Genomic DNA, 53,664 nt, shown 5'->3' with positions numbered 1-53,664 from the left:
TCAGAATGAAACAATACTGCATGCACGTGTAACGGTGCATCTAGATGATAGTTTCTAATATATTTGAGGGAAAAGTAAACCATTCCACTCAACAGGTTTCTGTGTTCATTGATATGGAGAGAAGAGGTAATCTTTTTCTTTGTAAGCCCTTCAGAAGCACCTGTAAGTAGAGAAAATATAGCTAGTAAAAACATCAGATGCCTTTGGCAAAAAAAGGAATCTGCTGAGGCAGTAATCCTCCCTCTTGCAGTAAGCAGTCTTTATTAATAAATAATGTGCCATAAAGTCAATTCCCACTTAAATCAACCCTTTTCAGAGTTTTCCAAGTAGAGAGTACTCAAAATTGGTTTACCATTCCCTTCTTCTGGGGGTGCCCTGGGACTGTGAAGCTTAACCAAGGCCACAAAGGCTGAGTTTTCTGGGATAGCCTTCACAAATACATTTTCTGGGATACACAGTGAGGTATCAAACTCCCAACATCTTGCTCCGTAGCCAGATACCTAAACTACTGAGCTATCCAGACTTTTTGCCATTTGTTTCTGTGACACTCTATGTCAGACTCTTGGTTCCAAATGCATCAGAAGAAATGTTAAACAAGAATACCCTAGTCATCAAGAGTCCCAAGGAAATGGTTTCACCATGTTTCATTTTGCTGTGCTAAAGATATCTAGAGAGCCAGTGGGCAGACTAGGACGGGACATTTGAGTTCAAATTCCCACTTGGCAATGGAAGTTCACTGTGGGTGATACTGGTGATGCTGCTCCTTGAACATCTTATATACCTTGAAAACCCTACTAGGATTGCTTTAAGTCAGATGCACCCTGATGGCCCATAACACACAAGAATATTGAAGTCACCAGCTTTTCAACTGGCCATTGCTGCTGGGCTTTTTAACAGAAACTGTATTTATCACAGTTAGCAGAGTTTCACATATATCTCAGTGTGTGAAAAATTTCAACTCTCAATTCCAGCTTACGAAGTTTCTCCACTCAGTGTATAGCTGGCTTGTTAAGTGCGAGTTTAATTATTGAGTTCTCACTCAAAAGAGTGATTTTTAAAAGAATTCTAAACTGTCATGCCACAGTTGGTGCATGTGTCACTGCACAATGTCATTTGGGAAGTACAGTATGCAAGTAAAAGAAGGCAAGATGTTGCACTGAATGAGGTCTCAAGTCACAACATTTATCAGGGAGTATTTTAAACTCTATTCACCCATAGTTCACACATGACTACTACTAAATCATAGAACTGTAGATCTGGAAGGAACTACAGAGGTCATAGAGTCCAAACTCCTGCAGAAGCAGAAAAATGTATTTCAATTTATTTACTTGGTGAATAAGTTATTCAGATGTCATATGTAAGAACAGCAAAAATATGTCCAGTTCTAATACGGAGATCTGGGTGAGATTCACTCCTCCTTCAACAGAAGGTCAGCTTCTATAGAGTGGAGTGAGAAAGCTTTTTCACTGTACTACTTCAGGCTTCTTGGAGAAGAAATTGCATTTCTAAATTTGCAAAACATTTGAAGTTTAGTGTATATCAAATTAAGATACCTATTATATAGCTAAAGCAGGACAATCCTTTCTTCCAGTCAATGGCAAGGATTTTTATTTTGGAAGAGCATTTGACATACAGATCTCATGTAGCCTGAATGGTAGTCCTTGAGAAGCATTTTCATCAGCATCTGCTGGATTGAAGTCAGGAGAAGGAAAAGCAATTAAAAGATCCTAATATTTATTTTTACGAGTGGCTTTGTTTCATGGTCAGGTTTTATCATAATTATGGCTGCTATTTTATACACAATTATCTAAACTCGGTGGGACTCCTGAAGAGATCCACATAGGTTTGCAATGTAGATATTCTTTTCAGTTTTCAGTATCTTGTGGCAGTGCGTTCCATAGTTGCAAGACAAATCACTTCAGAATATTTCAGTTTAAAACATTGTTTAGCCATTTTCATTGGCTCCAGAAAGTATAAGGGCCAAATGTATTCATTTCCTTGTTTTTCCATGATATTGGCCAAAGCAAACCTTGAGCTTTGTGCAATGTATGGAAATTCACAATGCAATTGTTTTACACTGTTCCAAGAAATATCATTCTTTTTGTGTCTTCATAAGATTGTTGCAGAAGAGCTCTGATTATTCTCTCCTCTTTTGCAGCTCATCCACAAAGAGAGCAGCTCCCTGCAGAGAAGGGGCTTAATATTCCAACAAGGATGTACACTTTAAGAGGTGCAGAATTGGCTGCTGTGTTTCAAATAAAGAGAACAGAACAGCAATATTGTAAATAAGTACAATGAAAGCTGGAGAGGTCACTGCTGCATCTTTGGAAATTAAGGAGGGTTGTGATTAATTCTAGCAATTGGGCCCCCAGGAATTATGAGAAGAGGCACAACAAAGATGTAGTAAGTGGATTATTTGAAAAGCCTGTTTTCTCTGTTTCCCTTGTTTGTTTAAATTAGAAATTTTAAGCCAGCATCTTCAAAGTGGCTTAGCATTTTAGAGGAAAATATACTAGTGTCTTTCAAAATGGAGAAATAGATAGTATGATGCGGGGACCATTCAGAGTGCTTTAACAGAAACTATTTGAAAATTGATTTTTCTCTTTGTGAAAGATACGAGAGCATTGTTTGCTTGAATATCCCACTTTGTCAGATATTTTCCAAGGCTATTTGCAAACTTAACAATTCAAATAATCATTACAACAATACTAAATCACATATACTGTGTCTCTATTATTTCAGCTATATGAAACAACCATTGCAATTTAAGGTTTCCTAGACAGACCTTTACCTGTTCAGATTATGCTGACCTTCGTTCAATCCCTGACTAATATCCTTAGGGACCTTCCTTCTTATGTTCCCTCCTTGACCCTCTCTGGCCAAGGGAGAGATAAGACATTGTGCCATTGTTCTCTCTGTGCCTTTCTTCTGTTCCAATCCTAAGCAGAAATTCTGTCTTCTCATGTTGAGAAGCTCTGCTGCATCATCCTCTTGGAAATCATGAGACCCTGCTTGTCTTGCTCAAGTCAGTGATCTAAACCCAAAGCGTCACTTTACTCCTGTGGAGTTGATACAGAGAGAACAGATGATTGTAACCAACTTCTCAAGGACAGATTAGGGTTGCAGAAGCTGCCTTCTCCTTAGCATTGCAAGGCTGTCCTGCAGAGCAGATTGTTTGTGCTGTAAGCATAGTTTAAGCAGCAGAGAGAAAGAGATATCTGTGACACAGATCTCAGATTTTAAAAATGGTAGCGAAGGTCCTCACAGGCAAATCTAGAATATGTGTGGAGCGGGGAATTGGCTGTTGAGGTCCTTTCACCCAGTTCTTTCTTCTTATAGTTTCTGCCTTTGCACATGTGCTTGTGGAAGCATGCACGTGCAGTACATATACAGTTTCAACATCTGAGGCTAGTGGGAGGGCGGACAATCACTGCATTACTCATAAGAAAGTTTTTAAAATTATTTATTTTGTCTGAAGGGCTAGTTGAAAAACTGCAGAGCTGAATCCATGGATTTGGCTGTAGGCAGTTTTTCAACCACTCCTTTAAGACAAAGCAAAGAATTTTTAAAAAATTATATGAGTGATGCAGCGCATAGTGATGGTCTACTATAATCTTCACACACACACACACACACACACACACACACAAACACACACACACACACACACACACATCCCATGTCCATCTGCCAAGGAGCAGAGAAAGTGTTCAGTTTGCCAAATACAGCCACACCACCATATTAGAAATTCAAAACGGAAGAAGCTTTGCCAACCAGAAGGCTCACTTTTGGTCCATTCCCTGCAATCACATACACTGGAAATGAATTTAGTTTTTCTAGCAGGATCCTTAAACTTAGATACTCTCAGGTACACTGTTGAATTACCTCAGAGTGTAGAGGCTTCTTAACATTGATTCAAACCAATTATCCCCAGTTGGTGTATGAGCAGTAGTTCAAAGGGATTTCAAATACAAGAATTCTATCAGAGATCTTTTTGTCAGGATAAACTTAGGTTCTCAAAAATGCAAACAGTTTGGTTTCCCACTTAGTTTACTTAGGTAGGAGATACAATATTTAAGTACAAATCCCTAATCTGTCCTTGAGAGGAGGCAGCAATGCAGGCCGGGTAGGTAGGGCTCATGAGCCTTGGGAGGCAACCCATCTAGGAGAAGGAAAACTCCAACTTCAAACCCCCACTGAGGCACCGCCATCATTGTCCATGCCGTGGGGGAGCAGGCCGGGTAGGTGGGGCTCATCAGCCTTGAAAGGCAGCCCCTAGGAGAAGGGAAACTCCGATTTCAAGCCTCCACTTGCCTTGTGGCTATATCCACTGATGGAAAAGGCTTCAGGAATCAACCTATATTTATAAAATACAGTGGTGCCTCGCTTAACGAGTGCACCGTTTAACGAAGAATCCGTATAGCGATCCCTTTTTGGGGATCGCTATACTGATCAGCCCCAATCGCCGCACTCGCTTTGCGACGATTGGGGCTCCGGCGGCCATTTTGGAGCCGCCGATCAGCTGATCGGCAGCTCCAAAATGGCCGCCGGACGCGAAAACATCACTGGAGGGGTAAGTTTGGACGCTTATTGGAACGCATTAAACTAAGTTTAATGCGTTCCAATAGGCTTTCCTTACCCGCACAGCGATGTTTTCGTATAGCGAAGGTTAATCCGGAACGGATTAACCTCGCTATACGGGGCACCACTGTATAGACCTCAGGGGTGATTCTTCTGTACTAACTAAAGATGGTGGGTAATACACTGTAGGCAGAGCCTGATTTGTCTATTTTATAATCATAGTGTATTGTAGATATAATATGAAAAAACAGAAACAAAGAACCATGTAGCAAAGCTTTGTAGTACAATTAAAATACAGATGAAGTATCAGTTGTTCCACTTGCTGCTAAAATGACCCCTAAATCACTGAATCCCATATTGTAAAATGCCTCAGTAGGAAAAGGTTAGCTATCTATTGATAACTACAGAGAAAAAAAATATGAAGGGGTATGATTAGAGAGGCATTACCTATTTTTGCACATTCCAATCCATATACAGTATGAACGAACATACAAACGTATTTGAAATCTTTTAGAGCATAACTGCATGTCTGTTCAGAGTCCCACTTACAGTATATTCAGGAGACTTCCTACAAGGTATGTTTGTATGGGATTTCAGGGCAGTTTACAAAAGCATGAATAAAGCTCTCCATGCTAGCATATAACAATTACCAGTAGATGCCATCAAGTTGATTCCCATGTATGGCCACTGTCATAGAGATTTCTAGAAATTTAAGTGGTTTGCCAGTCCCTTCTTCTGGTGGTGCCCTGGGAACATGCTGCTTGCTCAGGACTGCACAGATTGCAGGACATGCACGCTCCTCAGCAAGCCCTCTGAGAGCTCAAATGAGGTCTGAGCCATTTCACTTTCATTCATTCATTCATTCATTCATTCATTCATTCATTCTTATTCCACCTTTCTCCTTTACAAGGAACCATTGTGAGGCTCCCAGGTTGTTTGGGAAGAGGAGCAGAAAAAATTATATAAAGAATGCCACATAATTTTTTGTTTTGATTTATTCACAGAATGCATAACAGTATAATTTTATTTAGCTTTATATTAAGTCTTTAGACTGAGGTGAGACTTGTGGTGCAGTGGTTAAACTGCTGTACTGCAGCCAAAACTGTGCTCACGACCTGCGGTTCAAATCCCAGGTAGCCGGCTCAAGGTTGACTCAGCCTTCTATCCTTCTGAGGTCGGTAAAATGAGTACCCAGCTTGCTGGGGGGGGGGCAGCGTGTAGCCTGCATATGTAACTTGTAAACTGCCCAGAGAGTGCTTGAAGCACTATGGGGCGGTATATAAGCAGCACACTTTGCTTTTGCTTTTGCTTTTGCTTTTAGGTGAGGCCCAAGCTAAATGGCCCTGCTGGTTTCCTCTCTTGCAGCTCCGGATGATCTCACCTGGCCCTCTCCTGGGAAATGTAGTGTAGATTTAAACTCCTGGCCCATAGCTCAATAGCCAGATGCTCTGGAACTGTGGTCCCCAACCTTCAGCCTCCAAATGTTCTTGGACTTCAGCTCCCTGAAATCCTGGCCAGCAGAGGTGGTGGTGAAGGCTTCTGGGAGTTATAGTCCAAGAACTTCTAGAGGCCCAAAGTTGGGAACCACTGCTCTAGACCATTGGTTCTTAACCTTGGGTTACTCCGGTGTTTTTGGACTGCAACTCCCAGAAGCCTTCACCACAAGCTGTGCTGGCTGGGGTTTCTGGGAGTTGCAGTTCAAAAACACCTGAGTAACCCAAGGTTAAGAACCACTGCTCTAGACCACTCATCTATAGTAAACTGCACTAGAGTAGGCCCACTATCAATGGGAATTTGGTACATCACCTCCCCTGTAAGTTCAATTGATTCAAATGAGCCTACTCTAATTTTGGCTTACTTTTAGCATAGTAAATTGTAGTTTGATTAGGCCATTTGAATGAATGGATCTTATGTGGAAGTGGATTCACTAAATCCCTATTAATTTAGTAGGCCTACTCCAGTATGATTTGCTATGCTAAGCAACAGGATTTTGGCCACTGGCATGCAAATTTACAAAATGCTCTATTTTATTGTAGCACCTTGCCAACAAAAGTCCGCATAGTCAAAGCTATGGTTTTTGCTATAGTGATGTATGAAAGTGAGAGCTGGACCATAAAGAAAGGTGACCGCTCAAGAATTGATGCTTTTGAATTGTAGTGCTGGAGGAGACTCTTGAGAGTCCCCTGGACTGCAAGGAGAACAGATCTATCCATTCTAAAGGAAATCAGCCCTGAGTGCTCACTGGAAGGACAAATCCTGAAGCTGAGGCTCCAATAATTTGGCCATTTCATGAGAAGAGAAGACTCCCTGGAAAAGATCCTGATGTTGGGAAAGCATGAGGGCAAGAGGAGAAGGGGACGACAGAGGATGAGATGGATGGACAGTGTCAAGCTATCAACAGGAATTTGACCCAACTCCAGGAGGCAATGGAAGACAGGAGTGCCTGGCATGCTCTGGTCCATGGGGTCACGAAGAGTCAGACATGACTAAACAACTAAACAACAACAAAACAACTATTGTATTGTGCAAGTCACAATGTTTGGTAATTGTGCACAAGACACGGTATATATGGAGTCTACGCAGGACATATACATGTTCCTTGTTATTCACTGAACAGTTTAAAGATTATTGGAGGATGGAAAAAAAGTTCTTAGGAATGTAGTTTATGCCTTTAGTTAGCAGAGTAGAATGTAGAAAAATACAGAAATGTGGAGAGATTATCCTCAGTCTCACTACCTCTCCCTTAAACACACAAAATCTAACTCTTTCTGTAGTTAAAGACCACTAGAAGCATCTTTAGGTAGAAAAAGATATCCTTGTTAACACCAGTAGTTACAGTTAGGAAGAAAAAAAATAAAAAAGGAACTCCTGCATAGTTGCTGCTTCTTTAATGAAAGTCAAAGGAAGAAGAAGTGATCAACAAAACAGTAGAAATACTCAGGTTAATAAGGAGAAATAGCAGCAGTGGGAAGAGCTTTATCCATCAATTTAGCCACCAAGAATAATCACATCAGGGTATAAAACCCCTTTGCACTGATCCCCAGTGTTACTGCATGCAAAATACAAGCTGTTTTTCAAACAAAAACATGAGTTAACCATCTCCAAAGATCTATATATACCCATGCCTGGACTTCAAAAGACTGGATTTTTTCACTTGGAAGACAAGTGAAAAAAATTTTCAATTTTTTCAACTGGTAGGGTTGGGGGAACAGCTTTAATTTTTTGTTGTTGGTGAGCCAACTTTAATTTTTTTTGTTGGGGAGCTCTCAGAGATGACAGGATTCCCCTTAAACATGGCATTATTGTCCTCTAAACCCCCTGCAGGGCCCAAGACGTTTTTTGAGTGTATCTTTTAAAAATTGGGAGACCCCAAGAAATAGCTTTTGAGCCCTAAAAGCTGCATGGGATCCATGACCTAAATGATGCCCATTTAAATATCCCAGTGGATTCCCAGTACTTTGGTCTTGACCAATTTGATGCATCAATGCACAACTGCATGCCAGATCCCAAAAATAATAACTGAAAATGAGAACAACAGATTTGCTAAAAAGAGGGGGAAGTTTTCTCCCCACTGCAGTCAAAAAGATTAGACAAATCACGAAAGGACCAGGACTTTGTAAAACAGACAAATTGACAATCATTATCAAAAAGACCTGGACAGAAATGGCTATCTGCTAGTGGAAATGCTGGCAAAACCTTTTACCTGAGCTGCATTGAGGGGGCACTGCTATAACTTTAATAAAGCTGTCAGATTAGGTGACTGAATGGTTACAGCATGATATTAATACAACTTCTTAACTGACAATTAGTTAACTGGCTCCTAAAAACAAGCCAGCTTATAGGATTTCCCTAATGAATATCATGCTTTGTTTCTGGGCAAAACATATGCTTTGGATATATAATTAGAAAAAGAGTCCCCCATCAAGGGAGCATGTGCAGCTGAATAAAAGAGCTTATTATACCTGTGAGGGGTCAAAGTCTATGGGCCTGTAGCTTATAGTATTATGGCAGATTACAAAATCATTCTATTATGTTAGTCACTCTGTTTCCAGGCATCAGCTAGCAGGACGCTGTGCACTTGAAATGCACACATAAGGCTCCCTTTGACTTTTCTCTCCCCCAAGGTCTTGTGATAGGTCAGCTGTTAGTGGCATCATCATCCCTGTCAGATCACATGCCAGAAGCTTTCAGTGCGCAGCTGATGGCTTTGATATGGAGAACCATCTTTGCCAACAAGCAAGTGCTCCTTTTCTGTTTTCACCTTTCCCAAGCTGAAACCAGTTTAAAAGCCATAGAGAAGCATAATTTGTGTTCAAGAAGGGGGGGGGCAGATGGAGGTGGAGAAAGCAGTGCATTTGTGCTCCATCTGACCATTCTTATGAAACAAATTACTCAAGAGAGAGTGCATTAAAACATCAGTTGCCACTATCAGCTTTGGCGAATTCATTGATTTGAGAGAAAAAGATAATTAATTTCACATAATAAGACATTGACAATTTAAGGAATGACTTATCTTAAAATTAATGTGTAGGTGATCTGAAATTTAGATTCTCAATTAATATATTTGACATATATAACCAAAGGCATGGATCACTAAGGGATTTCAGATTATTTAACACTGCCATCTTATTTTTCTCAATCTTCACACACGTCTCTTTCTCAGACTATGTACTGCAATATAACAATGCAAAAGTTATTGTTGCTTCATTTTTCTAGCATTGGGATGTTGACGGGTGCAGCCTAAAAGGCTTTCAGCTCTTTGGAAGGAAGACACTGGAAGTTTATGGTGTTTTGTGATCTTTAATTTAGAAATGTACACTTTGAGCATTAGTGGAAGGTTAAACATTTCAACAAGTCAAATAGACTGTCCCATATTAGACATCCAGAGAGAAGCAACCCAAAAAAATTGTTCAGTTTCTTCACATAGGCTAAAATCTGAAAAAGCCGATTATATGCATACAAAGTAAAGTTTATTTGTCATTAAGGTATTACAAGATTCTCTCTTGTTTTTGTAAAATGGGCATCCTCCTCTAGCTGAAAACATATTCTAATACACATTTTTCTGGCTCAGGCTTCTGTACCCACCTTTCAGTTTTACCAGTTTGCCTTCTGTGAGATTCGCATGTTGTGGTTACCACAGCAGCCATTTTGTAAGTGGGTTTATCCTCTCTGTAGTACCCACAACTTTCAAATGTTCTCACCTACTAGGCATAATAGATTGGGAATGCCTGCAAGACTATTGAGTGTGTAGAAGAAAACCACAACATACACTGGAGCTGCAGGTAAAGACGTTCCCTCAAGCGAGATGAATTGTGTGGAATAATGGCTTTGGAGTGCTGCCTAACCCTCCTCACTGCCAATCAACTATCTTCTAAAATAGCTTCTACTAAAGTTCAGATCTGCATTTTACCATACAAATATGATTTCTGGCTGGCTGTAAGGTACAATGGTACAGGAGGAAAGCTAAAACTCTTCTTTCTCTGCTGCCATTTACCCATTCCTTGCATCTGCTTTGCAAAGAAGAACTCATGCAACTGAAGCTGTAAATGTAGCATACCTCCTGTTTTTCTGACATGCAGTATTTGCCCATTTTCATCATAAAGCCTCTATTCACAATGATAGTATAAGCTTCCCCTTCCATTTGAAAGGCAAATTCAGACCTAGCTAACATTTCCTTAACATCAGTGTAGTAGCACCTGCTCATTATGAATGGCAGAGTTTGGCCCTGGGATACATGTTCTTCACAGTTCATGACTTTTGTATGTTTCAGATAAAAGGCACTGAAAAAAAAACCCATTGATATGGTTATTTAGTGGATGAGATCAAAAGGTTGCTTTTAAAGTTAATCCCTTCTACATTTTCCATTGTATGGAATAAACACTTTTAAAAATAACCCTGCAGGTGTTCAAGCATAACAGTTTGAGAAATAAATAATTGTTGTATACATGTTTTGTTACTCTCCCAGCAAGGGTCTGGTGCTTCTCCAGAGCTGTGCTTTATCTGTTTTGGTTTCTCTTATAAAATGTGATAAGAAACAGATGACTTGATAAGCCAGCAGGCAAGTGGAGAACGGCCAAGGCTGCAGTTGATTCAGTGTGGTTCTAGTGCCTGTACATGGCCAGATTACGTCTCATCGTTGCAGAGCTCAGAATATTAAATTCTATAAGGAACTTGCAGCCATGTTACCATTTTCATTGTTTTTGCTCCAGTCATGCAAATAATGCATTGCGGTATGCGTTATTAAAACATTACATTGACCTTACCAACAGGACAGAAAAATACAGGGGAATGCTCTCTGGGTCCCTATAGTAACCATTTACTAAAGTAACATTTTCCCAAGTAACATTTATAAACCATTTATAAATATAGGGGAAACAAAACCAAAAAAATACCTTTTTTGGAGTGGTGACAGAATGCCATGAAGCCTGAAAAATGCCTGTCAAAGGTTTGCTTAAAATGCCCATTTAAAGTAACCTTTGAAAGTTTTTGCAAAGACAGCAGGTGTGGGGGGATCGCTTGAGTCCCCCTTACTTCCTCTTCCTGTGCCTGGTGGGGGTCTAGGAAGAGGAGTGAAGCCTGACAGAAGTGATCTCCCACCCCATCTGTCCTTTATTCATTATAAAACTGTTTTCCCCCTCCTCAGCCCTTGAAAATGAATAAAATATATGTTGTGGCCCTCATACTGAAAAGTTTGGAGACCCCTGGGCTAAATGGATCAAGAGTCTGACTCAACATAAGGCATATTCCTGTATTCTTAATGAGGCAAAAACTGTCTTTCAGGGTGTGAAATTAGGGAACACCAACAACTGAGACTCCTGCAACTGGCTGGTGCTTGTCATTTGTCCCCATTTCACCCCCAAATGTCCCAAAACAAGGTTGTATGCTGACATCCTTGAAGTCTAGCCAAAGTTTAAATCTCTTCTTTGGTTATAATCAATCCATTTAAAGACTTGTAAGATCTAGTGTATCACAGAATTTATTTCCACAGCTCATGAATAATTTGTTAATTTGCTGCTCTAATGTGTTTAAAAAATCAAAGAACAGATTTGAAAGTCATTATTTAAAGTATGAAAAGGCTTCAGGAGATAACCTTGGGGCAAAATCCGGAGCTGGAGTCCTAAAGGCAGTTCGCTTCGTTCTGCCAACTCCTGCGACGTTGCTGGAACCAGTTGTATTGGCTCTTGCCTTTCCATTGGACCATTTCAGCCACGTGGACAGGGGGGATTTGCTGCTTGGGTAACAGCCTATCCTCCATACTACTTTACCAAGGCTTCATGCTCTGGAGATGACACTTCTCGATACAGAGCATGTTACTATAGTCTCTCGAGACTGAAGGATGCCTATGTGAATTTAAAGTAACAATAATAGTGTGATTTACTATTTCATGTTGGTTTGGTGGTGCCTTTGGCGGTTAGAAGGAATGTTGTCCCTGGCCAATGTGAGTTCAATGGCACGCATAAACACAGTGGCTAAAATCCAGTAGTAAGCCACAACTAGAGTAGGCCTATTGAATCAGTGGGGATTTAGTGAGTCAACTCCTGCATAAATGGCATTGATTCAAAGGGCCTACTCTGTTTGCAACTGGCTGCTGCATTTCAGCCATCATACAACTGGTTCCAGATGTTGTTGGGTAATTCCTAGACTGTTGGGTAATTGCTAGACTGTTGAGATGTGCAGTCAACCTCTGGAGAGTTATACCTTGCCCATTCCTGGCTAAGGGAGTCATAGTTCATCTCTCATGATTTTCCATCACCTTTCCCCAAAAGATTCGCTCTGTTTATAGAAGTGCCCCAATTAATTGGGCAGTCATTCCTCTTGTTAATACAAATAATTTCCCTAAAACTGCAAATGGCAAACAGCCATTTATTCTGTATGATGCAAGGACATGCTTTTTCCAAAAAAAAGTGCTAGCCAGCTAGCCTATAGTGTATTTTGCCACCTCAATGGTCTCTTGAAAAATTGAAAAATTCAGTCTGAATATCCTCCTGTGTTTTATCATTTTGAAAATATATGAGTAATAGCATGGTCCTTCAGCAGGAATACCTTCTTCCATTCTATCTCTCTGTGTTTCTCCTGGCTATATTTGGTGTGCTTTTGGATAAACACTTCAACAAGATTGTGTGTGCATTTGTAGGAACCATGTACAGTACTGTACTAGTAAACTGGCAAGTGAAAGAGAGGAGGTGTCAACGTTTCTGCAAGCTTAAAGATGAAAGCAATTAAACAGTGATATTAAGCCAGAAATCTTATTTGCATAGGTCAATGTGTGCTCTGTTTTTAAAATAATGCTATAACGGAAAAACAGGGGAGCGGGTGAATGTGCATGCTGCGGGTATTAACAAGCATGGCTAAATTGTTTTCTGAAGAAACACGTCTAATCTTTGCAGAAACACAACTCTACGAATCCTGGTGAGGTCAGGGTCAGATTGGGTTACCCATTGTATAAGCCGTGGCGGACAAAAGCTAAAGCAGGGCACAGCTTTGTCCTCTACTCTTTCACACTTAGATCAGTCCACGATTGTTATGGCTATTTTCATTTCATAGTATCTTTGCTCAAGATGGCCAAGAGGAAAAATCCCAGAGCTCAGACTCATCTACAAGAGAAGTCTCAGCTTCTGAAATGAAAGATATATTTCGGATTTGCAGATTTTCTTTTTCTCAAATTCCTCGCTCCCCCATTTATATAAGAATTTTCCTTGCAGTGGGATATTAGAACTGCAAAATACACACGAAATGGCCAGTACTAGCCATCAATACAAACACCTCTCTAGTAGATGTCAGTTAGGGAACAGGAGGGCTTTACACTGAACCTGAAGAGGGAGGTGTGAACTCAGAGATAAAAATGGATGAAGGCTATTGCACAGTAAGAGGAACAGAGCAAGCAGCTCCAATGAGGATCAGTAATAGTCTTTATAAAAAAATGGACAAAGAAAATTGGCTACAAATTATAAAATTTCTGGTGTATGGGAAACAAAGAAGAAGAACTGGAATTCTTCAGAAGGATAAATACAACTTGATAGGGACAAACTGAGATTTGGTAGGATGAATCCCATGACTGAAATACAACAATTGAAGGATATAAATTTTTCAGAAAGAACAGAAAATAGGAAAGGAGGTGGAGTCATACTAAAGATCAAAAATACATATTCCTGCACAGAAATACAGGAGGATAAGCTTGCTTGTCCCATCAAGAGCATCTGTAATGTAAATGGAGTGAAAAAACAAAAGAAATGCAGTAAATGGAGTCCACTACCGACTGCCCAATCTAGTAGAAGATGAGAGTGAATCCTTTAAAAAAATCAACTTACGTACAGGGATTTCAAAGAGACACGATGTAACAGTAATGGGAGGTTTCAATTATCCTGTATCTGTTCAGAGGCAACTTTTGCGAAACATGGCCCTTCTAAGAAATTTGTGGCTTGTACAAAAATCGGAGGAAAAAACCAGAGGAGTAGCAATCCTGGACTAATTGAAGACAATGGCTGAAATACAGTAGTAAGTTGTAGCTGTAGTTAGGCCCATTGAAACAACTAAACTTACAGAGGAATTAACTCACAACATTCCAACTGATTAAATAGGTCTACTCTAGTGGCAACTTACTATTGGATGTTATTTGGACTTCACAATCACCAGTAAAATTCTGTGAATGATGAGGTACAGTGATTGCCCAACCACAGCCTTGTCTACAAGCACTTCTAATTTCCTCTTCCCTGCTTGTAACAAAATTTTGGGACACAGATAAAAGGAAACCCCTCTGTCTGGATATAGTCTCTCTGTCTCTGTCTCTCTCAGTTGCAGACCCACGTAGAAGGGTGGTGATTCCTCAGAGATGCTTCTGCTATTTTATTTGGGGAAAAAAGCATTTCTAATATGTTTATAACTCTTGAAATCTGTTGCAGTGAATTCAAGCAAGGTCTCATATACAGTATCCTAGTGGCTACTAGTGATGACTGACTTTGGGTGAGGACACGGCCATTTTGGTCCCATGAGCATTTACTGTCATCCACATTTCTTTTCTCTCGGATCTAACATTCAGGATAACTTAATATTCATTGGCAAGCTTCAGTCTCTACAGAAGACGAAAACATCCATCACTGTACAATCTGACTCTAAAGAAAACAGCTTCCCCTAACATCTGGTGCCCTTCACATGTGTAAGACTACAGTGCCCATCTATTTCAGCTTATGGGAGATGATGTAGGTTGGATCCCAACATGCCTGGAGGACACTAGATTGAAGAAGACTGCTAAGTATTAAATGTACTTCTTGCTTAAGGCTGGCTTGTAAGAAGCCAATGTTATTCCAGTTTCAAGGCATGCTTGTTATGGCAAATAAACCAGCAAGATATGGAATTAATGATGAGGGGAAATGTGTTAAAGATGTTTAGAACCTCATATTGATTTTGTTTTTATTGTACGGAAGGACAAATTTAGACTGGTGGTTGTCAGTTGAGGCTAATGAATATTTGTGGAGTGGAGCTTAAGCAGGTGGAAAAGCTGCCCAGAAAGAGTATTAGCAATAACTTAAGATATCGGATTTAATTGCAACAATCCATGATACTTATGATGCTGGCCCTTTATTAGATTTTTTTAGCATTTAACTTAAATCGTAACAGGGAGATTAAAAAGTGCCTTTTTAAAAATAAAATATTTTGAATAATGGTTGTTGTGGGTTTTTCGGGCTCTTTGGCCATGTTCTGAAGATTGTTCTTCCTAACGTTTCGCCAGTCTCTGTGGCCGTCATTTTGAATAACTTTATAATACTTGTCCTGCTTTATCTCATGTACATAGGCAAAAATGTCATGAACCCCAAAAAAGGTCTGTACAAAAAAATTATTAGAAAGTTTGTTACTCGTAATGTAGTGCACTTTTGGGAATGGAACCTCCAGGATGAGCTGCTATAGTGGCATGAAACGGTCTATCTCTCAGGGAGGTTTGCAATCCATCTTCTGAGTAGACAAAGAAAATGTTCCATCAAAACTATAAACAAGGGAGACCAAAAATTCAAATAAATAAATAAATAAAAAACAGGTTCAAAATGTATAGATATTAAGGAACAGGAAACCTCACAGCAAAGAGACTGAAGAAAGAATTCAGAGTAGGCAAAGGCTAAAGGAGATAATTAGAAGAGCTAGGTGGAGAAAGAGGTTGTGGGGGAGAAACAAAATGGGTAAGGAAACTGATGCAATTGGTGGCTTTAAAAGAGGGAAAGTATTTTAAGAATAAATGGCCAAAAGACTGAATGATGGTGATAGAACAAAGTTAGGTTTGTCATGTTCCAAATCTGAGTAATCTGATTTTATTTGATAACTATCTAAATCATATGGTAGGTTGGGAATACATGACACATAAACACCCAGGTTGCCTTTCTGTTGTTGTTGTTGTTGTTGTTGTTGTGTGCTGTCATGTCACATTTGACCCATGGGAGCCCTATGAATGAGTGACTTCCAAAATGTTCTATCATTAACAGCCCTGCTCAGCTGCTTTCCTCTTCCCAAGTAATCCTAAACTAGGTTGGACGGATGTAAAAGGATCCATGTTTATACATTCCTAAATTGTAGAAGAAATATTTCATCATACAAAACCTTTATACGTATGTATGCTGCATTCAGGCATCATTCAAATTATTGTAGCTAAGGCTGCGTATCCTAACACATGACCTCATATTTCCATCCACAAGGGAAGAGACACCTGTGCCCATCCAGCAAGACCATGTGTGTGAATACACTGTAGAATTAAATTGGGGACTGGTTTGGGTGTTTAGAAATTGATGCCGTGCCACATAGTTTTTGTGTCAGTGTACGCATCCTCATGGAACAACTTCTAGTCCGGTTGTAAGCTATGTGGTATATTGGCACTGGCAGTCTGGGTCCTGGTTTTTGTGGGTTTTTTCTCCCCTCTGTATTGGGAATTTCTGCACCTCAACTGTACCTTGTGTCTCCCCTGAGGTGGAGCTTCCCTCCCTTGAAACAGCTGATGCCAGACTCAGCAGCTTTTACTCAGCAAAGCCAGCATCAGCAGCCTACAATACAACCCACAACTAGATATTTCCTCTGCCCTTTAAGAATCATCATATCTGGTCTAAATCACAGTTTTTCCTAATTATTTTTTAAATGTAAGTTTTGAAGCAGCATAGCGCTAGAGTGCAGCGCTAAAATAGAAACAGATGGGGGGGGGGACCAATTGTACTTGGCACCCAAACTCAACAAATCCCCCAAACACCCCCCCCCCCAGAAACTATTTACCCTGCACAGGCAATCACACATGCCAAATGTAGTCCCCCAAAAGTGTGACCAGAATCAATTTAAAATTAAAAATCCCCATGTTTACAAAAATCCTGAATGCTGGCTAAAAAAAAATTGCATTTAGCTGTAAATCATGGAGCTGGAGATTTTTAATTTACCTTCAACAAAACTAAAATAGACTAGATGTGTCTCTTTCAATTTAAATATCTAAATAAATATATGCCATTTCCCAGAGTAAGTGGTCATTTTTCTACTTGTTTAACTCATGGTAGCTTCATATTTGCAACGTTTGGAATATATTTAACCCAACATTGCATAGAACCCATCGGATTATTCTGATCACCATTTTATTTATTTCCTTTTCAAACTAATATGTGTTGAAGTAATGATTGTTGTTATGTGCTGTGAACCTGTTACTGATTTATGGCAATCCTACAGATCAATTATCTCAAAAAGATCATCTCATTAACAGTGCAGCTCAGGTCTTGCAGACTAAGGGCCATGGCTTCTTATATTTAGTCAATCCATCTCATGGTAGATCTTCCTCTTTTCTTATTGTCCTGTTTTTCCTAACATTATTGTATTTTCTAGTGAGACTTATCTTCTAAGTCCAATCGCCTCAGCATAGTCGTTTTAGCTTCTAGTGAGAGTTCAGGCTTTATTTTATCTAGGACTCATTTATTTTACTTTCTGGGGGTCCATGGTATCCACAAAGGTCTCCTCCAACATCCTGTTTTGAATATATTTTTATGTCACCTTTTTTTCACTTTCCAGCTTTTACATCTGTATGTGATAATCAGGAATAGCCAAGACTCTCCCGACCAATATGGCCTATGACGCCATAACGTATCTTGTTCTTTAAGTGGGACATCAGCAATATCCATGCAAGGTATCATGTTTCTAGCTCTTTTGAAAGAAAGGATTGAGGGAAGGAAGAGTGACAGAACTGGGGTGAAAGTGGGACAAAGCCAGACACACTGCTAGTAAGAAATAAATAATAAAGACATTTGGAAATGTAAAAAAATTACAAAACCTCTTGTATCTTTGTGCAGAACAGGGAAATCATTAGCACATGCATCATCACCTATACAGAGGGCACTCATACTATGGGATGCACAGAATCCTCACCCTCTTTTGCATGCAGTCATCCCAGATAACAATGGCCAAATATAGAATTTCTTGGCCCTTTTTCTCAAAAGGGGAAGCAAGTGTTAAACAAATACTGTACTGTAATTGCGAAGTTAAATTCAGTTTATTTAATTTTCAAGAACTCCAGTATCTTCACATGTTTAAATTCAGCTTAACATCTATTTAGACATGTAATGTTTAAGTCGTGGGTTATATAAAGGTAAAGGTTCCCCTTGACATTTAGTCCAGCCATGTCTGACTCTGGGGGGCGGTGCTCATCTCCATTTCCAACCCATAGAGCTAGCGTTTGTCCGCAGACAATCCTCCATGGTCACATGGCCAGTGCGACTTAGACACGGAACGCTGTTACCTTCCCACTGAGGTGATGCTTATTTATCTACTCGCATTTACATGCTTTCGAACTGCTAGGTTGGCAGGAGCTGGGACAAGCGACGGAGCTCACTCTGGAGATTTTTACTCTGTCGCGTGGATTCGATCTTACAACTGCTGGTCTTCCGATCTTGCAGCACAAAGGCTTCTGCGGTTTAAATCATAAATAGCATAACTATATATCTCTGCCCTTAGTTTCTCTCCTCCATCCCTTTACTCAAACTTAAAAACCTGCAACCCTAAGCCCCATTGTAATATGAAGAATATATATTATACGAATTAAACTTAATGCAGTTTTTAAAAACTTTAAGGAAGGAGAAAAGAGATGTGAAATAAGAATACTGTATAATATACATTATGGCATGGATAACCTACTCAAGACACCCTCCAAATACGGCAAGCAGTCCTATACTGGTGACAGAAGTAACATTCATATAAATGATATATTTTGATGAGGCACAGCATGGCTTTGCTGAACATGCTGCTTATCCACCTTTCCAAAGAAGCTCAGGATTCTGGGCATGAAGCCAAAAACGCAGATTAGGTTAAAAGTGTAAACAGATTTGACACTCATAATAAGAATGCTCAGATCAAAGAAGAAAACTAGAGAAGACGAAAATATCACAAATTAGCTGATTCAGACCTCATAACTGATGACAAATGCCAGTCGAGATATTGAGTTTAAAGATAGTATGCAAATACCTGTAATTCACACAAACCCTTAAAAGATCATCAAAATATAGTAGGTTTGGCTTCTGAATAGCAGTGGTTCAGCAAACTAAAACAAACTACAAAAATTGTATAGGCCTTTAACAAGTTCTCTGTAATTGAGAGGTACCTTTTCCCAGTAAGGTCAGTTTACCGAGATAACCTTGGTTCTTCATCCACCGTACCCATCGTACAATAGCATGATAGGCCGTGCTCGAATTGTGAACTAGCTACATGGAGAAGTGGTCGTTTTTCTACTTGTTTAACTCCTAGTAGCTTTATATTTGCAACGTTTGGAACATATTTAACCCAACATTGCATAGAACCCATCAGATTATTCTTTCACCAAGGAAGGGCAGAAAGGACAGCCATTATTATGACAAGTTCAACGTATCTAGGGATTTCTTAGCAAAATGTCCTCTCCTATGCTAGTGGGACATCACAGGCTTGTCTGGTACTGGTAGCAACAGTACCAGGCAGGAACTGCCATTTCCAACAACACTCTGGACTGATGCTATGTTGGGGACATTGCTGTGTGCATTAAATTTGAAGTTCCCAAATCCAAAAACTTCCAGAGGAGGTGTCAGTGTCAATGAGCCATGCCAGGACACTGCAGCTACCTGAGAGTAGCAATTTTTGATCCCAGACCTACCCATTATGAAGAGACACCAGTCCTTGGTGGAAATCTAAATAGCGATAGCAAATTAGCAGATACCATTGCTAAATTATTTTGTGGCTGAAAACAGACAATAAGGTGATTCTGAACATTTAAAAAAAACTGTAAATCAAGTTTTCACAATATAAGGAGGAGTGTACAGGAACATAAGCACTGGTGGTGGTGGTGGAAATAGCCTATATCCATCCTGAGTTAATGGGTGACTAAATTGCCACAAATTAAATGTAAGGTTTTAAGTACAGGCATTCTCAATAACAAGGAAAGGTTAAAGATGCCAATTTATACCTAAACATTTAGTATGAGCATAAGAGTCAGCCATATCAGAGATTTTTTTTTAAAAAAAGAGACCCAACTAAAATCACTACATTTATCCGCAATAATCTCCTCAGAATTTCCATAAAAACACAATACTCAGAGTGAAGAACATAATTGCTATAAAATGGAAATGGCATTTTTTTTCCTTTATAAGGGGAAAAAATAGACCAGAGTACTTGATTAAGCAGACCATGAGAGGCAGACATAATACCATTAACATTCTGTTCAAAAGCCATTTTGTTATAAATTAGTCATCAAATGTGAAGGACAAAATAAGTTCTCCCATAGAAGAAGTGTCAATTCATTAACAAAAAAGCCCCCCCAAAAAAACCACATCTTTTTTAAAAAACATGTGTCTTTTAAAGCCTTCATTGTTCACAAGATTTCAGAGCTCTTAATACTGAGGAATGCCAATTATAACCCTTATTAAACTTGCTCCATTACTTGTCCATATCTCTCAGATAAAGTACTCAATGAAAAGCAGCAATTATTTTTTTAAAAAGCAAAATTAAGAGCAAATTGCATCTGTATTAATTTTTCACACAGATGAAGGAAACCAAAAAGACCACATTAACAAGAAGGCCCTTCTTCTACATAGCACTGCAGGTCAGTTTTTTTAAGAGAGAAAAGTATGTATTTCTTCCAGTAAGCAGATCTCAACAAGCCTTTGAAGATGTGTTACCTGTGGCTATGTCCACATTATGTGTGTTATAACAAAAGCATCTAACTTTTGTATCCTGGAAAAATTCAACCCCCCAAACATTTGGAGGATATGCCCTCATTCAAACTGTGGGCCAAAACAAAAAGTACATGTCTTTATCCAGTGGATGGAAAACAAAGATAAGAACATGATACAATTTTTGCTCTCTCATTCAAATGTTTTGGCCCTGCTTCTCCATATGAGTGTGTCATATAGGATTTACACAGAGAGTAGAGAGAATTAACTCACAGCTGTCCTATGAGATAACAACAACAACAAAGAGTGAATATGGACCCTATCATTTGAATTAAGAAAAACCTAGATAATCACTTGGCAGATAAGCTTTGATTGTATTCCTGCATTGAGCAAGGGGTTGGAGTTGATGGCCTTGTAGACCCCTTCCAACTTCACTCTGCTATGATTCTATGATTAAATCCATGAGAAGGAACGCATTGCCCTCTTTGTTGTTGCTACCCTTCAAGCTGCCTCATGAGACCCTGATGGGCATTCTACATCTAAGCAAACAACAAGAGTGTGGCCAGTTGATTCCCTCAGCCTCCTAGTGGCATTTCATGCAATACCCAATGTGGAAAGGAGGAGGACGGAGACATGGTTTTACATTAAGCTCTCTTGAATCTAGTAAAGTGGATCTGGAGGAAAACATCAGGTGACCTAAACCATCCTTCGAGAGGTCCCACCTTCCACCGCCCCTCCATTAATCAAGTAAGTATGTCACATGCAGTTGGCTTTGATCTGGTGTGGAATGGATGTAAAAAACAGGGTAAGAGGGAATGTCTACCAAAAAAATGGCAATTTCCCCCTTGCAGAAATGACTAAGGGTACTTTTTAAACTGCCCCTCTACTGTGTGAGGTTTTCTGTGTGCTCCCTCATATTGGTAGAGAATCCTGGAAACAGTACGACTGGACAACATCCAGCAAGTTTTCCTTCAGCTTGTAAACTTTGGGGGAGAAGAGAGAAATAGGTCCAAACTAGCCCTAGCATTGGGCAGGTTCAGGATGGGGTAGACTAGCCCTCAGGCAGCAGATTTGCATGTGAAGAAAAGGCAGCAAATGTAGTGTTATGTGATTTTCCTCACTATGTTTTTACTATCATGAATGGTAAAAAAGAAGTACATGTGAGATTTCCTGCTTCAGATGCGAAAATAACACGATTGGCCCTGTGGTTATTGTATACCTTGATGAAGTAGCAACTCATTTGCTTTTCTTGCTCTGCTTCAGGCAGCAAAGTGCTTTTGTCCTGGCCCTGTCAGGATCCTTTCAATTTAAGTCACCAGAGTTGGCAGTTGAATGACAGGCTGAGCTGGCACATGGCTCTCTCAGTCACGGGGTTCCTGACTTTGGTGAAACACACCATTCCCCCCCCCAAAAAATTACAATAATTATTTTAAAACTTGCATATAGACATGTAAGTGAACATATAAGACTTTCACGTGAACCTATGTCCAGTTTTGGTAACACATTTCCTTGTTACTGTTCCCAGCCCAGAAATTGTTTGATGATATATACGATTTACTGGATGAGTTACCCGCTGATTGGGAATGTGCATCATCCACAAGCTGATGACATCTCATATAACTTTTTTAAAACAGACCCAGATGTAGTGGTGCTAGGTAACGTTCCCTGGCCTAATGTCTGGAACAGACACTGGCAAAACACAGCCTCGGTGGCTAAAATACAAGGATTTCCCATTTTCCACCATCTCCACGCAGATTTTTTTTAATGTCCATTCTACCTAGAGATAATGGGAACTGTAGTCCAAAATAACTGGAGGGCATCAGGTCAGAAAAAGCTGCTTTAACAAGATAATGGCCTAATGTGTGCACCCACAGTAAAAGACGCATTAATAGTTTTCTCTGCAGTGAGATAAGTACACTACTCCAGTAACACAACGTGATTTGGAACCAAGCAACTTTATTGTACTAGATTAAGTGATTTTTTTAAAAAAGTTTTTTTCTACATCATTTGTGTCACTTATTTGTTTGTTTTTTAAAAATATAGAATAGGTTGAAAAATAAACTCTAAAGGGGTACAGAAAGAGTCCAAGAAAAAATATTTGGATGCATAATGTAGCACTTTAAACCATGTGGAAAAGATATCATAAAGTTCAGAAACAAGTTCTGTCTTTCATTCTTTTAAGTTTAAACAAGGAAAGAAAACAAAAACAAAAATCACATGAGTACTTTCATTTAGCTTAGCAGCTTGGAAAATCATAAAAGCAGCTTTCCCCTCACTCCATCCCACTTAAGCACCATATCCAAGAATAATGACTTCCAGACCTACTTAATATGAATGAGCTCAAAAAGCCACTGCTTATAAGAGCAAATCTGTCATTCCATAGCTTTCCACAAGCACACAGAATCTCTGAGCATGAATGAAAGATTGCTTTGAGCTGCACCATCATATGATGCCTCAACTCAATATAATGCTATTAAATCCAAAAATCTTGAAAGGTGAATGCAATAGATACAAAACTGGCTATTAAAAAAAGATCACAGGTGATTTTGTCCAATCAATGACAGGCAAAAAAGTTTCAATATTACATTACATGAAATTACTACCCTTCTTTCTTCCAGCATGAAGAACGTGTAATACAAGAGAAAAATCTACTTTATTTTGGATCAAATCCAAAACAGTGCTTTCAGCATAGTTTTATTTTAAATCAGCTTAGCTGTCTTGTCCTAATCCAACAGAATTAACCTGTCACAAATGCTATTATTTAGCCTTAAGTGGTTTGTGGATCTTATCAGTAGTTCAGAGGAAGGGAAAAAAAATAATCGGGCCATTTAAGAATGTAGGTATGTTCCACCAGGACTTCTCTACTTCGTTCACCAAATTAGTTTTGCTAGGCAGTTTTGAATGAGAATTGACAGAAGCAGCAAATGTTTTAAGACAAATGCATTTGCATTGGCAATGTACAACTGGATGTGCTTCCACTACTGTATATTCTTTAAATTTCATTAGCAATAGTATGCTGTTCCTACTGGGGTGCTTGAATGAGACACTTCAAGTTACTTAGGAAGACCAGTGTAGCTAGTTTTTGCCATCTAGCAGAAATAATTGATTAGACTATCCCACTCTGAAGCCACATTATCCATGCTCCCTTAACCCTACTTTCCAACTGATCCTGTCATTCAGAAAGAGTAGTATCAATCTGTTACTATTGGCACCGTTCACTTCCATGGCAGCATAAATGGCACAGGAGAAGCAATTTACGCCTGAAGACAAATTGCAATAAAACATTTCTTCTAGAAAAGCTGGGTGTACACTTATTCACTGTGTCTTCACTAATGGTTTCAAAGTTTTGGGACCCACGTTTTTCCAGTTATAAACAAAACTCTGCTCCGATATGAGACTCGGACACATTACAAACGTTTACATACATTGCAGCCCTTAAGCGCATTGTCCCTATGTCACTTTCAGCACTGGTTTAACAGGCAGTTTAAAAAGGGAATGGTAAAGCACTTCTGAGTATTCTCTACCTGGAAAACCCTGAAAACAGTTGCCATGAATCAGAATTGACTTGATGGCACATGAATATTATTATTTAAATGCCTTTGGAAAAGCTGGTGTGACTTCCAGAAGCACTTGGGAGTCAGATTCACTCCAGTGTGCTTTCCCTGCCTATAAAACCCTGACATTACATGATGAAGTGGACCACTCAATCCAGCAGCAGTGGAATTAAACAGATGAATCAAGAGACAGAGAGTTGGGAGTGGCAAAGTGCCAGCTTATAACAGCCAACTTCATTTCCCTTTCTTTCCTTCTTTTGCATTAATATAATCTATTCAACCTCTCAACCAACCGCCCATGCCTTTTTCCTTCTGACACAGAGCTGAGTTGAGGATTTTTTATAGTTAGGTTAAGTTGTGGGGTAGACAACTTCCCTGTGATTGGAGAAAAAGAGCATCCAACCCAGCACCACTGTCCTGATCTAGCAAATGTTCTCTGCCAATGAAAGAGGTGGTACAAAAAATGAATACCATTCTTCTACCAAGATGACTTTCAGCAATATAGGCACGCTCTTGACCAGGCCTTCACAGTGACCTTTCAAAATCAATACAGCACCCCTGCTGTGTCTGAGATGATACATATTTCTGTGCCAAGCACATGTGCGCATCAGCCCCAGTTAAGTCTGTAATGTTGTAGACGTGAGAATACTACTAGAAATCTAGTCACCACATATACAGAACCCAAGGCAGGAAATAGCCTAACAATATTAAGCCCCAAGTCAGGTCTAACAGAGTCTTCTTAATTAAAAAAATAGTAACAACTAATTCCACAAGGGAAAATAAGCCATGTGAAATACTGTCATATGCTTAGAACAACATGCATTTCATTACATTCCCAATTACTGTAATGATAAGGTGCAGTTTGAAACTATGCCAAAATCAGACTGAGATAATGATTTCCGAGTGCTTCACTGTGTGCCAATCCACATACTGGTGTGAAGTGGGATTTGGGAGGTTGTTTCAGGTCCATACATTCCTCTTTCCTAATGAGCAGAATGTGCTATTTAACCTAGCATTTACAGTTGTAGGCTCTCTCTCACAGACCCTCAAACAAACATTCCCCTAGTTGATGTACATAAATCATCGAGGTAGAGTATACCTACCCTGTTTCCTTGAAAATAAGACAGGGTCTTATATTGTTTTTTGCTCCAAAAACACGTTAGGGCTTATTTTCAGGGGATGTTTTATTTTTTTCATGTACAATAATCTACATTTATGCAAATACAGTCATGTCATCTTGGTGGAGGCCGGGGTTTCCCTTAACTGGGGCTTATTTTGGGGGAGGTATATTACGAGCATCCTGAAAAATCATACTAGGGCTTATTTTCAGGTTAGGTCTTATTTATGGGGAAACAGGGTATTATAAACCAACCAATCAACCTGCTAGGAGACAGGGAAAGTGTGCCCTCCCTATCTGTTGCTAGATTGCAATTCTCATCAACCCTAACCAGAATGACCAATACTGTAGTGAAGAAGGATGGGAGCTGCAACCCAACAACAACTGAGAGTCTGCACACTGTCCAGCCCCAAGGTTTATTGTGGGTAAGTACACCTAAACTCTGGACTTATTCTTTGATCTGTAGATGATCAAAGTCAACCAGCAAAATTCATCACCAAGAGGGGATTTGAATCTAGTACTCCCTAATTCTAAGACAACACACTAACCACAGTTGCTCCTGAAGCATCAGATCTCACAACAAAATGGAACCCACTAACCTTTCAGAGAGGGAAAGTAATCACAGATTATTTTATTTGTTTATTTCTAAAGTTGTGTATGTCTTCTTTAGAGGGTTTTAGAGGCATCCCAGAACACTCCCCCTTTTCCTTCCTTTTTTTTCTCTCCCCAACTTTCCAGCTGTTGGAGCAGTGACAGCTTTCCACCATAGGCCAAGGAAGGATTCCCACAGGAAGGTATATCTTCCTCTATAAGGAGAATGGAAGGTCTGCAGTATCCTATGAGCAGACCTTGGGAAAATTAACTTTTCAGACTACAATTCCTAGAACCCATCAACTGGAACAGTCACTGACTAAGAGATTCTGGAAACATCAGTCTAAAAAACTAACATTTCTCTGTTCTGCCAATGACATTCTGGAGTGTCAAGGAATATTACAACTGAACCATAAATGTACCTGTTCCATTCAGACAGCTAAGTTCTGCCACAAATATAGATCTTGAATGTCTGAGATCCTTGAATGTCTGAATGTCTAAGCATATTTTATATGTCATTGGAACAACAGAAAAATACACCCATTTCCTTTATTGCTAAAATTCAGTCATATTTAGAAATTTGCAAAAGAAAAAAAGAATCTGCGTAAAAAAAATCTCTACTTTCATAAAATGCATGTAAACCCATTCTGCATTTTTCCTTAGGCTCAAATAAGTTCAACTGAAGCAAAATTCAAAATATCCAGTGACTTAATTTTACTGTAATTTACCCAAGGCAATATATACAAAAGTAGCAAAATACTGTTGAAATCCTTACAAATATATATGCATACAGTGTAAATATAAAGACACTTCATAAAGATTAGCTTTGGGGCAGCCTTCCCTATCATACCACTCTCCTCGTATATGTTGGACAAAGTCCCAGGTTTCCCCGTGAGGCTGGGTGGGGGATCCTCAGAGTTGTAGTCTAACACATTTAGATGCAACCAGTTTTGGAAGGGCTGGTTTGGAGATGGGAGGAAATGAGTCCAATTAAGTAACCAATCCAATTTAGAACAGTCCTCACAATTCCTGCCTTTGTAACAGCTATGACCCAAGGGAATAAAGCTTATAGAAAATTTAGATTATTGGTCCTTGGCTTCAGGCAGCTTCAAGGGACAGAACATTCCTGCCCCTATGTTTCCACTAATTTCACACTAATATCACACATTCAGAAAATCAGTAGTTCTAGCAACTCTGTTGCCCACAGTAACATACTGTGTTTTTTTAAAAAAAGCACCCCACCCTATTTCACTTAGTTGAGTAGCTGTTAAAGAAATGATCCAATTAAAGAATAACATCAAATATCTATTATGTAAAGTTGCAAAAATTGTTAGGAGTTAAGGCAGAAGTTCTACTTTTTTTTCTTATGACATCTTAAGAACACACACATACAAGTTACAGACAAAGAAGAATGGTAATGAATAGTAATAAAAATTGTGAACCTTCAAGTTCATGGCATGCGGACATTATAATTAGATTTTTATCCCTCCAGCTTAAACAGAAAGTCAGCTAGGAATGTATAATGAAAACAAGTGCATATTATTGATATTGATATTAGACAGTTCCCAGTCATAAAAGCATGTAAGAAGAAAATCCTGGGGCTGGGGGGGGTGTACTTCCATGATGTCCTTTCCACATTCAAAGTGATAAACAGTACCTCAATGAAAACCTTTGCCACATTACTACATGTACCCGTCTCAGAGTCACACAACATTTTGCTACCATCCAGTGAAAGGCTAAACTGTAATCATCTCCTCCAGAGCAATTAAAATATGTCCCAATGCGGCTTGCATTCTGTCAGCTCAATTCCTTTTCTCTTGGATGTTCACAGAACTGTCATTTGATTGGAACCGCTTTGCTAGAAAGAGAAGAAGAAGAAAGTTTTAAGAATCCCACAGCAACAAAGCCTCATTCTATATTCATCTTGATAGAGGACACTCGCATAAGAGAGCCAAACTAGCAACCATACCAAAATAAATATTTCCACATGGCAGAACCTTGCATGCAAATACACCTTATAACGCTATATGGGATTCTGCTATACATGCAGCAGAATCACAAGATATGGATTCTCTTTGATTGTATCAATTCAGGAAGAAAGAAGACAACATAGAGCAGGAGTAGCACCCTCTGACCCACCCACCCCCAGACAAAATCCATTCTGTGAAGGGTCTGAACACAGGCTGCTGGAGGCTTCCCACCAACAGCCATTCTCCATAACAGAGAGACAAGCAAGGAGATCCTTCAAGGTCATATCTGACTTCCTAAAGCTCTTCTTCTCTTCTCTCCTTCTGGCCTGCAGCATAACCTTTCATTACAAGGAAACTCCTCTGCAACATCATGGGTTGTCTAAGCCTCACTAGATTCCTTCAGGCTGCTCTGGTCTTACAGCTTCAGCTCCTCTGACATCCCCAGAGGGCCTTCCAATACAAGCCAGAGCCTTAGATTCAGTGAAGGAAGTTTTGAGACTGATGAGCAACTCTAGTTAAACCAATAAGGGCTAGACTATAATTTATGCAACGGATTTTCAAAGAATACCCTTAGACATGGAAGCAAAGCAGGGTGGGGCTAAACTTTAAGGAAAATGTCCTAATGGAAAGAAGAGTCGACAAAGGAACAAACCATTTTGGTGGGGCAATTTGTTAAGGTTGCTGTAGTTGCATCCTGCATTTAGACAGGACAATGTCCAAAATACCTTAAACGCTACAGTTATGGCATTCAAACAGGTGTGATCCTGCAAAGTATGTCGGCTATATCAGGTTCTAGTCTCATAACATTTGTATAAACATATTTTTATGTTTGTGAAAGAAAAATGGGATCTGATTTTATCCAGGTTTGGTCCACATGTTGCTATGGCAACTGCGCAGCTGAGGCCATCTGCCATGGCCTCATAAGGTATAGCCATTTCCCCACCCTCTACCCATCAACCATTGCTGTAAAAAAGCAGGACAAGCTGACTTCAGGCTCATTCCAGTGGTTACTCCTTTCCAGCTAGCCACTAGCCCTCCAGACCTCTGGCTCAGAAAGCGATTCATGTCACCTGATATTGTCCATTCTAGCACACTTCCAATAAAGCAGAACAACCAGATCCCAATGCTGTCTGTTTGGTTTAACAAAGTCACAACCACCTGCATTTCTTCCCTGGAGTTTTGGCAGAAACTCAAACACCCACACCAACTTGGTACTTTCATGATGTCAGGCAGGAGTGTAAGCTACTGAAGGGCAGGAGAGTCGGGAGAGATAAAATGAAGTGCTTCTTCACACAGCTCACAATGACACTGTAGAACTCAAGTCTCACGAGATGCAGAGAGGAGTGCCCACCTGGCTGGCTTTACAAGCGGATTCAAACTTAAGCAAAGTTTTAAGCTCTGATCTTTTCCTCACAGGTAAACCAACTGCCCCTGCAGTGATTCTTAGGGGCACACAGGCCCAAGAATTACAGCGGGGAATCTTTCTTTACCCAAAGGAACAGACCAAAGCTGACACAACTTTGCTTTTGTTACGCAGTAGGAATTTGGCCTGTGTGTACTAGGATGAACCACTGAGAGCTACTGAATCCAGTTACTAGTTCCACATCAGTTCTGTTCAAGTCAAGCTGAGGCAACTGCAGTGCAGATCTCAAAGTAGCAATTCCTAACAGTTGTGGGTCTTGCCAGATTTGTTACCAAAGGGCCACATGCAAATAGTTTGGCTACCACACACCACTGGGTTGTTGGGGGCTTTTTCTTTTTCCTTTTCTTAAGTAGACTCAACATAATGGACAGTTTTACTTACATGGCATCAGGATACGTTTTTTCTGCTTTGAGTGAAGGAAACTGCTCAGGTAGAAAACAACTGGCAAAAAGAGGATGAACGAAGACACTGCAATCACTGGCACTGTATCACTGCATGGGACGGAACAATTGAATGTTGTGCTCCAAAGCCTTCGAGTGATGTTCATCTAACAAGGAAAGGAATTCATGGTAAAAATATAAAGTAGAATAAAAAAAATCTGTCCCTTGTAGAAAATCATCAGTATTCATGCAGACATCAAAAGGTTCAGGAATGAATGCATTCCAGGGCTCCAATTATCTTCTGGGTGTAGTTTAAACAATCTGAGTAACAGGCAGCCAAAGTAACCTTTCTGAATGCCAAATTCTCTGTTATAGCCGAAGGTGCTTCTGAACCAAATGGCTGTAGAAGCATTATCTGCAGGTTTTCTCCTGTGAGGTACTATTAGCTGCACCAGTCTCCAATCAGTGTGAAATTTCTCCTCCCTCAAATTAGGGAGGCTACACACCCCATAATGTAAAAGTAATTAAGAAGATACAGCTACACTGCAAAACTGTGAAATTATCCCTCATTAAGTTACAATCAGGCTACCTACCAAGAAGGAACAAAGGACAAGGATCGCCTCCTCCTGCTTTATCAGTTTTGTCCTATTTTGTCATTTTTACAGCAGCTTATCATTCCTATGCACTGGGTTACACACACTATCATTACATTATTTTGGGCGTAAACCATTTGGAGTATTTGTTTGAACATAAACTTATGGCTAAAATCCTACTGTGTCCTGCAAGCAAGGATGGGAAATCAGGTCATCCATGCTACGTACCCAGGCTGTCTGTTGTGCGCTCTGTCTTTCCCCCGGCTGAGTAACTGAAGATGCAACCAGGTGCCCAACTGGCAGCCCAGGAAATACAAAAGCTTCATGCACAATTGATAACTAATTAAAATAGACAGCAGATAATGATACAGTCATGGCGCAGAACATAAAAAGAATGACAAGAATACACACAGCATCTTCGACATCGATGCACAAATGAAACTGTTCTCCAGATTCGTCTTTCTGCCCACTCTTCTCCATATTGTTGTACATGTCATTCAATTTTTTATATGTTTCATTGCAGTTCTTGCATACGTCTGACTGGTTACCTGACAGCAAATTGTCTTCTGGCCTCTACAGGTATAATCAGAAAAAATAAATTTTAAAAAACCCTTAATTATGTGATCTATACATAAAATCAAAAGGCAAAATTGGGAAATTGCTTTTCTTTTCCTTTCATTTCTTTTTTTAAAAAATATGTTTATTAATTCAAGAAAAACAATAAGAACAATATTAACATAAATGTGTGTACATACATACCGTGCAGTAATACTGTACAAAATTTGCCCCTCCACTGTGCCACCTCCTTTTTTTAAAGTAAAAAATCGAGACTTTTGAGTCTTTCAGAACTCTACAACAGGCTAGACATTGCAAAACCTAACAGCTGATAGTGTCATGCACTTTGTATATAGCAGCAGAGATAGGCAAATTATTCCATACCCCTGTAGATCTAACCTGATGGCCTCTTACCTATAGTTCACTCCCAAAGAAAATGTGAAACTGAAGTTACCACAGATCCTGAGCCTGTTACATCTGACCAAACTGAATTCTGAACATTTTTCTCCTCCCCTACCCATTTCCCAAGGTTTCGTGAAGTGTTCTGGAAGAACATGTTTGTTTGTTTGTTTATAAAAAAATCCCCACAAAAGAATTCAGAATTCAGAATACATCCAACCCCCATCCACCCACCCTATCTATTTACAACAGCAGAAAGGATACTGGAGCAAAGCCTTCACTTTCTAGAATGAAACTTGCAGTTTGTTGAGTCGTCCCCTTTAATGATCCCGTACACCCAACAACATCCCATATTAAACAAAGTCATTCTAACCCCATGTCCTGCTGGCTGGAAAACATTTACGATGAGAGAATGGGACCATACTCATTGTATGGTCCCGTATTATGTCCATAAAAAACCATGTGGGTGCAGATCTTCCTCTGGCACCGATGGTAGGATCTGAAACAGGACATTCCTGGACCAGGCGGGGGCTTCGACCCACTGGATTGCAGGTCCCTAAACAGGACCTCTCACCTACTCATGTACTTATTTAATTTCTACCCTGCCTTTCTCCTATAGAGGGATTCAAGGCAGCCTACAAATGATTTTAAAAACAAAACTATTCAAACAATTAGAGATATTTTTAAAATGACACTATTTAAAAAACAAATTATTGAAAGGCACAATACAAAACCCCATTAAAATGCATTAATAAAATGCCTTTTAAATTAATAAAATGCCTTTTAAATAAACCACCTTTTAAATTAATTAATTTAAAAGGACAAGTATCCCCTTAAAATCACATCCTCCAAAAATTTTACATATTTAAAAACCTGTGCCATCTCCTGTGAAAGGGAATTCCACAGCCTGGGAGCAGCCATCAAAAAGGCCCTCAGCCATGTCTGCACCCATTGTGCCTGGGGGGGGAGGGAGGGGTGAGACCAAGAGAAAAGCCTCCCTCAAAGAAGGCTCCCATGGAGAGAGGCAGTCCCTCCAAAAGCCTAAATCTACGTCATTTAGGGCAGGGGTTCCCAACCTTGGGTCCCCAGACGTTCTTGGACTACAACTCCCAGAAATCCTGGCCAGCACAGCTGGTGGTAAAGGCTTCTAGGAGTTTTAGTCCAAGGACATGTGGGAACCCAAGGTTGGGAATCACTAGTTTAGGGTTTTTTAAGTTAAAACCAGATCCAGCCAGGAGTCTAGCTGCAGTATCCTGAACCCACTGAAAGTAGCCTTTTGGAAAGTGTTAGAAGTGCATTATAACAACACAAATGGGATGTAACTAAGGCATGTGCCCCTGTGGCCAGATTACTTATGCCATGCTGGAGCTGCTACAGATATTGGTTCTTCCTTTTAAAACTAATAAGGTGATTACAAAAGACTTGCCATGCGCATAATCCATCCTGGCCCACCTCATTTAACTTGCTGTGGCCTGCTGTGACACATAAAGCCAGAATGCTTAGAATACATATGACTGTCCCACCTAAATTCACATTATGCAGCCTCCCAGATCTCATCTTAATGCCTATAGCCAATCTCAAATCCATCATAAAAATGATGGTAATAATCTAGGTCACATAAGCGTATTTGAGGTGCTGCACATACTCAAGGAGTATCAACTTTGCAAAGAGTAACTTTTGGCCAGATGGGGGGGTATATAAATTAAATAAATAAATAAATACTCAGAAATCGGAGTTGGGCTTCTTCTGACAAGCAAGAGTTGGAATTATTGCTTTTTACATATAACTAGCTGCAAAACCAGCATTTTCTCCTGATTTCTCAGGTTCTAAAACTAAGAGACAAATGAGGATAGTGATATGTGGCAATTGCTATACGACATGCTACATACAGGTGGAAGAAACTCATTTGTCATCTGTGGTGGTGCCGAAGGAGAAAAACTTAAATCAGGAACGCAGACACATTAAGAGGAAGCTATGTTTAAAAAAAAAAAAGCATATTTGGGATGTGGAAAGAGTCATCTTGTACTACTTTACAAACACACTAAATAGAGGCTTATTTGTAAGGCATTGGGTGAACTCCATTTGTATTTTCCCCAGCTGTCAGTATACCCATGTTTGTCAAACCTGTGCTTTTTCTTTTCATTTACCTCCTGCTGACAACACTCATTATTCAACAGCTACTATCTCTTCCAACATAAATGCAAAACAGTTACACTAATGACTGTACATCAACAATAGGTGGTTTGTTTTGGTACCTCAGAACCCATCACAACAGCACATTTTAACATTCGATACTATGATCAACAACAAAACAGGGGAAGGGAGGGAAGAGATACATGCACTGAAAATTACCTACATTCTTTATTAGAATGAGGTTACAGGCAAAAGGTTGCTGCTAGGATTATTTAAACATTCACAGTGTTGAACAGGCTACCAATGTTTAACATTACAAGTGTGGACGTGAGCTACTAAGTACATCTATCTGGTCACATTTTTCTCTAGAAAGCAATGGGGCTCATTTTTCAGATCCCAGTTGAGCCTGAAGATATAATTGCCAAATGACAGAGATGAAGTACATATCATTTTAATTCTACCCAGGCTGCAGGCCACCTCCACTGGAAGTCACCTGGAGCTTTGCCATCCATTTTTGCATGCCCAACCAACATTCCTTGAACTACAGGGAAGCCAGTGGACCCAAAGTACTAAGAGTTGGTTCCGCATGCCTCCAGGAATCTTGTGTAAGCACTATTCCAAAAGCCCTCCCAAAAGAATGGGACAAAAATGGTGGAGTAGGCCTACCCAGACTGCTTACAGATCCTGGGGTTGATGTAAAGTTGAGCCTGCTACTGCCCTCTGCAAGGAACCCTACATGCAGAGGGGTTCAGGCGAGCACCGTTGCAGGGTGCACCGGAGTTGAGGAGGGGATGGGAAGGCAGTTGCTTTATAGGGACACAAATAACCCTTTGGAGGAGACTTTTCCAACCAGTTTGTGATCAACATGGAGATCCCGGGGCTCTTGGTCACACAAAGGCTTTCATATGCCCCCAGACCATGGAATGCCCTCCCGACTGAGATTCATCTGGCGCCGACACTGATGACATTTCGGCGCCAGGTCAAAACCTTCCTGTTCCAGAAGGCTTTTAACTGAAATAATATTAGCTGTGGGTCTGATGGCAATTTTATATATATATTAATTGTATTTTAATTGTACATATCTTTATTGTATTTTAAATGCTGTAAGCCGCCCAGAGACCTTTGGGTAGTGTGGGAGGCATATAAATTAAATAAATAAATAAATAAATAAATAAATAAATAAATAAATAAATATAAATATAAATATAAATATAAATATAAATATAAATATAAATATAAATAATAATAATAATAATAATAATAATAATAATAATAATAATAATAATAATAATAATAATAATAATAATAATAATAATAATAATAATAATAATAATATGTATTCATGTTCATGGCATCCAAGGTCTGAAGTGCTCTGTCAAGAGACACTGGGAGTTTGCACCCTGGGGAGAGGCTTGTTCTATTCATGAATTCACTCTGAATGTCTGAAGAGTTTCTTCCCTCCCTTGCCCCAGCCCCGAATCCTTCTAACTCTGCCCTCTCTCTCTCTCTGCTCCTTCATCTATCTGCAGTTTCTTCAATGAAAATTCTCACTTGTCAATCAATGCAACTCCATCCACTATTCCATTTGCTGCTGCTCATTATTTCACAACTTTTGAACCCTGTTATAGGACGAGAGTACAACTGCCTACGTCTCCTTGTGTTCCAAGCAGACAGCCATCACTATACCTCGTGACAACAAATTTAATAGTTTTTAGCAGCTCATGTGCAGACATATTAAAACTCAACTTTTTAAAATGTATTCAGTCAGTTAGGCATCTATGACTGAATTCATCCTAAAACAAAATAACAGAGGACCCCAGCAGTTAAATCAGGAGGTGACAAGGCCCAGAATAAGGAAAGAAAGTGATTTACCATATGCAGAGATTACCCGACTCTTCCTATATAATTACCAACTATTGTGAGACCAAACAGCACCATAATTGCATATGAAATGAAGGTGAACATTAATTAGAATGCATTTTGTTTTCTCAGTTGCGAACACCTGCGTTTTAAAGATAATTGTTTTACCTGCCTAAACTGCACAGGAGCTTGCGAATTATATTCGCTGCATCTTGCTCTGGAGGCGAAAAAAACATCTTCACCATACAATTAGAGGGCTCAACTATACCCTCACATAAACCGAACAAGTACCTGGAGGTTTCGTTCAAAGCATGCCAATGATTCGTTGAATAAGGCCAGGAATGTCACTGTACTATTTGATAATCCTTCACCATTATTCTTTAAGCAATCTGTGAAGAGAAGATAAACATGTCACTCTATCCTGGAATTTATTTCCAAAAAGTTGTTTTAAGCCAAAGCTGTTCATTTTTAAGACTCATTTTACTTTCAGGATGCTGCTGATATAATCTATTTCTTAAGGGTCACCAACATGGAAGACACTTTACAAACAGCAGGTGTGGAGTGTAAAATAGACATAAAGAAAGAGAAGAGGAAGAGGGAAATAGAAGGGAAGAGTGAAGGCACTGGTAATCAGGGAAAAATACTGTGTGCGGCATTTCTGCTACAAGTACTTTGATTTAACTGATGTAAGGACTCTAGGGGATAATTCAACAGTGTACTTTGAGGAGAAGCGTATAGGAAACGAGAAATGGGCACAACAGGAATTCTTGAAGGCAGAATTTCAGGGACAATGGGCAGTGGAAGGGAGTGCAGTTCTGTCAGGGAGCAGCAGATATCTAAGGGTGGCAAAGAGTGATGGGCAGAGACAGGATAATGTTGGGATGGAAGCACAGAGAGATGTGGAGGGCAAGGCTGTGGAAACCTTTTGGGGTAAAAAAAAGATCCCTACATAGGACTTTGCAACAAACTGAGGGCTGGTGAAGAGATTTATGGAATGGAGTGACATGGTCAGAGAAACACAAGGGAAGAATAACTCTGAAGAAACAGATGTGAGTGGATCAAGGTGAGACAGCAGAAACTGAAAGAAAGCATTTCAGTATTCAGTGTTAGAGCTGACCAAGACACGAGCATGTTTTCTTACTGAATGAACAGAGAAGAAGGGCTGTATATTTGTACTGCTGAGAAGGATGAAGTGACACGATTTGGCAACTGACTGAATTGAAAGGAGGGCAACAAGGGAGAAGTGTCAACAAAGAGTCTTATGGTACCTTAAAGGCAAATATGTTTTATCTGGTGTAAGTTTACATGGACAGCAGCCCATTTCTTCAAATGCAAAAAATTGCCAAGACTTTGTGCCAAGATAATTAAGTGAATTATGGTGTTGTCAACTGAGCAGGGGAAGTGATTAATCTGCCAATATCCAGAAGTGGCACGCTTATTATTAAACCACTTCATGATATTGGCGAATTTTTACTGAAGTGATCCAGGCAATTGCACATCAAGACAACTGGACAAATGGAAATTCTTCCAAAGAAACAGTAGGCTCCAATCCTAGAGCAATCTGGGAAGGACTGGTACCTATTAGGAACAGGTTGGAACACTCTAACAAGAATGTCATTTAGTATATGTTTTTTTAGAACGACCCCAACCATTCCAGCAGGGGGCTACAGAGTGCAATAAACTCTCAAGTAGCCACCTCTGTTTAGTGTTACAGATGAACAGGCTCAATCTTAAGTTTTGATTTTCCCCCAAAACTGCAGGACAATATTCTTAAAAAATATCTCATACTTTTTATTTAGTTTATATAAAATGTTTATATCTCATTTCTCTGTGTGTTCAAACACAAAATGTAAAATAAATTCAGGCTCCAAAGGCATGTTCACAGACATACAGAGAGGGCCCATATGTGCCAATCTCACAAATCAACTGGGCTGTTTCCCACACTTCTGGCTGACATTATCAAAGGAAACAGTAAGATTAGTAGTAGTGAAGGGCACAGTTTAGACACAGACAATGTGGGCACGGACAATATACTGCACTAGCAACTGGAGACACACCGTGGCCCAAAGCTGACACTAACATTGAAAATGCTATTTTCTACATATAAAACTTGTGAATACAATTTCACATATTACACTGCAGCAAGTTCAGGTTTGCCCACCAAGAACAAATGCATCAGAAAGCTCAATATATCCATGAATCCCAACAAATATATAACAAGATGAATATAAAGGTTCTTAGAACTGGCTTCAATTTGTGTATGTGTGCTGAAGTCTAATGGGGGGCACCTGATCAGCCATTCATCCACTGCAGATTAAAAAAAAAAAGAATCACTACTGCCTTGAAGAAGGAATAAGAGACCGAAGGAGAAGATAGTCAATGACAAAAATCAAGATGAACAAGATACTCAATTTTATGAAATGCATAAAAACAATGCATCAGAGATAAAATAATATAGTTCCTCTGAAACATCAAGTTACATGCAATTTACATATAAGAAGCAAAGCAACACTTAATAGACATCTTGTGTTTTTATTTGTGAAGGAGAGAGGACCAGTGTGTCGTCCTCCATGGAGCAGAGAACAGAGGAAGGACATGGATGTATAGAGGGTATAGGGAGGGAATCGTTGGGAGGTGTGTCTGGCTGACGAAAAGGGGGAGGAGCTGGTCTTAACTGTGTGGGAGGGAGATATAAAAGAGGAAAAGGGTGCGCAAAGTTTTAGAATCCTAACGGGCGTAACACCAGAAAGGATAGACTGAGGTGTGCAAACGGAATGGAGTGCTGGGCAAGAGGGATTTGCCACACTTCTTAAAGAGTTCCCGAACCTCCAAGTTGGGGGAGGACTGTTGCCTGAACCAAAGGACTCGTGTGCACAAGGGGAAGACCTAGAGCCTCTGGAATGGACGGCAATGGTGTATCCGCGCAACCAATGTGCGGGGAGGAGGGTGATCCGTCCCAGTCCCTCTTTTCTCCAGCCTCAGCAAGAGGGAGACTGGGCGAGACACCCCTGCTGCGGGACCGTGTGCGCGGTGAGGAGCACACCATTGAGGCCCACGACCGACCGGGAGCGTTTTGGTCTGGCCCCTCAATAAGGAGCGACATTAAGACACCAGATGTTAAGGTGCGAAGTTATCATTTGTTGCCTGAACTCAGTTTGATGGACCCTTTTGAACCCATGGAGTTAAGTTTGTTCAGTAATAAATCCAGTTGTGTTAAGAATAAAGATCAGCCTCCGACTCTCCTTTCCGCGCCACCACAGGGGTCGCACACGTCAACCAACGAATCCAATCACACTATTCATATTTTAAAACTGTACAAGAGCACATGGAAAACTAAGATCAATAAATGCACTTCTAGTCTGTTAGTATTATGGACTAAGATTTTTATATTTAGTTAAACAAGAGTTTTGAGTAGAGGGAGTGATGGAATGATAGGACCTCTATCCACAGACTCAGTTAGGAGTCCAGTTAAGACTGAACGATTTCCTTCTACAAACTGAGGGTATTGAGAATGATCCTTATGAGATCTACCATGGAACTTTAAGTATTGGTTCCTGAATTTTCCTGTTTTTCTCTCCCATTCATATCCCTTTTCTTTTTAACATGAGTCTTTTAGGTTTCAAACCTGTGGGGTCAGTGAATTCCATTATTCAACTATCTACAGTACCTATTTATGACATGCTCATTTGCATGGCGTAGGCATTTTAAAGATCATCATAATCATTTTATTTTAATGTCACTTTCACATTAAACTGTAAGCAAACTAGCTAGAAATATAGAAATGAATAGCAATACATGTAACAAGTAAAAATATGTAGCATTCTATGTGGGGTTACCCTTGAAGATGACACAGAGGGTGCCGCTAGACTGCTAATAGGAACATATTTCAGAGGCCACATAATGTCAGTTCTAAAGGATTTGCACTGGCTGCCAATGCACTTCTGATTTGAGTTCAAGGTGTCACCAATGATTTTTAAAACCCTAAACAGCTTCGGACCTGGACTTTTATATACAGTAGTGCCTCTCCCTATATAAACTTGCCCAATCATTAAGATTTGCTGGGCAGGCCTTCCTCCATGTCCCACCACTGAGAGCATTTCATTATGTGGAGACAAGGGGAAAAGCTTTTTCTGCTCTAGCATCCCAACTGTGGAATGCCCTCCCCTAGAAGGCTCGATTAGTACCAACATTGGCATCCCTTTGGCAACAGGCCAAGACGTACTTATTTATTAGAGCCTTTGGGGATTCAGGATCATGGCCCACATAGGTTTTAGTGCAATGATTTTTATGTTTTTCATGTCTGAATGTTCTAAATTTTTGCTGTTTGATTTAAATAGCTTATAATTTTAAATATTGTTTAAATTGATTTAATTAAATAACTTGTTTTAAATATCTTATAAACTAAAATTGTTTCATACAACTTTGTAACCTAACTGGGATCCTGTTACTGTATATAGGAAAGGTGATAAATGATTAAATAAAATCAATAAACAAAAATAACAGGAGAAATTATAAATAAGCATAGCAGCACAGAGTAAATAAATACATAATAACAGCAGTAATCACCCACATTATAATAATAATTACATGCTGTCAAGTCAATTCTGACTTATGACAACCTTTCCCAGGGTTTTCTAGGTTTGTCCTTCTCTTCTTTTGAAGGGCACTTTGGCACTGCACTAGGCTAGTTCTTCTCCCGGTAGGGACGGTGAGGAATCAGGCTCCCAACCTATGACTCCACAGTCAGATGCCTAACTCATGGAGCTATTCAGACTGCTAATCAGTCCATACCACACTGAATAAATCAATACAAATGAAATGTCCTAAACCTACAGCTTATACCTAAGCCAGAGAACAAATAAATCCTAAAGCCAAACAAATTTCCATAACATCTCAACAACATTTTCTACAAGTAACCTAAAAGCACTAGTTGGCATCTCCAAATCTCATGTAGAACAGCCTTCATCCTAGCTTTCACCCATGTCTCCTCTCTCAACCTGCTTTCCATCTCTGTCCTGAAGAGGTAAAGATTGCCAGTTCTCCATCATGTCCCATGTATATTCAGTTTTGCTGTTAGGTCTCCTCCTCCTCCTCCTCCTCTAAGCACCTCTTTCATCACTTCCTTCCGCCACAGGCCCTATTAGTCTGCACTGCATAAGGACGGGCAAAACAGCTGGAAATGTCCACATACACACCCACCGAGGACCTCTTAACTATCATTGTAAGATTTTCAGCCAATCTTCCTTAAATGGCATCCTCAAATCAGGATTCCTAGGGAAATTCCATAATCTACATCATGCTGCCTTTGGACTGACATGGGAAATCTATTCAGGATTTCCTATTGGAGCAGGAGTGAGCAATTTGTGGCCTGCCAGGTACTGTTGGACTCCAGATCTCAGCAGCTCCAGCAAGCATGGCCGTGGGACAGGGATGGCAGGAACTAGGGGCTGGTATCCGCTGAAATATAACTCACAGCCAGGAAGTTATATTATCCACCAGAAGACTGTATAATGTAATTTCAATTTAATGTATTTGCGAAGGCTTTCATGGCCGGGATCTAATGGTGGTTGTAGGTTTTTCAGGCTCTTTGGCTTTGTTCTGAACACGGCCAAAGAGCCCGAAAAACCCACACCAACCAAAATTTCAATTTATTTTAATAAAACAATTGCTCAGTCTGATCAGAGATAATTTGGTTCAAATGTTAGATATGGCATTAAGTGGCTAATCACAAATGCATTACGCCTCACCATTCTTATATTCTTGCAAGAAAGCTATGGGTGAAAGCCTTTTTTACTAACAACTCTCCAAGCATAGAGAACATGGGTAAAATTGTCACAGCTTCCTCCCTCTGTCTGTTTCACTCCCAATCTATGTGTGATTGCTGAACCAGAGCCACTGTTGCGGTTGTCACTTTTTGTAGAGGACAATGAAACCTTCTTACATGCTGGAACTTTAATAAACATGATGCAGTTGTTTGGATATTGTAGATTAATGGAGGTAAATGTACACAAAGCAGAGAAACAAATAGCCCAAGGGAGTACATACTCGCACAATTTGCTTTCTTCCACGTGTCATTAAAAAAATTAGACAAGATCACAACTAGCTGTAGTCTATCTGACTTCAAAAGACTTCTGGCACAGTGGTTACTCTCAGTTGTGTTCTGAAAAAAGAAGGGGGAAAACAATGTTATACATACATGTTATACAGTACCAATACACTACGCTGAAGAGCAGATCAGCAGCAGAAATATAGTTCCTTTTGTTCAGTTGTGTTAACTCCAAGAACATAGAACACTCCTTTTAAAAAAAAATCACAGAGCTAGATAGAACACAAAAAAATGTGGAATCTAAACACCTGCTGGATAAAGGCTAGATTCTTTATCCAGCAGTCCTCATAAAGATTATCCCACAGTCTTTAGACCATGGGATGCCATGTCAACAAGGTGTCTCCAAGGTGTCTGAAGGAAACAGCTCGGGGTGGGATGAGAATTGATCCAAGCATGGCATATAATTGGAATTCCAATTTACCTCTTAAAAAAAACCCTCTAGGGTAATTAGAAAACACTGGGATTGCACCAACAAATGAATACAGTTCTCACTTGTTACAGTTTTTGAACAGAAGTTCACTGAAACTTTGTTACCAAGAAAAGTAACCAGTTTCTTATTGCAGATCACTTCCAAGATCTCCAATAAATATGCTATTAAACATTAGCAATTGTAAATTTGCCATTCTAAAACTGGAGCCACAAAGATCCAAGTTATCTGAAGCCTCCCCCTTCAACCCTTGGTATTCCTCCAAATGAAGATGCCCATCCAGAAAAGGGCCTGTGGTCCCTTCAATGTTCTGTGTTTCTGTCCTCATGAACTGATTCTGACCAAATGTGACTGACAGTTTCAGCGTGATAGAGTGAGTCAGATCCACACTTATTTTCCAGTCACAGTAAGACATCTCCTGTCCCCTTTCAAGTTCCTGCTCATCCAAAGCAACGGTCTATTAATAGACTGCACACAAAAGGGGCAAGAGCCATATCAACATTTCCCAAACCAGTGTTCAGATCAACACAATGCTCCCAATTAATTTTTTAAAAACCCTCCTGCAAGTATTCCAACCCACCTGCCTGAACACTTCTAACCAGTCATTTACAGCAGTGGTCCCCAGCCTTGGGTCTCCAGATGTTCTTGGACTACAACTCCCAGAAACCTTCACCACTACATCTGCTGGCCAGGATTTCTGGGAGTTGAAGTCCAAGAACATCTGGAGGCCCAAGGTTGGGGACCACTGATTTATAGCACCTCACAAAGAATTCAGCAATTCTTGACACCTGCCTACAAGCACAAAAAGTGAAAACATCAAGCATCTGGATGGCCACAGAACATGACTGCTGGACCGCATTCAGTTTGTAGGTACAGCTATGTGAACTCTTGACACTGAAAACTGATAGCTACAAATTCACAGCTTGCTATCCCATTCCTTAATCCAGTGTTTATATGCCATCTGCTTGTGGTTTACTAAGGCTCTAAAAACAAACAAACAAAAACAATATCTGTCTAGTCCACGATGCTGCAATTGGGGCACTGCTTGACCTCCACCAAGATGCCATCTGTCATTCGGAGGAGAATTGGATCAGGAAACGGACTGCAGCACAAAGATCCTCTGTCCTTCCAGAGCAGTGGTTCCCAACCTTTGGGTCTCCAGGTGTTCTGGTACTGCAACTCCCAGAAATCCTGGCCAGCACAGCTAGCGGTGAAGACCTGCTTTGAGAGATACAGTCCAAGAACACCTGGGTTAAAAAGGTTGGGAACCACTGTCAGAACGTAGGAGATGTAGTTGCTCCCCCTCTTTTTTTTTCCTGCCATCTGCGGAAAGCAGACCTCTGGTTTTACCCAACAACAGTCATGGACTTGTTCAAATGACTAAGCATACTTCCTGATTATTTAAAATGTTTGTGAGCGTTCATTCCGGGAACTAATTTTTGGGTGGGCCAGAGACAAACACTGACAACAGCAGTGAGATTGCAGACCAGGCCTTCATTCCAATACCTCAGAAGGCAGGATTTCCAGATGAGGCAGCCCTGTTGTCCTCTGGCACCAAAACCCAACAAAAATTCTGATGGCACCTCGAAGAGATCGGCGGCATATTCCGGGAGACATGTTTTCCGAGGGGAGAACGTCAGCCGTCAATTTCATGCAACCCAATCGATAACCTTGAGTGCAGCCCACAAAAATGCACCTATTTAGCTGTCTTTAAAAAAAAAAAAAAAAAAAAAAAACCTCCCGCCAGCACCAGCCCTACAAGGCGAACGGGGCACCCCATGAGCCCTTAACCACGCTTCCCGCCGACCCGCCCGCCTCCTCCCTTTACAGTATTTTGCTCTGGCATGAAGACGGGGGTCTGGCGGGCCTCCCCACTCAAGCCGGCGCAGGCAGGCACGCACGCACCCCCACGGCCCGGGTGATATTCTCCAGCAGCTCCCGGACTTCCCGGAACTGGCGGTGGCAGTTTTGGCAGACGGTCACAGGCCGGGCGCTCCGCACCAAGCAGCCGGTCAGCCTCACGCTGCTGTTGGCGAAGCCCGCCAGGAGCTCCCGGCACTCGGGCTCCAGCTGCGAGTCGAGCAGATCCCGCGGGAGCCTCGCCTCCAGCCCGGACAGGTCGTCGTCCGCCGCTTGCAGCGCTTCCCCGGAGAGGAGGGAGAGGAGGCGCCGGCCTCCCCTCGCCATCCCTTCCCAGTCTCTTTCCGGGGAGAAGGGTCGGCTGGGAGAGGGTCTCTCTCCGGCGCACAGGCCTAGCAGGACGCCCGGCAGGAGCCAGAGGAAGGCAGCCGCGCCCATCGCCGCCCTGTCACGGCGCGCCGGGGACCGACCCAGAGCCCAGAGCCGAGCCCGGCGCCTCCCTCCCTGGCCCGGGCGGCTGAAAGGGGAACATGGATCACGTGCGGGGCCCGGAGAGAAGTGGTCAGCCCCCTCCCTGGGGGGGAGGGAGAACGGGCTCCGGCGCGGCGTCCCATTGGCTGCCGCGAGGAGGGCGACGCGCCGCGAGGGCGGAGAAGAGAGCGCCGACCCTCCCGAAGGGGTGGAGCTGAGCGGGAGGAGCAGCGTCGGAGTTGAGGAGAGGTGGCCGAGAGGCGCCCGGTTAGGTGCCTGCGGGAGGAGGAGGAGGCGGGACGGAGGAGGAAAGCGGGAAGCAAAAGCGGAGGAGGCGCGGTGGCCCCTGACAGACTAGAGTAGGGAGGCCAAGAGCGCTTGGCCTGCCTCGGGTTCCCTACCGTAACTCTGCCGCGCACTGCAAGGAGAGACGAGGTGAGTTTTGCTTGTGCCGGTCGTTACAGCACCCTCTCTCACTGTCTTCTGGTAGTAAACAGAGAGGGGGGACTCAAAACAGTACTTGAATTACAGTCCAAGAAAGTAACTTACCTGGTTTTTCGACCTTTGTTTGTCCCTTTCTTGTTTTGTGTTAAGTCAAAAGACGAAAATAGAACAAATGTTGACAAAGTATAACATGCAAGAATGTAAAATTGCAAAAACTCCAATGATAGTGGATTTTCAAAAGTCAGAAACCGAAAGTAAGGAGTTTGAAAATCAGGAGATATACCAGTCAACAATAGGAAGTCTGACGTACCTAGCCAATTGGACTAGACCAGATATTGCTGCTGTGGTAAATATCCTGAGTAAACACGTGTCAAAACCCACCCAAACCACTGGCAAGGGGTAAAAAGAGTATTCAGGTACCTAAACGGAACGCTTGACAAATGTCTAGTTATAAAACCCTCAAATGAATTAAAGTTAAAAGCATTTGTGGATAGTGATTGGGCAGGTGACTTAACAGACAGGAAATCAATTTCAGGATTTGCAATATTGTTTGCAGATGTTCTAGTGGGATGGAAATCAAGAAAGCAGAGTTCCATTGCAACTTCAACGAGTGAAGCTGAATTTGCAGCTTTGTCTGAGTGTGTTCAGAGATTACTTGGTATAAACAATTAATCAAAGATTTGAAAATTGAAGTAAACCAAGCAATTATGGTATTTGAAGACAATACAACATGCATCCAGATGGCGACAACTGATAAAATGCGAAGCAGAAGTAAGCACATAGATCTGATTGGTCCTGTATATGTATATATGTGTGAATTGTACAGTCAGTTGTATCTTCTTCCTGCTTGAAGATCACTTCTACATGTTATGCTGCCAGAATGCTGTAAATACTGCTGTAAATACACGTTGGTGAAGGAAATGCTGTTGGACTGTGTGTGAGTCATTTCTGGACTGCGAATCACTCTGCTAAAACCGCGATTTGCGCTAAGGAACACTGACACAAAGTATTGGAGCCTCAGCTTCAGGATCTGTCCTTCCAGTGAGCACTCAGGGTTGATTTCCTTCAGAATGGATAGATTTGTTCTTGCAGTCCAGGGGACTCTCAAGAACCTACTCCAGCACCACAATTCAAAGGCATCAATTCTTCGGTGGTCACCCTTCTTTATGGTCCAGCTTTCACTTCCATACATCGCTACTGGAAAAACCACTGACTATGCAGACCTTTGTCGGCAAGGTGATGTCTCTGCTTTTTAAGATGCTGTCTAGGTTTGTCATCACTTTCCTCCCAAGAAACAGTCATCTTTTAATTTCATGGCTACTGCAGTGATCATGGAGCCCAAGAAGGTCAACTCTTCACTGCCTCCATATCTTCCCCTTCTATTTGCCAGGAAGTGATGGGACCAGTGGTCATGATTATAGTTTTTTGGATGTTGAGCTTCAGACTATTTTTGGCACTCTCCTCTTTCATCCTCATTAAGAGGTTCTTTAATTCCTCCAAACTTTCTGCCATCAGACTGGTATCATCCGCATATCTGAGGTTGCTGATACTGTATTTTTTCCGGAAATCTTAATTCCGGCTTGGGATTCCTCCAGTCCAGCATTTTGCATGATGCAGTCTGCATATACAGTGGTGCCTTGCTTTACAATTGCCTTGCATTACAACGAATCTGCTTAACGACAATCTTTTTGCAATCGCAATTGTGATCGCAAAACGATGGTCTAAATGAGGGAATTTCGCTTTGCGGGGATCAGTTCCCTGCTTCGGGAACCGATTCTTCGCAAAACGACATTTTTCTAACAGCTGATTGGCAGTTGCGAAATGGCCGCCGGGTAATTAAAATGGCTCCTTGCTGTGTTTAGGTACGGATTCCTCACTATACAGGCAGCAAAAATGGCCGCCGTATGGAGGATCTTCGCTGGACTGTGAGTTTTTACCCAACTGGAACGCATTGAACGGGTTTCAGTGTGTTTCAATGGAGGTTTTATTTTGCTTTACGATGTTTTCACTTAACGGCGATTTTCCTCGAATGGATTATCGTCGTTAAGCGAGGCACCACTGTAAGTTAAATAAGCAAGGGGTTAATATACAGCTCTGTCATACTCCTTTCCCAATTTTGAAATAATCAGTTGTTCCATATCCAGTTCTAACTGTTGCTTCCTGTCCCATGTATAGATTTCTCAGGAGATAAAGTGGTCAGGCACTCCCATTTCAGGACTTGCCATAGTTTGCTGTGGTCCACACAGTCAAAGGCTTTTGCATGGTCAGTGAAGCAGAAGTAGATGTTTTTCTGGAACTCTCTGGCTTTCTCCATAATCCAGTGCATGTTAGCAATTTGGTCTCTAGTTCCTCTGCCCCTTCGAAATCCAGCTTGTACTTCTGGGAGTTCTCAGTCCACATACTGCTGAAGCCTACCTTGTAGGATTTTGAGCATAACTCATGTGAAATGAGTGAATTGTACAGTAGTTGGAGCATTCTTTGGCATTGCCCTTTTTTGGGATTGGAATGTAGACTGATCTTTTCCAATTCTCTGGCCACTGCTGAGTTTTCCAAACTTGCTGGCATATTGAGTGTAACACCATAACAGCGTCATCTTTTATGATTTTAAATAGTTCCACTGGAATGCCATCACCTCCACTGGCCTTGTTGTTAGCCATGCTTTCTAAGGCCCACTTGACTTCACTCTCCAGGATGTCTGGCTCAAGGTCAGCAACCACACTATGTGAGTTGTCCGGGATATCCAAGTCTTTCTGGTATAATTCCTCTGTGTATTCTTGCAATTATATATACTCCTGAGTAAATCTCATTGAATCCAGTGGGTTTTACTCTGCCTAAAGAAATAGCCTATATTTCCAGTTATAGATCCAGACCCGTATTTTTCTGTGTATAAGACGCCCCATATATAAGAGGCCTCCCACTTTTCTAACCCAATTAAGAAATCAGTATTTTAAATATAAAACAGAACACATTTTTATTTAGTAATTAGGTAACATCTACCTACCAGTACTGTCATATTATACATCACACTTTAACTTTATTCAACCACTGGGCTCAGAACATTCAGACATTAGGAGTCCCTGTTGTATCTGAGCACTGTTGCAATTGGCTTGTTCAGCATCAGCTGACGTCAGTGACATAAGGCTTTTGACTGGAGGAAGCTAAGCCTCGTGAATGGAGGCAACTAAGCCTCATGATTGAAGAAAGCCTGTTTGAAGAGCCAAGGCATGGGCTATTTTGTTCTCTTATCAGCTTACTTCCATGTATAAGACGGCCCTCAATTTTTAAAAGTAGCATCTTATACATGGAAAAATATGGTACATACCTCTTATACATATATATCCACATTGCTAAGCCCATTACATCCAATATCTCAGAAAGAATAATCCTCAGGAAGAAACAACTCTAGTGCCTGGAAGATGCTTAGTGCCATACGGACCATTTGGGAACAATGTCTGCATCTCCAAAACCCACTAATGTAAGAAGGGAGACAGCCTGATACTATCTTGCAGAGAACTATCCCAACCCTGCTGTTACCTCTGAGGCTACAGTTCTGGGACATCCAGGTGTTAAACAAGTTTACTGGCAGGGCCAGGTGCTGCCTTGGAATATCTTTTTATGGTACACCAAAATGCATTGTTCTATCTAAAAAGCAGACCTCATCAATCAAAGCAACTGGAGAGATTAGTGACTTTATATGGTACACAGTTCCACAGTATAGGCAATTTCCATAGCTTTGTAGAAAAGGTTTAAATCCACAAGGAGTGCATAAGACTTTGTCAAGGAAGATTTTAATTATGTACACATGTATTTAAAAATATGTCTCATCAACTAATTCCAGGATTAACAATACAGACTGAGGCTGGAAATTTTTTCAGCCTATGGCCCCTTAAAGGACAGCACATCAACTACACTGCTAATATACAGTACTGTACGTTCCTTTTTGTTACAAAGAAAGCACAGCTGATGGCATAGTGGATAGTGTGATGAGCTAGGACTCAGAAAGCTTGGATTCAAATCCCAGCTCAGTCATGGAAATTCACTGGGGAAGTAGAACTGGTAAAGCCACTGGTTAAATATCTCACTTACCTTGAAGGCCCTATTAGGGTCGTTATAAGTCAGTTCCAGCTTGACAGCAGGTAACAACAAAGCATAGCTAAAATACATTGTGAATGAAACTTAAAAAAGGGTTATTTCTTTTATGCTATAACTTTAGTTACCTTTATGTTGCCTCCCCACATAAGTACCCTTTGCACCGCAGGTTTGCAGCACGTAGCATTCTGATTTTCATTACTTTCAAATTAGGAGAAAATAAAAGAGTTGTGTTTTTTAAATTGATTGATGGTGTTACTGCTTTTGGAACCATTAACTGCAATGATATTTTTAAAATTACTTTCTAAGATCTGTCTGCTTTATATCCGATTGTGTTACATTCTGCATAATAATAACTGCATGCCATCCAGTCAATTCTGACTATGGCCACCCTTTCTAGAGTTTTCTAGGTGGAGAGTACTCTGAAGTGCTTACCAGTCCCTTCTTTTGAGGGTGTTCTGGGACTGTGCAACTTGCCTAAGGTTACAGAGGATGATTATATTCCTGAGATGCATAGTGGGAAATCAGACTCTCAACCTGTGGCTCCATAGCCCGATACCTAACTCTTTGAGCTTTCCAGCAAGCCTCATTTTGTATCCTTAATGCCCCCAAATTCCACAAATGTGAGGATTTATTCTAATCTGGTTGACAGCTATGGAATAAGATCACTGGGCTACTTCTGGAGCAGAAGGATCAGCCAAAAGGTGTTGTTGTTTCCTAGGGGACATGTGCTTCAAGGAAGCTCCTTCCTTGCTTCCTATTGTTTTGTCTTTTTGTGTGTCCTGCTTTGATTCTTGAATCTCTGTTTGATTCACTGTGTTAACAATAGTGTGATAAAAAACGGGATGGAATCTAATTCTTCAAGCAGAATTTTGGATCCATACTTTACATGCCAAAAGGAATATAGCTGTGCAAAACTCATTTGTGTTTTATTTTTAATTCATCCAATACTACCAATTGATTACTTCATTTAAATGCTTCAGATTTTTTTGTGGATGTTTTTCTCTGGAAATAGTTTAAGCAAAGCTATGATCTTAAAATGGCACAAAGTGTTTGCATTATATTCTGGGTGCACAACATTTCCTGGATTTCAAAGTGGCTTTCAGGAGGTGGGGAGGGGTTTGGAGGACCTGATTCTTGTGTCTTCAATTTTTTTATATGTATGACCATCAGTAAGTGGGTAAATATTTTGTCCTCATGCAGCTGAAATTTGTTGCATTTAGAAACCTAATGCAATGCCTGTGTACCCCAAAGTAAGTCAGTGGGATTCATTCCATTTAAGTGTGTATTGAATTTCAGCCTCAGTAAGAGTCAAAGCAATGGGAGTTGAGTCAGTTTCAAAAATTTTGTTCCATTGGTTTAAATGGAATTTCCTGTCAGTCTTACTCAGAAGCAGTGTTCTATGTTTGCACTTCATAATAAAGCAGGATATAAATGTTATAAGAAAAAGAAAAAGGTCCTACAGCTTAGTTATCTCATATGGTATATGCAATCTTAGACATAAATAATTTTAGAAGGAGTTTGTGTCACATTTGATCATTGGGTATTGCAAAACTATGGAAACATCACCATGTAATGTATGCCTCTTCTTCACTATATGTCAGCTGTTACCACTGGAGTTCTGACATTATACAAAGACAGTTCAAGTATCTTTGAGACTGTTTTTATGTGAATGTGAGTGTATATATACTACAAAAATGCAAGAATAAATATTTTTTTTATAAAAATATGATCTAGGTTTGGTAATCAGAATGTTTGTTCCAGCAGGAAAATATGATGGATCTATTATAGCTATGACAGATTTTGATGTGACCACCGTATTCTTTGTAGCAGGAGTTAGATGTTCTAAATTATAATTTGGAAAGAGGAATTACATTTAATTTCAAATGTGAAAGGCACCTGTAGAAGCTGCTTCTTGCCTTGAAATATTTGCATATAATGTTTTAAATGGCATACAATAAAAATGTTATTTAATGCACCTGTTGGCTTTTTTTAAGTGTTTTTCTTCTGGTTCTTTGTTTTGTTTTGTTTTTCATTTTTTGTGAAACTATAGCAAGGAAAGAGTTCATTTTTAATAAGCACACTACTTTGACAAAATCATATTGGAATGTGTTTTCATTATTTTAAAAGAAGAAGATTCCATGTCTGAGCAATTTTGTGGTATGTCATTTCTAAGGATTTTGACAAGCTCCTGCTTGCTTTACTCATATGCTGCTAATTAAAGCATAATTGTTCCATTTGTTATAAAATGAAATAAAAGCTGTTATACTGGGTATCTTTTGTGACAAGAGAACAGGATGATCCTTCCAAAAAGAACAGAAAGAACAAAACAGTGCTGGAAAAAAGGAAACAAAGCACATGAGAGTGACTCTTGAAAGCTGAAAGGAAAACAAACCTTTAGTTGACGCAAGTTCAAGGCGCACAGTTTTAAATGATAATATGTGCTTGAAAACTATATGCACTTCTGAACTCTTTGGAAAATGATTTATATGGGCTCGTCCATCATCTTTATTTCAGTGGTCATGAGCACAGTAGCAGTATAATAGTAAGCAATGTTTTTCAATAATAATGCAACTCATTCAGCTGACAAAATACTGATTGTATGACTGTACTGCCATAGTCAGGCTGGGTGTGTATGTGTGATGGGGGAACTACCTCAAAATTCACCTTATTGGCCTGAAAGGAGGGGATCTCCTCAGTTTAGAACCACAAATAGATAATGCCTCAAACCAACCCTTCTCGCAAGTCCCAAAGCATCTAATGACTTCCTGACTGGAAATCAGTGGCTAAAATCCTATGGATTTGTGTAGTAAAATGCACTAAAGTAGGCTCATTTAATCATAGTGGATTTGTGGACTCAATTCCTCTGCAAAGTTCCATTGATTCAAATGAACCTATTCTACGTGACTTACTTAAGCATCGTAAGTCATTATCAGAGTAGACCTTTCTGAATTAATGGAATTTAATGGAAAAGTTGACTCATAAATCCACACTGATTCAGTGGGTCTACTTACTACACTAAGCAAAAGGATTTCAGCCAATAAATGTCAGTTGGTTTTTAAAGACTGATGCTATTATATGAAATGTTTAGACATGGTAGGTTGTTCTGATGAATTGGAGCCTGCTGAGTCTTGGACAAATAGGTGCATGGATTAGAGATGGTAGAGATTGAAGTGCAAGGTGTAACATGTTAAAAAATATTGTTAATGGAAGAAGAAGAATTTCTTTTTAATAATCTACTTCTGAACAACAGTAACAGTAAAAAGTGAGACAGTTCTGGCTAAAGCCCAATTGCTACTTTGTACTTTAAGTGTACAGTGAGGCCCCGCTGGTGATCAGCTGCTGCAAAGAAGCTCAATTAGATGTCTGCATGAGGCCCAGAACTTGGAAGGGTTTAGATATACAGTGGTGCCTCGCTTAGCGATCGCTCCATTGAGCAATGAAATCACTTAGCGATGGGGTTTTGGCCATCGCCAGAGCGATCACTTAGCGATGGCCCCTATGGGGAAAAATCGCTTTGCGATGATCGTGGGGAAGCGATCACCGCAAAGCCCCCATTTTCGGCCAGCTGATCGGTTTTCAAAATGGCCACTGGAAAACAAAATGGCCGCCCGCTGTGTTGCCTCGCTTTAGAGGCACTGAAAATGGCCACCGCAATGGAGGATTTGCGCTTAAGGTTAGTTTGGAAGCCCATAGGAACGCATTAAACAAGTTTTAATGTGTTTCTATGGGCTTTTAAAAATCGCTTAGCGATTAAATTGCTTAGCGATGTTTTTCCGGAACAGATTAATGTCACTAAGTGAGGCACCACTGTAATTCATTAATGTTAAAATATTAGAAAAAGGGAGACTGAATGGAATAGTTATTAATTTTTTAATTTAACTGTTAATTCTGAAATAAAGAATGGACTCTAAAGAGGATGGCATGCGGATTGTTACCATTTGCTACTGGCTTTTTCAAAAGTGCTCTTATTGTTGCTTTAAAATTGCCTTTGTCTATCTGGCACCTTTTTTCAGGTGGAGTACAAATTCCACAGTGCAATGGATCATTCAGGACTGTGAAGACCAACATGCCAGAAAATTGACAGGCAGGGGAAGGCTACTTAAGACTACTTTCAAATACACGTCTTTCTTCTTCTTGTCTACAGAGATTTATTAATTTACAGCAATTCACCGCTAAAACTTACACTGTGTAGTTTGTGTAGATGAACAACAGGATTTCAGCCATTGTCTGACAAATTAATATTACAAAAATTCATTTTGAATTGGGAACTAAATGCAAAAGATTTCCCCTGAGTCAGTCCTTGGGAGAAGGTTGTATGTCTCTGATAAATTTCTATAGTGAAAGAAAATGCTAGAACATATATATCTGTACATTCACAAAAATGAGAATAAAGAAGAAGATAGGATGTGATGAGCATTACAGTGTATTAACATAAAAATTACGACATACTGGACTGAAAATGAGTGAGATTAGGTAATAAAGAAAAGAACATGGCAAAGGAGTAACATAATCAGATTTATGGCACACATAAAATAAGCTGAAGAATGAAAGGCAGAAATAAGAAGCTTAAGGTTAGATAAGGACAAAACAACAAACAAGAATGACATTGACCCAACCAAAAAAAAGGAAAGAAAGAATGAGCTCAAGAATGAACAGTGTCAACAAAAAGGGTGGAAAGCAAAGAAAGATTAAGAAACTGAAATAACACATCTTCACAGTAGATGGAATATGAGATGAAAAAGAAAGGGAATTTAACACACACTGCACACACATATTCAAAGCTAGGGCAGAAGAGAAGGAAGAAATATCAGTAAGTAGATATACCAGGGTCTCCAATCACTTTGAGATATATTCATTACTTACTATGTTTTTTAATTGATCCCAAGTTCCATAAATAGGCAAAGCATCATCTCAATTTCCCCCCTTTTGGTAGCATCTAAAAGTTATCTTTCCTCAGCCCATCTTCTGTACA

General features: G+C 40.3%; 1 protein-coding gene and 1 long non-coding RNA gene across 2 annotated transcripts; one reads left to right on the top strand and one right to left on the bottom strand.

The window, feature by feature from the left end:
- Positions 1-26,669: 26,669 nt before the first annotated feature.
- OSTM1 (osteoclastogenesis associated transmembrane protein 1) lies at positions 26,670-44,505 on the bottom strand. Its single transcript, XM_020801346.3, has 6 exons — positions 43,731-44,505; positions 41,338-41,452; positions 35,584-35,681; positions 30,757-30,918; positions 29,754-29,919; positions 26,670-27,837 (listed from the first exon to the last, which is right to left on the bottom strand). The coding sequence occupies exons 1-6, from the start codon at positions 44,121-44,123 to the stop codon at positions 27,782-27,784; spliced, it is 990 nt and encodes a 329-aa protein (XP_020657005.3). The 5' UTR covers positions 44,124-44,505; the 3' UTR covers positions 26,670-27,781.
- On the top strand, positions 44,437-45,521 carry LOC140706757 (uncharacterized). The gene is made up of 2 exons (XR_012086604.2): positions 44,437-44,591; positions 45,157-45,521. It is a non-coding gene; the product is annotated as an uncharacterized LOC140706757 (long non-coding RNA).
- The last annotated feature ends 8,143 nt before the right edge of the window (positions 45,522-53,664 follow it).

The sequence above is a fragment of the Pogona vitticeps genome, chromosome 1, assembly GCF_051106095.1.
Source record: "Pogona vitticeps strain Pit_001003342236 chromosome 1, PviZW2.1, whole genome shotgun sequence".
Taxonomy (NCBI): domain Eukaryota; kingdom Metazoa; phylum Chordata; class Lepidosauria; order Squamata; family Agamidae; genus Pogona; species Pogona vitticeps.
The sequence above is the reverse complement of the archived record's forward strand: the minus strand, read 5'-3'. Positions and strand labels throughout refer to the sequence as shown.

Bases quoted from the DNA above. Each gene is read 5' to 3' on its own strand.
- OSTM1 (XM_020801346.3), bottom strand. From the start codon at position 44,123: ATGGGCGCGGCTGCCTTCCTCTGGCTCCTGCCGGGCGTCCTGCTAGGC. The intron at 30,919-35,583 runs GTACTTGTTCGG...TTATACCTGTAG, and splicing joins GCTTTGAACGAAACCTCCAG to AGGCCAGAAGACAATTTGCT. The intron at 29,920-30,756 runs GTGTGTATTCTT...TTTCCTTGTTAG, and splicing joins GCATCGATGTCGAAGATGCT to ATGAACATCACTCGAAGGCT.